Source organism: Apium graveolens, unplaced genomic scaffold (assembly GCF_009905375.1).
Source record: "Apium graveolens cultivar Ventura unplaced genomic scaffold, ASM990537v1 ctg7441, whole genome shotgun sequence".
NCBI lineage: Eukaryota > Viridiplantae > Streptophyta > Magnoliopsida > Apiales > Apiaceae > Apium > Apium graveolens.
In genome coordinates, this window is record NW_027420328.1 from 31,085 (window position 1) to 103,173 (window position 72,089).

General features: G+C 33.8%; 4 protein-coding genes and 1 pseudogene across 14 annotated transcripts; 3 read left to right on the forward strand and 2 right to left on the reverse strand.

Moving 5' to 3' along the window:
* The window catches only part of LOC141704129 (transmembrane E3 ubiquitin-protein ligase FLY1-like), a 4,400-nt pseudogene extending 1,050 nt beyond the window's left edge, over positions 1-3,350 (forward strand).
* Positions 3,351-9,136: 5,786 nt separating this feature from the next.
* On the reverse strand, positions 9,137-13,132 carry LOC141704127 (amino acid transporter AVT6C-like). 10 transcript variants are annotated; one of them, XM_074507449.1, is made up of 10 exons: positions 12,868-13,132; positions 12,746-12,794; positions 12,220-12,369; positions 12,044-12,121; positions 11,711-11,739; positions 11,373-11,521; positions 11,065-11,244; positions 10,257-10,977; positions 9,811-10,004; positions 9,238-9,367 (listed from the first exon to the last, which is right to left on the reverse strand). In XM_074507449.1, the coding sequence occupies exons 3-8, from the start codon at positions 12,250-12,252 to the stop codon at positions 10,787-10,789; spliced, it is 660 nt and encodes a 219-aa protein (XP_074363550.1). In that variant the 5' UTR covers positions 12,253-12,369; positions 12,746-12,794; positions 12,868-13,132; the 3' UTR covers positions 9,238-9,367; positions 9,811-10,004; positions 10,257-10,786. The 10 variants fall into 10 exon arrangements, with proteins under 10 accessions (XP_074363541.1, XP_074363543.1, XP_074363542.1 ...); XM_074507444.1 differs by having other exon boundaries at positions 9,239-9,367; positions 11,065-11,268; XM_074507446.1 differs by having other exon boundaries at positions 9,239-9,367; positions 11,065-11,268; positions 12,220-12,427.
* Positions 13,133-41,197: 28,065 nt separating this feature from the next.
* Positions 41,198-48,192, forward strand: LOC141704128 (transmembrane E3 ubiquitin-protein ligase FLY2-like). The gene is made up of 14 exons (XM_074507451.1): positions 41,198-41,433; positions 41,573-41,621; positions 42,134-42,252; positions 43,940-44,055; positions 44,139-44,199; positions 44,957-45,023; positions 45,117-45,194; positions 45,417-45,574; positions 45,663-45,722; positions 45,891-45,984; positions 46,099-46,263; positions 46,864-47,192; positions 47,699-47,827; positions 47,956-48,192. The coding sequence occupies exons 1-14, from the start codon at positions 41,290-41,292 to the stop codon at positions 48,055-48,057; spliced, it is 1,671 nt and encodes a 556-aa protein (XP_074363552.1). The 5' UTR covers positions 41,198-41,289; the 3' UTR covers positions 48,058-48,192.
* Positions 48,193-48,457: 265 nt separating this feature from the next.
* LOC141704131 (uncharacterized) lies at positions 48,458-49,970 on the forward strand. The gene is made up of 6 exons (XM_074507452.1): positions 48,458-48,641; positions 48,721-48,779; positions 48,856-49,337; positions 49,422-49,478; positions 49,582-49,667; positions 49,746-49,970. Exons 3-6 carry the CDS (start codon positions 49,013-49,015, stop codon positions 49,968-49,970), a joined length of 693 nt encoding a protein of 230 aa, XP_074363553.1. The 5' UTR covers positions 48,458-48,641; positions 48,721-48,779; positions 48,856-49,012.
* A 3,595-nt stretch (positions 49,971-53,565) lies between these two features.
* LOC141704133 (uncharacterized) lies at positions 53,566-55,634 on the reverse strand. Of its 2 annotated transcripts, XM_074507454.1 has the most exons (8): positions 55,360-55,634; positions 54,930-55,274; positions 54,781-54,862; positions 54,594-54,702; positions 54,350-54,504; positions 54,152-54,263; positions 53,855-54,061; positions 53,566-53,778 (listed from the first exon to the last, which is right to left on the reverse strand). In XM_074507454.1, exons 2-8 carry the CDS (start codon positions 55,093-55,095, stop codon positions 53,656-53,658), a joined length of 954 nt encoding a protein of 317 aa, XP_074363555.1. In that variant the 5' UTR covers positions 55,096-55,274; positions 55,360-55,634; the 3' UTR covers positions 53,566-53,655. The 2 variants fall into 2 exon arrangements, with proteins under 2 accessions (XP_074363555.1, XP_074363556.1); XM_074507455.1 differs by lacking the exon at positions 55,360-55,634 and having other exon boundaries at positions 54,930-55,352.
* Positions 55,635-72,089: the final 16,455 nt, after the last annotated feature.

Here is a 72,089-nt window from a genome sequence, read left to right on the forward strand (position 1 = left end):
CTGGATTAGATGTCAAGCTTTTCTTGTTATGATTTTCGTCCTTATTCCCTCGCTTGATTTTGTGGCAGAAGTTTTTGCCTAGTGATTTCATCTGTAATTGTTTAATGTTTTATAGTGTTCTTCTATGGGGTAGGCAACATACTTGTTTACTTCAGTTTACATTATCATCTTGCATGTTTAGCCTAATTAGGATGTTTGTATTATGCTATTGTTGATTTAATCTTGATGTGGCTCGTTTTTGTCATTTTTCTCCTTAAAAAGAACTCATATTTAGTTTCCATTTTTCGATCGGTAGGGGATGGTTATATTCTATAAGGTGTTTGAAGATGAACATAAAGTGTGGGGTGCAACAATCAAAATAGAAGGGGATTATATATGGCCCTTACGATTACTTCGAGCAGTAGCCTACCCGTACTGATATGATTTGCACCCGTGACTCCAGTTTTAAATCTTATAGTGTGTTCAGTACTGATATATGTATAATTATACTGCAGAGAAAAATCTGGAGAATCTGGATACAAAGATGATTACAATATCTCCAATCCATATTACTCGGTAATTATCATAACAATTTGAATTGAATGTTGTTTTGGCCATATGATACTTGATAGTAAATTGTTGATTAAAGTATCTCATATCAGTAATTGTTATCACAAATTAATAGTAATGTTATTTGCCATTGTATGGTTCCTTCTCACGTAATTTACCCTGTTACTTGTGGCACACTGGCATATCATATGCAGCAGCAGGACCGTGATAAGCTGTAGAACTTGGGACTATATCAATGAGATCTGGAAAACATTATGTATTGATAGATTGAGAATGGTTGATTTTCCTTAACCGTCTGCCATATATTAGATCTCTCTCCTTCAAGTTCTCCTGTTAATTCAGCAAAGGAAACATAGCAACACGCAATCTGTAAGGGTTCCATCTTGATCCTATTTGTTTCTTCTGCAGGATTCTCAATTTGTGCCACTGATCAGCTACTACAGTTTTGTTATTTTGAGACACTTGTACCGTTCTTATTTTATGGATATCTGCAGTTTTGTTATATACTAGCTGACGGATATTCCATCCTACTGTCAGGGAGCTGTCAAAGTTTCAAGTTTCACAATTGGACAACAACCTATCATGGATGCATACCTTTGTCTTTTACATCTGACTGCAGGAATCACAGTTGGTAATTAGAATAAAACTTATTCTCTGTCTTTGGCATTGACCAAATTTTATTATTTTAAAAAACTATTTCTCACTACTTGTGTTCTCCATAATTGTCACTTCTTCATGTATGCAGAACAATTGTATAACGCATTTGCCACTGCCGCATTCTTCAAGTTTGTTGTCTTCTCTTTTTGTGAGTTGAGATTTTTTGTGGAAGCGAGGCGTGAACTTTCAGTTCTTTGTATTTATTTCTCTGAGTAAAACTTTTGCTTAGCTGTTTGTAATGAATTTCTGTCCTGTATGCATACCTTTGAAATTCATAACTTGAGATTCACATTGAACATTTATCACTATGAATGCACTTATACCTGAATCTCGGGCCACTCTGTATAGGATGATACCTTTTTTTAATTTTAAATTTTGAATTGCTTCCCCAATTTAACATGTATCTTTGTTACTTGGATTACCTGTTCTGACATTCCTACATGAAATGCTAAGATTATGATCATTTTATTGCATGAGCTTGTGCAACGTTGTGCTGTTGTAGTGTTTGGCAGTATATGTAAGGTTCATTCTAGTAACAGAAGATAATAGTATACCAGAAAACATAATCATGAATCTTTTGAGAGGATATATACAGTTGCCAGTTCTGCTCCAGAACAGTTGCAATCCTAAGCTATCCTCTTCTTCTGTATTTGAAAGAAAAGCATTTGTGTACTTGTAAATTAAGATTTCTGATAAAAACATTTGATGGCGTATAACTTTTTTGTGGAATAAATGTTTCAACTTATTAGCATTAGTATCAATTATATTAACCTAAAAGTTATGGATATTTATTCTTAGTAGGGAAGTAGTGCTACTTCACACTCACACATCTTTATGGTTTACGTTTTCAGGTGGTATCCTTCTGGGAGGTATTCTGATCACGTACGAGTTCCCTAAATTCCTTCCAGTTATTACTCTGGTTGTGCACTCCTACTGGATACCTCAGATTGCCACAAATGTTTTTCGTGACCCAAGAAAGCCACTACAGCCTAGTTACATTATTGGAATGAGTGTAACTCGGCTTGCAATTCCTTTATATATCTTTGGATGTCCCCGCAACTTCATGCACATTAAGCCTGAAAGGAGTTGGTGCCTCTATTTGGTGGGTTTTGCTGGGTTGCAAGCAAATATTCTTTTACTGCAGCACTATCTTGGATGTCGATTCTTCATTTTTTGGCATGTTTGATGTAACTTTTCACAATATATTAGTTCGTGCAACCCTTCTCTATTTTGTTAATTAGTTTATGTAACTCTTCCCTGTTATTTTTATATAAAATCAAGGTAGAGAATGCCTAATCCCTGTATATTGTTGTAAAGAGAGTGCCAACCAATATTCTAAGGAGCTGCAATAATTGTAATGCTTAAAGGATTCTTAAATAAATGAGGAACCGCACAATCAATTTCATACTTAGGATTTCTCACATAGATGTGATCAAACATCACTCTAAATCGCTTGTGTTTTTCAAAAAACCTTGATGTAAATCGTAATATGTTGTTCAACATTTAGGCAGGGAATCGTGATATGTTTTTTAGAGTGTAGTATTGTGTCAATTTAGTTGCTGGTTCACTTGATCATTATAAATAGCAGTTTCCAGAAAAGATCAATTGCTTTATTCACGAGTCCTGTCTGTATAATGCTTTTTTTCATTGTTGCTTGCAACTTTTGTCTTCTGTAAACCTTGGCTTCACAATTTTTTTCATCAAATTATGAAAATCATATCCTAACTTTGATCTTTTTCTTTCATAGATCCTCATGCAGATGTTTCCACTAAAATATAATTACCATAACGGCCGGATCAGGATGTAAATCATGCCAGTGACTGTGTCATTTGCATGACGCCCATTGATTTCACTCAACATCCAGATTTTTGCATGGTACTTTTGGACAGCTTTCAGCTTGAAGTTTAAGGCTATGTAACTAACGTTGTCCGAACCTATATGTACAGGTAACGCCATGTGAACATGTCTTCCATTCACATTGCTTACTTAAGTGGATGGATATAAAGATGGATTGCCCAACCTGCAGGCGGCGACTTCCACCAGTGTAGCTAAGGGCCGGAACCAGAATTTTTTTTTGGAAGGCCAAAATATAGAACATGACTTTTGAAGCCAAATTTTTTTGAGACATTATGGATTCGCAAGAACCATACTGTGAATTTATGTGTATAAAACCTCAAAATGTGTAAGGTTTGTGAATATATCCGGGGCACATCAAATTATCTAATCTATATATATATATAGTTACTCAAATGAGATGCCTAATTATATTGAGATATGAGATCTAATCTCAGTCCTTTATTTTAATTTTTTTATAATTTTTTTTAATCCTTACCACACAATTATTGCTCCAATCCAACAGTTTTTTATCACTCCCTCTCATCGACACCACCCCAACCCGTGCACTCTCTCTCCACCTCCACCTCCACCACCACCACCACCTGACGCCGCTGCCGCTCCATCACTCATCGCCGGACTTTTATATCTCTCTCCTTCCCCCTCCTCTCTCTCTCCATCTTCATACTTTCAAGGAATGAAAAAGAAGCAAAAAGTGCACTAAAAAAAACTCAAAAGAAACTTAGGAAATGTGCTGCATTAGTAGCTCTTTTACCATGATGATTAATAGACAAAATCTAAGAAATGCGGACAAGACCACAAGTGTTGAACAAAAATAAGCACATCTCTATTAACATTTCATTCATGTCTCAATAGGTTGAACAAAGTTTATGATAAGCACCAAGACAGAAATTTTCCAACAACAAGGATAAAACAAAAATTATAAGGATACCAGAAATGAAGGTGGTCCTAATCGGTCCAAAGGCAAGACAAGAGGATGGATGAGTGATCCAGGAGAATGGTGAGTGGATGATGTGGAGAATGTAGCTGACATGGACTTCTGATCAGTAAATACTAAATACTTTATTAATATTTGACGAAATATTTTTTTTAAGTTGGTCGTTTTGAAAATTTTGATTGATGAGTACAATATACTTTAGCTCAATTGCGTTTACCAAGTGAAAATTCTTAACCGTAAAAATATAAAAAGTTTACATGCATTTGGGTGAGTTATCCATCAAAAAGCCCTCCAATGTATAAAATTACTTGAGTTCAAATTTTACTTGCAATTTTACTATTTTTTAACATTCTACATCTTCAGTTCTTCTGCATTTTAAGTATCCAATACAAACATTTTTTTACATCCATTCAATTATATAAACATGGGCAAGTTAGCTCAGCTAGCCTGTACTCAGCATCCTTCACAGTTCCCGAATTGATCATTGTCTCTATTGTATAAAACTACACAGGGACGAATTTTAGGGGGAATGGGGTGGCCATGGTCCCCTCAAAACCTCCCCACGAGCTTACATTGTTCCAATTATATATATATATATATAGGGTCTTACTCAAATGAGAACTCATTTTAAAATGAGATATGAGATCTAATTTACACCACACAAAATTTAAAACTACTTTTAATCTACACCACTCATTTTAAATCTCAACATCATCTTCACCAACTATCACATCCCCCATCTTCTTTCTAAACTAGCCAACCACCGCCGCCTCCAATCGTCGGACATCACCATTTCCGGCAACCACTACCTCCGGCGACCTCCAGAAAATCACCACTGTCAAACATATAATCACCGCTGTCAAAATAAGAGATCACCGTCGGAAACATAAAAATCACCCCTCCGGGCACCTGTAAATAACAAATCAACATCGGAGAAAAAAAATCATCACAACTGGTCACCACTTTTATCCACCAGATCCGGCCACCAACTCCGTTCATCGACTATGATCACCAATATCATCACAAAAATTACTAGATCTAATTATCACCTCCTTTTATATTTCATCATCTCTAACTATCACCTCTTCCATATCTTCTTTCTGCTTACCACTACCTCCAACCACCATTTTCGGCCACCACCGTCGCCGACCGCCACCGCCACCACCACCACCCGGCAGCCACCGGAAAATCACCATCGTCAAATACAAAATCACCACTGTCAAATCAAAAATCACCTCCGGAAAATAAAAAATCACCACATAAAAATTGAAAAATCAAATCCAGAATATAAAAAATCGCCTTCGACAACCTAAAATTACGACATCTGACAACTATTTATGTCCACCAGATCCGGCTACCAGCTCCTTTCATAAACTCCGACCACCATATTTAAATTTAAATCACCAACGAATAAACTATAAGCACCAAAATCGAATCACACAACCGAAAAATCATTAGACGACCTCAATCAATCCCAACAATCATCACAAACTCTAATTAACTAATTAAAACTACAGAGATGTTGCATAACACAAAAACAAAAGTTGTGATAAATTAAATATGTACAGGTTGAACGAATTTTTTACAATGGGGGTATAGAGGAGGCCATGTAAATCTCCGTCATCAGTGATTTTGAAACTGAAGTGGTTGTTAAGGATTGAGATTCCGGCATCGACGGTGAATGTTCCGGTGGGAAAGAAAACAAGCAGTGTAGAGAGTTGATGAGTTGGAGTTTAAAAAGAGGTATGTGATGTGTATTGTAAAAGATGTAGAGGAGGTCAGGCGGCAATGGTGGATGGTGGTGGCGGAGGTGAAAAGAAATGGTGGAAGTTTGATGAGGCGGCTGCGACGGCGGGTGGCGGAGGGTGGGGGCGGTGGAGAGAGAAGAGTGTAGAAGGTGGATATATTATGTATGTATATAAGTGTGTGTGAATGATTTGTGGCAGGTGAGAGGTGAGAGAAACGGAGGAGATGAAATTGGCAGGAAGGAAGAAGGGATAAGAAATGTGTGGTTTAGATTATAAAAAATTAATAAAAATTAAGGGCCGAGATTAGATCTCATATCTCACCAAAATAGAGGTTCTCATTTGAGCAATTCCCTATATATATATATATATATAGGGAGTTGGTCAAATGAGAAACGTGAGATATGAGAACTATCTCAGCCCTCTATTTTAAATTTTTTATAAATTTCTTTTAATCCCCACCACACAATTATTGTTCCAACCCAAAAATTTCTTTATCAGTCCCTCTCATCAACACAACCCCAACCTTTGCTCTCTCTCTCTCTCTCCACCTCTACCACCCGATGCCGTCGCCGCTCCATCACTCATTTTCGGACTTTCATCTCTCTCTCTCACCTTCCCCCTCCCCTCTCTCTCTCTCTCCATCTTCATCCCCTACCTCCACCTCCATCCTCATCGCCGCCGACGTCTTTCACTTAAAAATTAACGACTACAAAGATATACATAGCCTCCGATTTATATTTTTGATCACAAAAATTCCACTAGCCTTTTATCATGTACGGATATAATTTATCACAAAATTGCATTTTCTTTGTTGTGTATTAGTCATTTTAATTTAATTGTGGTGATTTTGGCTTGTATTTGGCGATTCTTATGTAATTGGTGGTTTGTATATATGCTCGTGGTAGTGATATTGTGATAATTTTTTTTAAATGTGGTGTTCTTTAATTAAATTTGGTGGTTTTGGTAATGATATTGGTGATTGGAGTTAATGATGGAGTTAGTGGCCGGATCTGGTGGGTAGAGGAAGTGATCAATTGTGGTGATTTTTTTCTCCGACGGTGATTTTCTGTTTACCGGTGGTCAGATAGAGTGATTTCTGCTATTATGATGGTGATTTCTTATTTTGGTGATTTTTCATTCTCTGGTTGTAAGTGATATTATATTTGACGGTGATGATTATTGGTGGTCGCCGGAAATGTTGGTCGCCTAAAATGGAGGTCGGCGGTGGTTGGAGGCGGCAGGTGGTGGAATTTGAAAGAATAGGGTGATAAAATATTTAAATATTAAAAAATTAATGTGTGGTAAAGTATTAAATAATATATAAGAATCAGTGGTTATGATTGAATCTCATATTTCACAATAAAACAGGTTCTCAGTGGAGTAAGATCCTATATATATAAGTATAAAATGTGTATATTAATAATACTTTTTTTTAGTTTTTGAGTTATTTATAATTTAATTTAGGGACTACAAATGTTACTAACTATTGGAGTACAATGTTGCCAAGTTAATATGAAATTGAGTGAAAATAAAATATTAATATCCATGATGATTTGACAAGGTTAACAACTATTTTGGCAATCCATTGTTGGAGATGCTCCAAGATTTGTGAATTTATATGGGGATCATAAATTTATGGGAGGACGAAATACACTATCTAATCAATTTTTATACATAATTTGGAACATTGTAAGCTCATGAAGAGGTTTTGAGGGGACTATGGCCACCCATGCCCACCTTAAATCCGTCCATGTGTAACTTGATACAATAGAGAAAACAATCAATCGAGAAACTCTGAAGGATGCGGATTACAAATTAGCTGTAGCCTAGCTAACTTGCTCATGTTTGTATAATTGATTGAATGAATGTAAAATGTTGTATTGCATACTTAAAAAATAGAAGAGCGGAGGATGTAAAGTGTTGAAGAAACGCCGGTTGTGATATGTAGTTAACCAGTCAAATACAATAAAGTAAAATTTAAGTGCTTCTTGATGATAACTCACATAGTGACGAACTCATGCACGCACGATGCTTAACTGTAAAAAACTCTTTATGAACTTATGTAAACTTATTAGTTTTTTATACTAAGGAATTTTCACATGATAACTGGCATTGAGCTAAATCATTACGCCCTTTTTATATGACGCTTTAACTTTTACACACATTTCATTGTTTTTTAACTAGGCAGATAAAGTTTATTTGCACAATTTTCTTTCTGTGAATAAAAATAGATAAGTATTTTAATTCACAAAAACAATTTAAAAAATTATATTTCTAAATAAGCGGATTGAAATATGTGCAAAAATTAAAGCGTTATATAAAAAAATAGAGGTTGTATTACAACAAAATTTTGAGTAGAACTACCAACTGAAAAAAGTATTAACTGAAATGAATTAAGTAAAACTTTTACATTGGTTAAATCATTGGTGTCGCTAAAATCTTAACATAAAAATGACGTATTGAAATAGAGTTTAGCAATGAATTCATTACTCAATTTTGTTTCATCTTCAATTAGAGGTCAACAACTAATTTTATTGTTTTAATTATTTAGATATTAAATTAATTTAATTAAAAATTGAACATGCTCATTAATTTGTATGGTTATAAAAATATCATATTTTTAATTTAATTTTATTTAATCCAAGTTTAATACAAAAACTCCCGAATCGACTCCAAATCTAACTATGACTCCAACTCGGTCTGAAAATACCAAACAATAAGGCCTAGTCACAATGAACCAAGGCCTACATATGTTATTGGGATTTTAGGTATTTCCCATTATTACATGTCTCACTTGAATTTTAGAGTGAACAAAAGAGCGAAAGCTCGAGTGTTCCACCAGTGGATGCCAAACCATTCTTGCAGTACTCCCAAGTGAACTGGTATGTCCGGCTGGTTTCCTAATAATACATCCCCTGTAAACAACACAATTAAATGTTATTAGACATTTATACACACACTAAGGTGCCATAAATAGGTAATGTAAACTCTAATGAATGGTAGGAATTTCCAGATACATGATTCTTGATGAGTAAATAGACTCTGTGAATATAACACGTGCAAGGACGATTTTAGGTATTTCCGATTATTACATGTCTCACTTGAATTTAGGTATAGGTATAGCCTTGGCTTACCCTCTTATCCACCAAGGACGATAATCCATCGGATTACATGATAATTGATCCACCAGACTACAAGGTAAGTGATTCCAAGCATACAACTTTAAATTGGAGAATTACCTCCAAAGTTTCTCAATGAGGATAACCCATTGAATACAGAAACAAAGCTCTCAATTAGAATAACCCATTTAATAATTAAAAGCTATATCAATAAAAAATAATCTTAAAAGAGAACAAATATATACCAAAAAACTTATATATCAGCATTCAAACAACATATTTCTATATCTACATCTACATCAACATCAAAAACTATCTACTTACAATTACATTCCTAACCTATCTAGCTCACTAAAGGCGCATTCCCCAAGCAATTCTCCCCAGATGGAAATGCTGCGAAACCATAAATAGTATCAGCTGAAGCAAAGTTCGTAGCATCACGTACAACTTCCACAAAAGCTCTAGCTTTGTCAATGACTTCATAGATCTTGCCTTTGTGTTCTCTAGTCGCAGAGCAATATGAGTTAATAATCAGTCTAAAAGCAATACAACCGAATATTTAGCACAAAGCTGAAATTAAAAAGTTATCTCTAGCCGCTATTGCTTTAAAACTTTTACAGTTGAATAAATTCTCTCTCATAATTTGCTCAACAGCTCGGATAATGACTAAAGTAGGGTGTCCTGGACCTTGATTAGGAACCATTGCTCTCAGCTCAACTAAATCAATAATTCGAAATAGGGTAATTCAAAGAGCTTTCAAGATAAGAAAAAAATCACTGATTAAGGCTTGGTTGTAGCTGCTAGAGTGAGAAGAAGAGAATCTATCTAAAACAACTTTACCAAATTAGCCAGGGTCGTGTCACATCAGAATATGTTTGTAGAGCCTTTCATCTCAATTACAAAAATATATAAATAATAGTGTAGCGAAGCAATATATGAAACTTACCTTATTATGAACACTAAAAAATCCGGTAATTTGGAATGTGGCTCCTGACAAAACAAATAATCAATAACACTTCTGGATAGTCCTGCTAGAGTAGAAAGGGGTATCACCAGTAGCCGATTCAGGAATTTATCAAACATACAATTTGTTGTGAAAAATCCCATCCGAACAAAAGTCATCCCAATGGATGCTTCCTGCTGTAGTAGCAGCTATAAGTAAGAAATTTGGTGACACTCTTGACCAGAAAAAATACACTTATAAGCTTAAATTTGGACAAAAAAAATGATTAGAGCAGCTCCTAATTTATTCTACATCATCTGGATTCAAAGAGATGCAAAAAAGAGTAACCGTGAGAAAGATGAATTAAATATGTACATATCCACACACATGAGATAAGAAATCAGACCAGCCAAGTATGAAATAATTTCTAACAGTAACCACCTACTCACCTCTTCCAGTATAATACGATCCCATTTCACGGAGTGTAAAGTAGATTTGCCGTTACAGGATCCATATTCAACTCCTTCCGACTTGTTGGTAGAAGAACCAGCTCCAAAAGTCTTATCCTTGTTGTAATGCTTCCCTTTCTTTGAAGACTCCTCCTTTCCTTCATCCACCGACTCAACACCCTTGCCTTTCTCTGATCTGTTTAGTTCAGGATTCTTACCCTTCTTCTGTTTCGACTGCTTATTAGTTCTAATAGCATTTAGACCGCCAAAATATTTCAGGTGAATAGATATCTTATGTTCATAAAATAATAACTTTCCACACCAAATGCACTTATGTTTAGCTGGCATAACATTTTTCCTCTACTCAGCTTCAACAATAGAATATGTAGTAATAACAAAATCATAATCTGAGAATTCATGAAGGGTTTTGCCTCTGTTGCCTCCATGACACACTAGCACCTTGTTGCTACCTCTTAAGTTAAATCGATCAATCTCATTTACCCATTAAATCACAACAACAAGAGGACATATCACAAGGGTAGCTTTAACTTCTGGCAACCCTGATCAAAATTTACAAGTATGTCTGCCATAATGGAATCCCCAAACAACAGGTATCCGAAGATCCCAATGGTAAAGTAGATTCCTGAGCAAAGTACTAGAGAAATTCGAACAACTGAGGTCATATCTGATGCTTCCCTAAGCGCCCCTCCAATAATATGAACTGAAATTAAAAACATTTTCATAAGTAATTTCCTCAGAAAATTAGTGTCATTTATAAGAGTACTTGTTTCTATTAGTTGTAACTAACCATTGAAGTGAAAAGTGAATGTAGTGACGGTGACTGGAGATGAAGCGAAGAGGTTAAAGAAGGAGGCTCGATTGTCCAACTGAGGTATGAGCTTTGGTGTATTTGTTTTGCCTTCTAAGAGTGCTGAGATTGCCATTCCTGAGCATATCCCCACAAACACCAATGCTAACAGAACTGATACTGCTGAACAAAACCTTAATGATTCTTTAAAACAAAAAACAAAGAACACGGATACAGGGATCACTAAACTAGAACATAGCTAATGTATGTACGAGAGAGGTCTACATTGATTATTTGTATTGACCTACTCGACGGAACAAAACTAGTGGTAGTGAAATGAATATTAGAGTAAACAAAAGAGCGAAAGCTCGAGTGTTCCACCAGTGGATGCCAAACCATTCTTGCAGTACTCCCAAGTGAACTGGTCTGTCCGGCTGGTTTCCTGATAATACATCCCCTGTAAACAACACATTAAAATGTTATTAGACATTTATACACACACTCAGGTGCCATAAATAGGTAATGTAAACTCTAATGAACGGTAGGAATTTCCAGATACATGATTCTTGATGAGTAAATAGACTCTGTGAATATAACACGTGCAAGGTTAGCTTAAAGTAAGTTGATTCCTACAAAATGTTCAAACCTTTGCCTTGCCATTTTAGCACTTCTTCCCTGATAAGATGTCGAACCAACATATCGTCAGAACCATCCAATACCTGGACAAGCATTATTTCTCTTGTCCAGTCTTATATACATATATTATGGGCATGCTCCGCAATCCAGACCAGCATCAATCAACTTTTTAGTTGTTACATTCTTATACATTTAATTAGTTGGAACATGCAAGATATCCTGTGGCACTAATTAACCGCGACTAATAACATATAGCTTTGCAGTGATGCATTTAGAGCTCAGGAATGTAAAAGGCATCTGTCGATGTCATAACCGTCAAGTATTATCATGAACGGGCATGTACCTCTGGCATAAAAATTACAACATGATCTAGTGTCCGAGCATCAAATTTTGAACTGTTTGGCTTTTCTAGACCCAACACCTACAAGATGCATGAAGCAATGCAGTTAATCTTAAGTGTATATTATCTTTCAGTGAACGTTCTACATAAATAAATCTATAAATTAAACTCTAACTTACAGATCGAGCAAAATCAATAACAGAAATCTGCATTCCTAAGAAGATCCCAAGATATGGAACTTTATTTTCTCTGGCATAATTAGCAGCCAGTATGATTCCTTTAATCCCATGATCCCCAAATTCAGCAGGAACCAACACACGTGCTGCACTCTGAAGACATGGATAAAATAACAGTTCAAATCATTAAGAAAATATAATATTTGGGACCCTGCACAGCCACCGAAAAACACAGCATTCCCCCACTAATGTTAGAACATCAATGTAATCTTCAGCTATAAGCTACACAAATAAAATCATTTATGCGAGTACGAAATGACAACAGTAAATTCTAATTTGAATAGGCTTTCCTCCAAAAATTCCGATTCAACATGAAATTCTAAAAAATTAATATCAATACAACACGTGTCTAGCAGTAACAATAACAAGGCCACCAGTATAGCTTATAAAGATCTGTAAACCCAACTTCTTTCAAGATTAACAATACATACACCAACTTTTAATCGAGTAGATTAGAAGTTAATCTTACCTAATCAAGCAAACCCAATTTCTTTTAACACTAACAAAGCTCCAAAGACCTGTAAACAAAGCTTTATTAAAATAAAAACATAAAATTTGAAAATAAATTCGAAATAAACTTACTTTTCTCACATAAATTGAGTAGACCCAACTTCTTTCAAGATTATTTAGCACCAATCGAGCTCGATTTAGGAATTAATCACGTTTAATTAAAGGTTAGTACAAATAGGGGTATAATTAGGTTTAGAGAGAGTGATTGAGAAGAGAGGCAGTGAGAGATGAGGGAGAAGAGAGACTGAGAGAAGAGAGATGAGACAGTGAGAGAGAGGAGAGAAAAGAGAAGAGAGAATGAGAGAGGGAGGGGGCACCGGAAAAACTGAGAATAAAATTTTTGGTTAAGCCGGGAATTTTTTGGTGTATTAATGGGGGAAAGAAACAAGCGGACCTTTTTTTTTTTAAAAAAACGATTATAAACATCGGTTAGTTAAGATACCGATGTCTGACAATACCTTTAACATCGGTTTTGAAGCGACCGATGTTAAAACTGCTTTTAACATCAGTGAAATTTCTAACCGATGTTAAAAGGGTGATGTCGTAGACACTATTTCTAGTAGTGGTGGGTCCCTACTAACGTGGAGGGCTAAATTTTAAAATTAGGAAAGTTATTGTGTGAACTAGTAAAATGTTAGTGTTAAAAATAAAGAAAGCTTAATACAAATTTTAAAAGTTATTTTCTAGTTTTCATTTTAAGGATTATTTCAATTTGAAAAAATGCATATATATATATATGAGTCACCACATTTTTGTTGTAGACCACGGAGACCACCTATGTTCTGCAATCAAAACCCTATGAAATATATTATTTTCTGAAGTATGCTTATGAATATCACTAATTTATTAAAATTATTGAATATCATTTAAGTTTAATAAGTATAATGTGTATATTCTGCAATCTAAACAATTTTTTTTGCAAACTAAACATGTTTCGTAGGATAACACATTTTGTAATGTTCTACATGCAAGTACATGTATGATATTCAATATTTTGAATAAAATAATGATCTTTGTAGAACATAATTCGTAAAATATTACATTTTATAATGTTTATGCAAGATTTTAGTTATCAAAACATAAGTGGTCTCCGTGGTCTCCAAGAAAAACATGGTCTTCATAAAATTTTACTCATATAATACATACATATAAATTGTAGGAATTTCAAAAGAAATCCCTGCTTAGTGAGAGAACTAGAGAGTCCTACTGATTACGGTTGATTTGATTTTGATCTTGTGGTTCGGATTTTGTGTAAACATATCTTTATTTTGTTTGTTTAGAGTAGCAGGGTAGTATTTTGAATATTTTTAGAAGATTTTTTGGGTGCCTACTTCTTAGTAGTAAATAGAAATATATGCTTAAAGAGCCTCAACAATAGGACATTCTCGTTAACAGAGTACCTTGATGATCAATCTACACCCATGCCCTTGATGAACATGAAATACCAATAACATCTTCATAAACGAACAACAAAATACTTTAATAGATCTACACACCTAATTCTAACATAATAGAACACATTAATAAATTTACACCCATGAGTGAACAACTTAACATGGGAGGAACACAATAGTTGTTAGAAATTTAGGATAAAAAACAAGTCTTGTCGATACTCTTTCAAACTAAATAAGGAAAATTTAAAATCATTATTCTTTACCTTTGACCATTTTTTTCTTCACCAAGAGACAACTTCACCTCTCAAATATATGTGATTTGAACCTAACAATTGAACATGAAATCCTATGTTCTGTAGACTTTTCTTTAAATCATGATTCCACAAAGTTCCTGCAAGTTTATAAAATTGTAGTTATCGTTCTTACAATTTAAAAGAATATTAGAAAGTTTGGAAAAAGTAAAAGAACGTCGTATATTAATATGAGTACTATGTAGAATACCTATGTTCTTGATCTTCCATTGAAGATAGTGATATAACTCTAGGATATTCGATATTCTTGAATATAATCTAAGTAAAAAAAGTCTAATGTCTTAGAGAATCGAATTTGGTAAATTTCATATATTAGACCATTTTACTTGTTACACCGAACTATACTTTTTTTGTAATGGTATATACACTCGGTCCATTTTAGTCTTGTTGTCCATTTCTACTATTTTTTTCTTATCCCAAATGATTTGTCCGATCCAATAATTATGATAAATAGAGCGTGAATATCATTGTCTCAATTTTATATTAGCACAATTATCACCCTTTTTTGTTTGATTGAATAAAATATGAATTCTGATTAATGAAAAGGAAAAACTGGATGAAGGGAGTTCTTCTCATTACTCATCGTAATTTTTTTAATATGTATATTAATATACCGTGTTTAAGTTAATGTCAAAAAATTAGTTACAAGGTTATTATCCAAAAAAGAGTAGAAAGTAAATATTTCCTTTTTTAAATTTCTTCATGCCTTTCAAGTTGGTTAAATATATTGTACTAAATGGTTTGTAAAAATACTAGTTACGAATATAACATTATTTCATATTTAACTAGATAAAATTATATAAATTAATTACAAAATTGTAAATATGATATAGAGGGTTGGAATAGTAATTTTATTGAACACTTTAGGGAAATATGATTTTCCTCTTGCCTTTATATACACACAAAATGTATTTCCTTCTCAAAATAATATTACTCATATCATATACTGTGAAATACTTAGCCGCCCACAAGTGAGAGAAACACTGAGAGAGAACACGTTTGTATAATCGTTCTTGTTCCAGATCGTTGGACAATTCACGGTCAATCGTTCTTGTTGTAGATTGTTGGACGATTCTCAACCAATTGCTTGGATATAGAAAGAAACATAAATTGTGCAAATGGAATATGTTCAGATCTGTAGATCTTTCGGTATCTACTTCAATCAACTCGTAAGATTCTGAGCCTCTGAATTAACAATTTTTTCATGAATCCTTAAAGATAAGATTTTAGGTTTTTTAACATTTTGTTTGTGTTTATATGCTCAAATCCCACATCTTCCTCATCAAACCATTTTTCATCATTCATTGGTACCTTAATTGGACATAGCAATAGAGAAAAATTGTGCGAGTGGATTGTATTGGGATTCATGCATCTTTCATTACCCACTCCAATCAATTATTAAGATTAATATGAGCGTCTGAATTAAGTATTTTTCATGAATTTTAGAATTTTTGTGTTAATTTTTTTTCGATTATGTTTATGTACTGAAAGTCGCTCCCACGTCCTCGTGTGACCACTTTGCATCATCCATCCATCCTTTAACTAATAAATTTTTTAAAAATTAAATCACCATTCTAATACTCTAACTATTTTTGAACTGTAACTCAATAAAATCATTGAACAATATAATCTCAAAATTTTAAAATATATTTGCTATCCTATCATTCCTATTATACCAAAATTGACTTAATTGTTCTAATCGTATACTATTTTTGAGTTATAACTCAATAAAATCATCAAAAACAGGAATAATACAATTAAAAAATTTCCTATATTGGTAAATTTTTCCAACTTTTCCCAATTATAACTAGTTATAATTATAAAATGCTAACCATCTTGATTTTAATATGAATCGACTTACCCCGTCATCTGAATCAATTTTTAATATATATATTTGTGTGTATTTGTGCTCAGAAATGGGTCATTTTACAAAGTAATGAATGTATACTTTATTATGATTACATTTTAAATCATCTTGATTTTTTGTGTTCAGATTTTCTTAAACAAAAAAAAATTATTTTATGTTTAGTGTAATCATACCAGAAGAAGAACTTGATTCAAACCATGATTAAGTGTTACATGCTTATATGTACACATCTATGTTTATTTATTATATTACGGTAAATCAAATTACATTAAGTTCGATTTTAGATTTTTTTATTAAGATATAGCCTAAAATTGTTAACATGAATTTTTTTCCTTAAGAAAAAAATTGATCCATATACAAGGTTTAACAGAAGTCATGAATCATTTTCATTTTTTAATTTTAAAATATTAAATATTTATATTACAGGAAACAATGAAGAAAGTGCTCCCAAAAGAAGTGAGGTCTACATTTATTTGGAGGTAAAATTTTAATTTTTTTATTTGAATTAAAATTATTTATAAAAAGGTCAGCATTGTATATGAACTTCCATCACATCTATTAGTTAGCTACCTACCTACAATTTAATGTGTAAAATGTCTTCTAATGCATCCATACAACAAATTTGCAGTCTACAAGTAAGGCTACACACTATTCATATTTTTAATCCAAGTAGTTATCAAAAAATTATATACTAAAAATACAAATCACATAGCACAAATGAGGAAAGAAAATCTAAAATTTGTAATCAATTTCATACTTAGGATTTCTCACATAGATGTGATCAAACATCACTCTAAATTGCTTGTGTTTTTCAAAAAAACCTTAATGTAAATTGTAATATGTTGTCCAACATTTAGGCCGGGAATCGTGATATGTTTTTTAGAGTGTAGTATTGTGTCAATTTAGTTGCTGGTTCACTTGATCATTATAAACAGCAGTTTCCAGGAAAGATCAGTTGCTTTATTCATGAGTCTTGTCTGTATAATGCTTTTTTTCTTTGTTGGTTGCAACTTTTGTCCTCTGTAACCCTTGGCTTCGTAATTTTTTTCATCAAATTATGAAAATCATATCCTAACTTTGATCTTTTTCTTTCATAGATCCTCATGCAGATGTTTCCAATAAAGTATAATTACGATAAAAGTTGGATCAAGATATAAACCAAGCTAGTGAATCTGTCATCTGCATGACAGCCATTGATTTCACTTAACATCCAGATTTTTGCATGGTACTTTTGGACAGTGTTGGGCCAAGGAAAGGAAGAGGACTTCGAATAGGAAATTAGAACCTTAGAATAGATGTTTGTAATAAAAATCCCAATAGAAGCCCAATTATAAGGGGAAAAGCCCATTAAAGGCTCCATATAAATATAGGCTAATTGCCCTACTTGTAAAAGGTTGGAAAAATAAGTATCAATAAAGAGTATAGTTCCTCATAAAAACATGGCTCAAACTTAGGGTCATCATTTGATGCTAGAAGGAGCTCTTAAATTTGATACTCCAACATGATCATTGAAGAAACAGATCCAGATAAATATGGGAACACGACAGAGATCCAAACTATTCAAAAATCAGAACATGTTGCTCCTGCAGAAAATGATAAAATATCGTCGACCCTTAAACCAAGACGGTTGTTTCCGGTGGAGGAAAACCCCCCACCTGAAGGATCTCAGGCGCAGAGACAACCAATCAAACGCAAGAGGAAAATGATTAAGGATACTCGCTCTCGTATTTTAACAGAAAAGAGGAAGCAGGTGCTCTCCAGTGATGCTAGGTTGTATTTACAAAAGTTGCAGTAGAAGAAACTCTTACGAGAACAAGAGTAGAAGGCTCAGATGAAGAGCTCAAGGTGTAAGAAGCTGAAACTCAAAGACTAGAGGCAAAATTGGAAAAAATAAGAGAGATTCAATGTTTACAGCAAGAGTTGAAACAAACATTGATTAAGGAAGGTGGTGATGAGGAACTTGATTATGTAAAGCTTTCGGAGGATGATGATGATTACTATTATGATGAAGATGGGGTTTCTACTGAGTCTATATATTCAAGACCCCGACATCCTAAGACAATATCTTCAGGGGGAACTTTGCAAGGGTCGATGTCAATAGACTCAATCTTACTGGAGGAGTTCTTAAAAATACAGGAAGATATGGACCAGTTGCGAGATCTAGTTCGTACTCAATCGAGGTTCGAAGCCCCGGTGGAAAGCCCTCTCTCTCGAAGCATTAAGAAAGCAAAAATAGACATGACTTTAAAAACTCTGGCACTTGATCAATTTGATGGATCCTCTGACCCATCAGGTTTCCATAACACATTTGACAGTCGAATGGTGTTTTACGAACACTCAAAAGTCGCCCGTTGCAAATTCTTCTCTACATGCTTATAAGGAACAACCCTACGTTGGTACAACAATCTCCCATCTAGGTCAATCGACTCTTGGACTATGTTGAAGATTAAATTTCAAACAATATTTTCAAGCAACTACAAAGGGGGAAAATTACGGAATCTTTGATTACGATGAGACAACGGCTTAGCGAATCTCTGAAAAGCTATTTAGGTCACTTTCGTCAAGCTATATCTGAGATAACAGACCTAGAGGAGCCTTTGGCGGTGAATTATTTAGCAGCAGGCATTGATGGAAACCGACATGGCATTTTACTAGAAGAACTCATAGAAAAACATCCTCAACACCTTCATGCAACATTCCAAATTGTTGAACACCGTATGACACTCGAAGAGGCAGTGGGTAGTATAAGATCTTTGAGATGCTCTAGTTACAAATATGACAGGTCAAAAGCTCACAATCCCTGGACTCCGAGATCGCGAGGATATAATTCCAAATACCCTCGACGTTCAGCAGCAAGAAGAGATAATAGGATGGAAGAACATCGAACCGCGAGGGGTCATGAATATCAATGACGGTCTTTCTCAGACCAAAAATGGCAGGTCCGGGACAGAAAAGATAAAGAGTTTACCAAACTCACAGTTTGCGACTATCATGAAGATACTGGACACACTATAGAACAGTGCTACCAATTAAGCAATCACATTGAATCCAAAATCAGAATAGGCCATTTCATCCATTATATCTAAGGACAAGGCCAAACTCATCAGAGACAAGATGACAGAATAGTCGACGTAATTTTCGGGGGTTACGCCGCTGGAGGCATGTCAAACAACTCTCGTAAGTCGTACGCTCGAGAAGTGTATAATGTTAATCCTCAGTATCCCAAAAGATACAAGCCTTCTCCATCTCTCGTCATATCCTTCTGGATTAGAGCAATGCCCCAAATATCATACGAGGCCATCAAGATGCGCTGGTTATCACCGCCAAAATCTGCACTAACATAGTAAAACAGATCCTTGTCGATAACGGTAGTTCTGTCGACATCCTTTATCATCATGCTTTAGCGTGAATGGATACAGGAGATAGAAAGCTAGAAAATACCCATTCACCTCTTTATGGCTTCACAGGTAATGAGGTGAAAGTGGTCGGGATAATTGACTTGCCGGTGCTTTTTGGCACGATGCCTTGCCAAGTATGGAAGATAGCTAAGTTCCACGTAATAAGTGCAACCTCAAGTCACAATGCCATACTAGGGAGAACGACAATCTCGGCATTAGAAGCCATTACGTCGATCCCTCACTTAAAAATGAAATTCCCGACTGAGTTTGGAGTGGGAGAGATGTGTGGCGACCCAGCCGTGTCAAGACAATGCTACTTCACTACTGTTGTGCATAAGAAGCAAGATAATGACACTCAATCTATTAATGAAGTCGTTTAGATAGATGCTGGTAGAATTTTCGACATTCCAAGGGATCCCTCGTTCTCACCTGTCGGTGAAACGATCGAGATTGCGATTGATGAAAATTCCCCCAGCAAATCGGTTAAAATTGGAAAAGATTTAAATCCTCAAATAAAAGATGAATTAACGAGGTTGCTTCGGGAGTTCTCGGACATATTTGCATGGTCACCATCTGACATGTCTAGAATTCCAACTGACGTTGCAAGACACTCTCTGCATGTCAACCGTCAAAAGAATCCTGTCAGACAAAAGAGGCGGACTTTCTCAGATGAAAAGCATCGAGCTATCGACGAAGAGCTTGATCGACTTTTAGAGGCTCGATTTATCAAACCGGTGAAATTTCCTACATGAATTGCTAATGCTATCCTGGTTAAGAAAAGTAATGGAAAATGGAGAATGTGTGTTGATTACTCTGACCTCAACAGAGCATGCCCTAAGGATTATTATCCTTTGCCAAATATAGATCAACTTATCAACGCAATGGCGGGTCATGAAATGCTATCTTTCATGGACGCTTTCTCAGGCTATAATCAAATCAGGATGGATGATCAAGATTGGGAACAAACGGCGTTTATCACACATCGAGCTATCTTCGCATATCGAAACATGCGTTTTGGGTTGATCAATGCTGGTGCGATATTTCAGCGTATGATGGATGAAATTTTTAAAAATCAGTTGGGTCAAAACCTCGAGGTGTATGTCGACGATATGATAACAAAGTCAAAATTTTCAAGCGGTCATACCCTAGACCTTCGAGAAACCTTTGAGAATGTTCGTCGTAATAATGTGATTAAATCCGTTAAAATGTTCTTTTGATCTAAAATCTGGAAAATTGTTGGGATTTCTTTTCTCCCAATGAGGGATTGAGGCTGACCCCTCCCAAATAATAGCTATATTTGAAATGAAGGACCCTTCTACCATAAAAGAGGTTCAACGCCTCACTAGATGGATAGCGGCCCTTCGTCGTTTCATACCACAAGCCTCTAAAAAATGCTGTCCTTTTTTTCAAGGTTGTGAACCTCTTTTATCCCCACCAGATGTTATTTACCCTTCTTTGGTTTGGGAATTTTATTCTAATTTCTCAATGATGAAGGAGGATATGGTTTATTCTGAGGTTCAAGGTTTTCCGATTGTGTTCAATGCTAATCTGTTGTCTCGAGTTTGTGGTATCTCGTGCTCTGGTGTCTGTCCGTATACCACGCATGCAGCATTCATGGAGTTTCCAGGATTACAGTATGAAGAACAACTGAAAGTGATTCTTGGTGAGAAATTTATCGGTACCTCTCTTAAGCCCATGGTACATGATCTTACTCCACTTGCTTTATTGCTTTTTAAATTGTTTCATACAAATCTTTTGCCTCGTAAGAGCGTTCGTGACCGTGTCACTTATCAAGATGTTGTTTTAATTTCGGTTTTCATGACTAAAACTCCTTGTGATATTGCTTCGTTGATTATCAAATACATGAGTCATTGTGCGTCTCATGAGTCTATGAACTTGTCCTTTCCTGCTTTGTTGACAAAGATCTTTAGACATTTTTCTATTATTTCTGATGATGATAGCACTGAGCCAGTGTCTACTATGTTTGATCTGTCTGTCCTGTCTGCTAATAATATTGAGATTATTGAGTCTGGTGTTCTTATTTTTGGTGAGGGTCATAAGTCGTTTGGTTCGTTTCCAGAGTCTCCTCACTATATGTCTGATCCTGATCAAGAGGACTCTGTTTTATTGAAATCGTTGTTGTCAAAAGTTTCTGAAAACAACCATCTTTTGGAGTCTCTTAAAACTCAGTTTGCTTCTATCGAGTCCTTGGCATCCCTGACTTCACAAGTCAGTATGATGCGTGCCTCCTATGAGATGTTTAATAAATCTGTTACTGCTTCTCTTGAATCAATAAATGCTAAGTTGGAGATTTTACATGTCCATGATAAGAAGGTGAGTAGGGCTATAGATTTTGAATTTGGTGTGCTTCATGAGGGGATGGTTACCACTGCCAAGGCGTGGGAGGAAGAATTTGTCAAGCTCTTCTATAAACTTGGTACAGAAACCAAGTACATATCTCAGCAGGTCTCTACCCGTAGCATGCCATGGCACCAGAAAAAGGACTGACTTGGTGATATGACTCTGGCCGAGATTACTTCCCCTTTGCCCCTGCCTGCAGTTCCTCCACCTGAAGCTTTTGGAATGACTCGTGCTGAATATCGTTCGTATATTCTAGAATGGCTTCGCAAGAGGGATGGGAAAGCTCCAGATGAAGGCAAGTTAGACAAACTGTTCTCCGAGTATGGTGCTTCTCCAGTTTACCACAACAAGGGAAAGCGAAAGACTCGAGAATCTGCTCCTGTCGATGTTGATGATTCTGACTAGTTTCTTTACGCGCCTTTTATGATGTTGAGGGGGAGAATTTTTAATGTGTTTGTTTGTTTAATTTAAGACGATTGCTTCTTGGTTTATTTATCTGGATGATTGGATGATTTTGGTTGGATAGCACTGGTTTATGTGCTGGATTAAATATTTAAGGTTTTATAACTTTAAGTACTGTTGAGTGCTTGGTTTTTAATCTTGGTTTTTAATCTTATTTGCTGTCCCAATTGTTTACCTGTCTCATTTGATAAGTCTTATGTTTCATTTGCATATTCTCATGATTATCAACTGATTGTTGCATATATACACTGTTACTATCTAACATATTGCAACAGGAGATTAAAGTGTTTTTGATAGGGGGAGCATAACACTTCTTTACCCTTGGCATCATCATAAAAGGGGGAGAATGTTAATCCGTGATTTCTGATGATGCATTGAAGAAGTCTACAGCAAATCAGATTGTTAGTTAGTTAGATAAGTATTAGAGTTTTGTTTAATGTTAACTTAGTTAACTGGATAACCTTTGACTTATCTTTTCAAAACAAACTCTTTCTTAGATAAACCTAACATATTTCAAATTCATTATCTCTCTCAGGTTTATCTCTTTCAAGAAACATACTAACGGATTACTTGTTTTATACATTCAAATATTTCAAACCTAATCTTATCTTTTATTATCTTTAAAAGAGTTTGAAATACATTATATCCGTTACATGTTTTCTATTTAAACCGACTTGATGTTTTTCAGAAACATACAACTCTCTGCACTTTCCATCTTATATCTTTCTGAGAAAAACATCCTCTTAATTACATTCATTGATTATCCAGTTAATTAAGAGTTTATAGTCGAGTTGTAATCTTTCACATTATTATCTTTGTATTTGAAAGAAAGGTGTATTGTATCACTTGTCCCGGGTTGTGGGAATATTGATTACAAGATCAAGGCCAAGTAGCTGTGTGCTAGGTAGCTGTGTGCTAGGGAAATGGTTCTTTCATTCAGGGCCAAGATTGTAATCAAGAAAAGTTTGTAAGTACTTTATTTAAGTGGATATAATACATTCTCTATGCTAGTTGGCATGGGGACTTGGATGTAGGCCATAGACTAGGTATAGGGGCCGAACCAAGTGAAAAGATTTGGTGTTCTTGCATTAACATATTTCCAGCATTGCATGTTTATATTTCTGCAACTTACATTCTACTGAATATATAGTATCTGTCTCATTCAGTTACAGCCTGTCTCATTTGCTAAGATAAAAGAGACTGTCTCATTTGTAAACAGTTGCACTTTAACTAATTCTGTTGAGCCTACGAATTTAAAAAAGCAGTTGCAAACACTTGTATCCATAATTATTTTTGTTGTTTCTGTACATTTTTAGCTGTTCAATTTAGCATACTAAATCAGCAGTACCTAAATTTCTCCTATTAAATCAGCATACTAACTAAATCAGCATTCTCCTTGCTGAAGTGAATTCTTATAAAACAATCCACATTTCCACGTTTCAGATCCACTACATAGAGTGTATGTAGGAAGTAAAGTTTGTCAACCACTTTAAAATTTAAAGGCCATGGCAGCCAAGGATCTTCAAGATTAACTTTGACATCGTTTCCATCTCCAATCCTCCACGGATAATCCCTAATAATATTTCTCCTGTCCCACTGAATTCTTTACATACTTTTTCGTCATGCTAAGCATTTTAAGGCTACTATAAAATATAGTTCTATATTTTATTTTTAGAATTTTCTTTTTCTGTATAAAAGTTTAAACATTATATTTTTATTTAAAAAAAAATATTTAAAATTATTTAGAAAATCATGTTATACGGGAATCTAAAAATACATACCGATTCCTGGTTTTCCCAATATAAACAACCCACCGGAAATGGGAAATGAGGGAGTAATTTCTCTTCCCCATCGAATGCTTCTCTAACTAAGAGAAGATTTGGAAACTTTTTTAGCTTCAGTATACACTACATCAATATTAAAATAAATTATGAATTCATGTTGTACTTGGGGACATTTTTTTCTTGCGTAAAAAAAGGCTTCATAATTTTTTTGTCCTTGGCATAATTAAATTAAAATGACATGAAAGACATTATACGCGATAAATGGTTGTAATATCATTAGAAGAATATATATGAATGAAATGAAATGACAGCGATGACATTCTCAAACAAATTAAAAATTTTCTCAACACATTTGACATTAAACTATTCAATATTGGTGAATGAAATCAAACTACAATAGTTGACTAAAGTAGAAAGATCTATACAAAATTGTGGCGAGTGGAACAGGATATCACCGAGAAGCTACAAAAACTCAAGGTACATTTGCTATCCGTTAAGCAACCAGTCGCTCTAAAATTTCAATGTATTAGAAGAAGACCCTTTCTAGCATCTTATATTAATTATTTTCTTAATTTTGGTTTAGTAGTTGAAGTAGTATGCACAAAGTTTGTCATGCATCATGCGTGATTGTCTTTCAAGACTCAGCTAATTGTATGATTATATACAAACAAATTACTAGATGAATGTTAAAATTTACAAGTACAGATTGGTTGGAGCCCGGAGGTGATGAATATTGAAAAAAAATTATTCTTTCATACTCACTCTTTAAATTTAAATTTCAAATTCGTCCAACTGCAATTGAATTTGTAACTAAAAGCATAACCAACATTTAGATTGAATGCTTCGGAGATGGTATGATGAATGCTGAAATACAGACAGGCTTGTCTAATTGTGAATATAAAGACGAAAAACCTGTCAGAATGTATTATCAAGCAATAGAAAAGAAGAGTAATAATTTCAAGATTCCGGAAAGTCCAGAGGCATTTAGAAAACTGTGGCAGGAGGAACTGGAGATCATCCAGAAGCTACATATGCTGAAGGTACAAGCCTACTTTTGAACAAAATTGTAACCAGTCTCTCTAAAACCTTAAGGTGGTAGAGGAAGGCCCCAACATGATCTTATACTCTTTAACGACTCTCATAGTATAGATTTTGTTTGATTGGATATATCTTTTTCTGCATTCCTGACAGCTAAATCTAGTCAAGCTAGACCATAAAAAGAAATGCTTCTCCACATATACTGAAGCAGCATATACACGGTTCAACACAAGACAAAAGATTGAGTGGAAAGTGAAGGAAATCGAGGAATTAAAACAATCTCTCTATGAACTATACGTTTCCAAACGAGCACGCCAGAGAAAAGATAGTGATTTGATGCATGAACAAGTAATCTCTGTCATTACTTCATTGCAATTTGAATTTAAGTTCAATATCTAAAACGCTATTCGTCTTCATGTTATGTAAAATTAGGTTGTGAAGTTGCACAAAGGAAGACAACATGGATGTAAGAACTTGGTAAAGGAAAGACAGCTTCATAAGAAAATCAACCAAGCCAGGGAAGAAGTAAAAAAGATCAGTGGCAATAGTCCTTGAGAACCAGTGACTCGAATCTGTACCTTGGGAGGGCATATTCTCGACACAAAAGAAGCTATAACGGATTATATAAAGGTTGTTACATCATAACATAAATGGAAGCCATAATATTCTTGGTATATTACTAATTACTACTATTTCAAATCACCACTACAAATTCTAGGTTGCAACCAAGGAAGTTAAAGAATTGAGGATGAAACAAATCACATACAGGGCTTATGATGGTCGTGCAGCACTTGAGAAAGCGGTTACAGAAAAGGAGATCAGAATTTTTAGAGAGAAAGCTGGAGAATATCAAGCAAAAAAAGGTCCAAGTTTCGAAACAACAGCTTATATGTGGCAGAGCTGCAAACGGGTTAAAGTGATCTATAGCCAGCACTAGAAACTACCGGAAGGAGATAAATGTGGAGGGTTGTAGCCATTTGTTGCATTCTTCTTATTTTCTTACTTGTGAAGCTACTAGTACTTTCTTTCCAGGCTCAAGGCTCATCAATAGACGGAGAATCTAATTAAAAAAAAGTTAAATGAAATAAATAAATACTCCCTTCGTCCCTCTCAAATGTTTACATTTGGGTTGAGCGCGGAGTTTAAGAAAAATGATAAAGTAGTGGAGAAAAGTTGAAAAAATGAGTAAAGTAGTGGGACCGATTAATATTATTTATAAAGTGGATAAGTGGAGGGAAGTAGTGGATGTAGTTATTTTTAAAATTATAAAAACTTTACTATTTTTCGAAAATTTTGAAATGTAAACAATTGGAAGGGACATCCAAAAAAGGAAAGTGTAAAGAAATGGGAGGGACAGAGGGAGTATTTATATATGTTGGTTTTGCGGGGTCTATTAATTAAATCCATGAAAATAGATTATTCAGATTCAGATTAGTTTATAAATTAGTCTACTTTTCAGATTTGGACTAGAATTTTGATTTAGGCCTAATTTCTTTTCTTATAAATACTCATGTAATTGTAAAATCATAATACAACAAATTGTGAGAGATCAATACAAAATTAGTGCAGCTTGTGGAGTAGGAATTTCCGAACCACGTAAATTTTTGTCTTGTGTGATTGTCGTTTATTTTCTCGTTCTTATTCATTCGCTTTGGGTTTTGCTTTCGTTGTTGAATACTCAACAACTGGTATAAGAGCCTAGGTTTTCAGGCGAGTGGGAGCGATGACAGAAGACGAGAAGGTAAAGATTGACAAATTTGATGGCAAAGATTATTGGTTTTGGAAGATGCAAATTTAGGATTGTATCAGAAAAAACTACACGAACCGCTGCAAGAGAAGAAACCAACTTCAATGAAGGATGAAGACTGGAAGCTTTTGGACATGCAGGCTCTGGGGTTGTCAGGCTGACTTTGGCGAAGAACGTTGCTTACAATATCGTCAAGAAAATGACAACTTATGGTTTGATCAAGGTTTTTTCCAACATGTATGAGAAGCCGTCTGCTTCAAATAAGGTGTATTTGATTCGCTTGTTAGTTGCCACTAGATTGAATGAAGGCGATTGTGTTGCTGATCGTGTGAATGAATTTAATTCTATCCTAGCAAGAATGACATCGATGGATATTAAATTCGATGTTGAAGTACAGGCCTTGCTGTTGGCATCCTCATTATCAGACAGTTGGTCGGGATTTGTCACTACTATAAATAATTTATCTGGGAGCGGTAAGATAACTTTTGATGGAGTTCGAGATTCAATTATTGGAAAATATATTCGTAGGAGAAACTCAGGAGAGTCGTTAGGTTCCTTATTGAGTGCTGAGAGTAGAGGCAGAAAGTTCAAAAAGGGGCAGAATAAGTGGCATAGCAGATCGAAGTCACAGAAGAGAGGACAATCCAAAGATCGCAAGGATATTGTTCGTTGAAATTGTCAGAAGAAGGGCCACTTCAGGAATCAGTGCACGGCTCCCGTGGCCCCTAAAGGAAAAAGTAAAAAGGATAATTCAGCTAACGTAGTTGAAGAAGTGGTGGATGACGATACTTTGATTTGTTGTGTTGATTGTTCGGTTGAATCATGGGTTATGGATTCTGGTGCATCATTCCATGCTACCTTTGCAAGGATTTAACGTTAAATTTCAGAGTTGAAAATTTTGGTAAAGTTCGTCTTGCTGATGATGAGACTTTGGATATTGCGGGCATGGGAGATATTAATCTCAGGACCTCTTTGGGAACTAGATGGATGTTGAAAGATGTAAGGTACATTCATGGACTGAAGAAGATGTTGTTATTTGTGGGTTAGTTAGATAACGAAGGGTATCGAGTTACTTTCGGAAACGAACAGTGGGAGGTTATAAAGGGGAATCTAGTTATTGCTCGTGGAGAGAAAACGGGGACTTTATACATTGTTGAACAATTTAGCTATGAAGCAAATGCAGTTGCTGATGAGATTGAGTCTTCAACTTTGTGGCATCAAAGGCTTGGTCATATGAGTGAAAAATGTATGAAGTTGTTAACTTCGAAGGGGAAGATTCCAGAGTTGAAGAATGTGGAAGTTGGATTCTGTGAGCCATGTGTTCTTGGAAAGTAGAAACATGTTACTTTTGCAAAATCAGGGAGGACCCCCAAGGCTAAGAAGTTAGAGTTAGTTCATACAGATGTATATGGTCCAACAGTTATGTCATTGGGCGGATCTCGATACTATGTCATTTTCATTGATGATTCCACTAGAAAGGTATGAGTTTATTTTTTGAAGAATAAATCAGAAGCGTTTTCTACTTTCAAGAAATGGAAGACTGAAGTTGAAAATCAGACCGGTTTGAAGGTGAAGAGTTTGATGTCAGATAATGGTGGTGAATACAGTAGTGATGCGTTTAAAAGTTATTGCGCGAAATTTGGGATTAGAATGATTACAACTATTGCATAGACACCACATCAGAATGGTGTTGCAGAGCCATGAATAGAACCTTGAATGAGAGTGCCAAGAGTATGAGATTACATGCAGGGTTGCCAAAGATGTTTTGGGCAGATGCAGTTAGCACAAAAACGTATCTCATAAATAGAGGACCTTTAAGTCCTTTGGGGTTCAAGATTCCTAAAGAAGAGTGGCAGGAAAAAGAGGTAAATCTTTCACACTTGCGAATTTTTGGTTGTGTTTCTTATGTGCGTGTTAAATATTCTGACATGGACAAGCTTGATCCGAAAGCAAAGAAGTGTATCTTCATTGGTTATCCAGATGATATGGGTTACCGTTTCTAGGATGAACTGACTAAGAAGGTCATTAGAAGTAGAGATGTTACTTATATTGAGAATACAATATATAAGGATAAGCTTGTAGTCGATTCCGAGTTTACAAAGGAACAATCTGAGAAAGAGGAAGCACTGCTTGAAGATATTACAGAAACAGATCTTGCAGGAAATAATGGGAGTTCAGAGAATATTGATGACAGGGTTCCAGTAACTCCATATGCTGTGGTAAGTAAATCTAGCAAAAGTGTGAGGCCACCACAAAGATATTCTCCTTCAGCATATTATATGTTATTGACCGAGGACGGGAGCCTCAGTGTTATTCAGAGGCAGTACAAGTGGATGATTCAGTTCAGTAGAAACCAGCCTTGGATGAGGAGATGAGTTCTCTTGAGAAGAATGAGACTTGATCTTTAACAGAGTTACCAGCAGGAAAGAAGGCTTTACAGAATAAGTGGGTGTTCAGGATCAAAGAAGAACATGATGGCAGTAAGAGATACAAGGCAAGGTTAGTAGTCAAAGGTTATCAACAAAAAAAGGGTATTGACTATACCGATATATTTTCTCCCGTTGTTAAGATGTTTACAGTTAGAATTGTGCTAAGTATTATGGCTGCATAGGAGTTACATCTAGAGCAACTAGATGTTAAGACTGCATTCTTACATGGTAATTTTGAGGAAGATATCTACATGGTTCAGCTAGAGGGATTTCAGGTAGCTGGGAAAGAAAACCTTATCTGCAAGCTTATAAAAAGCTTGTATGGTTTAAAGCAAGCACCAAGACAATGATACTTGAAGTTTGACAGCTTTATGATGAAGAATGGATACAGCTATGGATCATTGTTGTTACTTTAAACAGTTTAATTTATCTTATATCATATTATTGTTTTATGTTGATGACATGTTGATAGCATGATCAAACATGAAGGAAATCAACACGTTAAAGAGACAGATGTCTGAGGAGTTTGAGATAAATGATATGGGTGCAGCAAAATAGATACTTGGTATGAGTATTATAAGGGATAGAGCTGAAGGTACTTTAAAATTATCTCAAGAAAAGTATGTTGAGAAACTATAGCAGAAATTCAGTGTCCAGGATGCGAAGACCAGAAGTACACCATTGGCGAGTCACTTTAATCTCACAAATAAGCAATCACCTAAAACGGATGAAGGCAAGAAAGATATGGCTAAAGTTCCTTATGCATCTGCAATTGGCAGTTTAATGTATGCTATGACGTGTACAAGGCTAAACATTGCTCATTCAGTGGGATTTGTTAGCTGATTTATGTCTAATCCAGGAAGAGAGCATTGGGAAGCAGTCAAGTGGTTGTTACGCTACTTGAAAGGCACATCCAAGGTTGTACTATGTTTCAGTAATAAAGATGTTATCTTGGAAGGGTTCTCTGATGCAGATTTGGGTGGATGTTTGGATACAAGAAAAAGTACAAGGGGTTATATGTTCATTTTGGGTTACACCGCAGTTAGTTGGATGTCTCGACTTCAAAAGAGTGTTGCTCTTTCAACCACATAAGCAGAATATATGGCTATTTCTGAAGCTAGCAAGGAGATGATTTGGTTGAAGAATTTTCTTGAGGAGTTGGGCAAGAAACAGGCGGACAGTGCTTTGTATAGCGATAGTCAGAGTGCTATTCATCTTGCGAAGAATCCCGCGTTTCATGCTAGGACGAGGCATATTCAACTGAAATATCACTTTACAAGAGAGTTGATAAGCAATGATACATTTTTCTTGATGAAAATTCTTTGTTCAAAGAATCCTGCAGATATGTTGACTAAGGTGGTTATGAATGAAAAGTTGAAGCTTTGCATAACTTTAACTGACCTTCAGAATTGATTGATGAGAAGGCGCTGCACTAGTTAGAGTTATTGATTGAATAATTAATTTTACTAGACTTACAAGAGTGAAGTGAAGATTGGCCAGACTCCAAGTGGGAGATTGTTGGGTTTGTGGAGACTATTAATTAAACTCATGAAAATAAACTATTCAGATTAGTTTATGGATTAGTCTACTTTTCAGATTTGGACTATAATTTTGATTTAGACCTAATTTCTTCTCTTATAAATACTCATGTTATTGTAAAATCATAACACAACAAATTGTGAGAGATCAATACAGAATTAGTGCGGCTTGTGAACTATGAATTTGTGAACCACGTAAATCTCTGTCTTGTGTTATTGTCGTTTATTTTCTTGTTCTTGTTTATTCGCTTTGAATTTTGCTTTCGTTGTTGGATACTCAACAATATAATGTGTCTGCAGCCAATCTAATACTATTGCAATTAAGTAAGGTGAGTCAATATCAAATGTTACCGTTTGTATGTTGTATTATTGTGTTCCATCAAAGTGTTTTTAGATTTTAAAATATAAAAAATTTGACAAATATACCAACTTTTGGATATTTATTTGCAACTTTACTACCTTACTTAAAATCTTGCAAATTTACTATCTTTTTAAACACACAAACAATTAAATTGCAAAAATATCATTTTCATCTTCCCATTCCATTTTTTTTAACTTCTCTCCCTCTCACCGCCTCTTTGTCCTTCCCCCTATCTTTCTCGTTCTCCCTCGATCTATAACTATTTTCAAACATTTATAAATAGAGAGAGTATTTTAAATATATTTATACTAACTTATTATAACTTTGATTAAATTTTAGAGATACTTTAAAAAGATAAACAATTTAGAATTTATTTATGAAGGGAAAAAAATCAAATTAATAAAAAAGTTCAATTTTTTTAGTTACATTATTTTAAACCTCTAATCTAATATTCAAAAAATATGTGAAAATATAAAAGAAAGGCTATATAATTTACATATCAATATTATATAATATTTGATTTGTAAATGATTACAAATTTATTTAACAATATTTTCAAAACTATAATTTTGAATAAAATAAAAATGAAACAAGTTAAAGAAAATTATTAATATATATGTAGGAGCAAAAATATAATTACTAATGGTTTAAATTTTGAATTAAAACGGTTTCTCTTGATTAATGGAACGATTTTTCCTTGAAACTAGGCAACTGGGTAAGTAATGATTCCTGTTTTCTCGAGCCCAGTAACTGACCGTTATTACTGCATGTCTGACAGGTGTCCAACGGTAACATTTTTTTTGTTCAGAGTATAAGTACAACAGAGAGAAGATTTCTTTAATCTTTTATTTTCTTTATACTTTATCTCTCTCCTTACTTTTACTCTCTTTCTCCTTTTTTCTCACGTTGGTTTTTCATACAGACATTATCTCAAATACCTAATAGGCATACTTGAATCTCAATATTTTTTCACATGGCACCAAAGGATTTAATCATTGATGGAGCAAAGTTTGTTCCAAACAACTATGGTGCAATTCTTGATCATGCTGAAGCTCCATCTGAATTGCACTTTGCGTAAGATCTTCTTGCACTTAGTGAGGTTGGGTACGCTTTAACTCAGCCTGAATTATTTTCAAGTCAACAAGTTCTGAGGTTCTGGAGGACTGGAGTTTTTGATGATGGTGGTAAACGAGGAACTCCCAGTATTATCTTCCAAGTGGGTGATTCATCCTATGTAGTCACTCCTGGTACAGTCCGAAGAGCATTACATCTTCCAGAAGATTGTACTTCCTCTATACCAGAGGAATCAGAACTTCGGGAGTTAATGACTGATTTGGGATATGAAAAGAGTCTGATAAAACTAGGACAATTGAAACGGGCTCATATCAGAAGAGAATGGAGTTTCTTCTTCGATTGCATCACCAAGGCTTTTGGCAACAAGTGTTCAAACTTTGATGCTATCCCAATCATGAGTCAGCACATCGGGTATTCACTTATCAATCAAACTCACTTTGATTTTACACCTGCTTTAATTGGTTTTATTGGGGATAGGATGACAGAGGATAAAAATGTTGTTTACTTTGCTCGATTCTGTCAACTTATTTATACGTATTGTACTGATGAACCCCAGTTAGTCAGCACTCAAACCCCACCTTTTAAGGTTGTAAAAAGGTACTTTAACGACCTGATAAATGCTGACACAAAGAAATCAATGGTGAGACCATTATAGATTCCTCAGTCTGTGAAACAGATTCTGGTAAATGCTGATCCTGCTACTTACCAATCTGTTTACTCCAATGTTCAACCAACTCACCATAACCAAAATTCATCATTTTCAGTCCCTACCACTCAGGGATATCTCAATTACCCTCAGAACTTATCTCAAATCCTATCTCTCCACTTCATAGACTGCTCAACCTTCTTCTTCAGCACCTACTGTGAAGCCTACATCCTCTAAGCCAAAGAGAACAAAGACTGTTCCTCAAACACCTCAAAAGAGGAGGAGAATTACTTTGAGAGATGAATCAGATTCTGAGGAACAGATTCCTTCTTCAGAACCTGTGGTAAATGAAGCTGAGAAAGCAACTTCTCAGAAGGATTCTGAAATTTGGGGTTCTAGGCTTCTCAAGAGGCTTAGACGAATGGTAGTTCCTGAAACTCCCAAGGAATCCAAATCAACAAGAAAGTACAAGAAACAGAGGGCATAAAGGCCAGTTTCAGATGATGAGGAGGAAGCAGCTAAGGAAGGGGATCAGGAATCTCTGATCTCACAACACAAGGAATTTGCTCCAGTCACTTCTTCTCCATCAACTCCATCTCAGGAAGCTGTATCTGACAAGGCTAACTCACCATCTGTGTCTCTTGTTGATCCAGGCACAAGTGCTGAAATTGATATTCAGAACCTGGTTGTGCCTGAAATACTTTTCTTAGAAGCTCCAACAGCAAATAATCCTTCCACAACACCTGTTACTGATGCTGTTCAAACTCCAGAGTTATCAACAACACCTTCTCTGCATCAAGATGCTGATGATCAGATTTTAGGTGAGCATCAGGATATGGCTGTTGATCATAACTTAGTATCAGATCAGCAATTCGAGGATACTGAAGCCTCCATTGCTACTCACACTGTTGTCTTATCAGAAGATACTGATTCTTTAAGTTCTGATGCTGCAAATGTTGGAGATACTGGTGAAGCTGCTCCAACTGTAGATGCTGATGAAGCAGGTCCTTCAGGACATACTCCTCCACCGACTCTTCCTAAGTCTGAACTGGTAAAGGAGTTTGTTATCAGGGATGCACCAGTGCCTTGGAGTGAAACTCCTACAGGTCAGGAGTGGACTAAGGAATGGAACTCAGTTTCATGTGTTCCAAATGCTTTACATCTTGCTGAGCACTTGACTAAAGCTGATGAAATGTTAAATTCTGATGATTTTAAAACCCAGCTTAGAGTCACTGCATTGAGTACTAAACATCTACAAGGTCTTCATTCAACTACTCATGCAGAGCTACACAAGATTCAGGAGAACTTTATCAAACAGGAACAAGTTTGGAAAATTGATAAGAAAAAGTTCTTTCAACCTACCATTGACAGGATTGCTTATATTGAGAAAACTCAAGAGAAACAACAAGCTCAGATTGATCAAATTCTGACAAATCAAGCTTCTCAGCAATCGCAACTTACTGAAATCCAGACTTCAGTGGAACTACTTATCTCTCTTTTACTACCTGCTGATGCCAAAAAGGGGGAGAAGGTAATTAAGTCCAAATGCAAAACCAACAAGACACTGCAAGGAAAGGATGATGGAAAAGATGACCAAGGAAACTCTGGAATGGGTAGCGGTCATAGTCAAGGTAGAAGGTTTACATCAAGACAAGCTAGTCACAGAACAAGTTCTGATACTGGGAAAAGAATAAGTTCTGCTGCTGGTAAAAAGATAAGTTCTGATGAACTTCTAGATCTTGATGAGGAAATGTCAAGACAGTTATTTCTTCAAGAAAATCCAGGAATGGACTTGGAAAGTTTAAAGGAAGAAGAAGCCAGACTTAAATCAGAGAAAGTCACATCTAAATCTGAAGCTTCTGGTAAAAAGTCACTTCCAAAACTTAAAGGCATTGTGATCAAAGAAAGGACACATACTGAAGCAACATTGGCTAGATCACAATCACAGATAGATCCAAGATCCAAGGGTAAAGAAAAGGTTGGTGAACCTATCAAGGGTTATGTACCTCCTGAGGAAGAAGAAATTGCTGATGAAAAAGATGATCTTGCTCTGACTTCAAGAAAAGTTCTTAAAACAACCTCTGACATGGCTCAAGTTGTTCAGAGTCAAGAAATTGTAAGTTCTGATATTCAGAAGAAGCAAGTAACCTCTGACAGAGCTCAAGTTAACTTGATATCAGAAAATAGATCAAAGACACTCCTACCAGGATTCACTAAAGCAAAACAGACTCAATCTTTGAAGACTACTGCAAGTGGTTTTGAAGCAAGAGTAGTTACTGGAAAGGAAGCTAGAGATAAAACTGGATTGGGAAGTGCTGATGAAAGAAGAGTACACAACACTACCAATGATCCAACTTCCTTGAGTGAACCAGGTATTGGAGCAACTCCTGAGAGATTGAATCAACTGGAATCTGTACAGATGGTTTACCATACCTACTTGAAAGAATACATCATGTTGTATTTCATGACAGATGGTAGGGTTTATCATATAAGACAAAATGCCATTCCTTTGAAGTATTTTGAAGAATTGGAGCATGTACTTTTCTTACTTCAAGTGGATGACAGAATAACAGAGACTGCTGCAAACTACTTAAAAGAACAGATTCAGAGACAGAAAAGGCTTTATTCTGTTAAGTCTGACAGCATATATGTTCCAAAGTACAGAGATCACAATGGTGATATTGTTGATATGAAGCCTAATACTGCACAGATCAGAACGTATCTTGGTATTAAGGGACTTGAATTCAATCTTGAGTCTGGCAATGCTTATGTCATAAGACTAGATCAGGAGTTGAGAAAAGCAAAGATTAATGATCTCAGAGCTGCAATCTTTCAAATTGGTGAAGATACTGCAGAGCTTAAAGATGTTAAAAGGAGAATGATTGATGAACTAAGATATGCTGAGAAATGTTTGTTGAAGAACTATCTCAGAACAACTCCTGACATCAGAGAGATCAGAAAATGAAGAAACCAAGTCGAAGATCTACAACTGCTTAAATTCTGATATTTATACAGATTGAAGTTGTTATCAGAAGTTGAAATTGGTAAAAACTTTAAGGACTGTAAGTTGTAGTTATCTAGTCTATTTCTCATGCATTTGTACTTAATGTTTTTGACATCATCAAATATCTGTTAAACTTGTATATTTTGTTAATTTACAAGTTGGGGGAGATTGTTAGATATATTTGATAATGTCATGGCTAATATATTTTATGTTTAGCTTTCAGAATCTTACGTGAACAGGATAAATCAGTACTTAACTGTTGATCAGTACTTATACTGGAAGTCAGGACTTAAGGATATCAGTACTTATATTATCAGGAGATAATCATCAGAAGATAGATATCAGAACTTAAGTGCTGAAGGACAATCAGATAAGGACAATAGCTGAATAAAGGAAAGAAGATCGAGATAAATATAAGAAGAGATATGCATGAAGAAGGAATTCCGTGAAGAATGGAATACTTGGAAGAAAAGATATCTGATTGATATATTTTAGGAAGCAGAATTATATTCCATATCAATTAGCGATTATCTTGTAACTGTGTAGTATATAAACACAGATATAGGGTTTACACTACAAGTGTTATCATTATTAGAAAAGATTATTCATTGTAACCCTTGCAGCTCTCGTGATATTTGTTCATCACTGAGAAATAACAGTTCCATACTGTAACAGAGTTTATTGTTTCAATAAAGTTTGTTTTCTGTTACTTAAGTTCTTAAAGTTCGATTTGAGTGTACTATACACTGTATTCACCCCCTCTACAGTGTGTGTGTGACCCAACACATGTTGATAGCATGATCAAACATGAGGGAAATCAACACGTTAAAGAGACATATGTCTGAGGAGTTTGAGATGAATGATATGGGTGCAGCAAAATAGATACTTGGTATGAGTATTATAAGGGATAGAGCTGAAGGTACTTTAAAATTATCTCAAGAAAAGTATGTTGAGAAACTATTGCAGAAATTCAGTGTCCAGGATGCGAAGACTAGAAGTACACCATTGGCGAGTCACTTTAATCTCACAAAGAAGCAATCACCTAAAACGGATGAAGGCAAGAAAGATATGGCTAAAGTTCCTTATGCATCTGCAATTGGCAGTTTAATGTATGCTATGGCGTGTACAAGGCTAAACATTGCTCATTCAGTGGGAGTTGTTAGTTGATTTATGTCTAATCCAGGAAGAGAGCATTGTGAAGCAGTCAAGTGGTTGTTACGCTACTTGAAAGGCACATCCAAGATTGTACTATGTTTCAGTAATAAAGATGTTATCTTGGAAGGGTTCTCTGATGCAGATTTGGGTGGATGTTTGGATACAAGAAAAAGTACAAGGGGTTATATGTTCACTTTAGGTGGCACCACAGTTAGTTGGATGTCTCGACTTCAAAAGAGTGTTGCTCTTTCAACCACATAAGCAGAATATATGGCTATCTCTGAAGCTAGTAAGGAGATGATTTGGTTGAAGAATTTTCTTGAGGAGTTGGGCAAGAAACAGGCGGACAGTGCTTTGTATAACGATAGTCAGAGTGCTATTCATCTTGCGAAGAATCCCGTGTTTCATACTAGGACGAAGCATATTCAACTGAAATATCACTTTACAAGAGAGTTAATAAGCAATGATACTTTTTTCTTGAAGAAAATTCTTTGTTCAAAGAATCCTGCAGATATGTTGACTAAGGTGGTTATGAATGAAAAGTTGAAGCTTTGCGTAACTTTAACTGACCTTCAGAATTGATTGATGAGAAGGCGCTACACTAGTTAGAGTTATTGATTGAAGAATTAATTTTACTAGACTTACAAGAGTGAAGTGAAGATTGGCCAGACTCCAAGTGGGAGATCTCTAAGTGGGAGATTGTTGGGTTTGTGGAGACTATTAATTAAACCCATGAAAATAAACTATTCAGATTAGTTTATGGATTAGTCTACTTTTCAGATTTGGACTATAATTTTGATTTAGACCTAGTTTCTTCTCTTATAAATACTCATGTTATTGTAAAATCATAACACAACAAACAAATTGTGAGAGATCAATACAGAATTAGTGCGGCATGTGAACTAGGAATTTGTGAACCACGTAAATCTTTGTCTTGTGTGATTGTCGTTTATTTTCTTATTCTTGTTTATTCGCTTTGGATTTTGCTTTCGTTGTTGGATACTCAACAATATAATGTGTCTGCAGCCAATCTAATACTATTGCAATTAAGTAAGGTGAGTCAATATCAAATGTTACCGTTTGTATGTTGAATTATTGTGTTCCATCAAAGTGTTTTTAGATTTTAAAATATAAAAAATTTGACAAATATACCAACTTTTGGATATTTATTTGCAACTCTACTACCTTACTTAAAATCTTGTAAATTTACTATCTTTTTAAACACACAAACAATTAAATTGCAAAAATATCTTTTTCATCTTCCCATTCCATTTTTTTAACTTCTCTCCCTCTCACTGCCTCTCTGTCCTTCCCCCTATCTTTCTCGTTCTCCCTCGATCTATAACTATTTTCAAACATTTATAAATAAAGGGAGTATTTTAAATATATTTATACTAACTTATTATAACTTTGATTAAATTTTAGAGATACTTTAAAAAGATAATCAATATAGAATTTATTTATGAAGGGAAAAAAATCAAATTAATAAAAAAGTTCAATTTTTTCAGTTACATTATTTTAAACCTCTAATCTAATATTCAAAAAATATGTGAAAACATAAAAGAAAGGCTATATAATTTACATATCAATATTATATAATATTTGATTTGTAAATGATTACAAATTTATTTAACAATATTTTCAAAATTATAATTTTGAATAAAATAAAAATTAAACAAGTTAAAGAAAATTATTGATATATATGTAAGAGCAAAAATAAACAAACCTTTTATGTACACATGACATTTTTCATTAAAGTATAACCTATTACTAATATATTGAAATAATACTTATTAGAGTATAGTATTTCTTCTACAAATTTTATATATAATATAATTTATGTTACAATATCATTTTAATAATAATTTAAGATATTCTTGACTTCTCAAATTAAGATTTAAAAATTTTTACTTTGGTGGGGTGGCTTATTTTAATTAAGCCCATGAAAATAAACTATTCAGATTCAGATTAGTTTATGGATTAGTCTACTTTTCAGATTTGGACTATAATTTTGATTTAGACCTAGTTTCTTCTCTTATAAATACTCATGTTATTGTAAAATCATAACACAATAAATTGTGAGAGATCAATACAAAATTAGTGTGGCTTGTGAAGTAGGAATTTCTGAACCACGTACATCTTTTTCTTGTGTGATTGTCGTTTATTTTCTTATTCTTGTTTATTCGCTTTGGATTTTACTTTCGTTGTTGTATACTCAACAATATAATGTGTCTGCAGTCAATCTAATACTATTGCAATTAAGTAAGGTGAGTCAATATCAAATGTTACCTTTTGTATGTTGTATTATTGTGTTCCATCAAAGTGTTTTTAGATTTTAAAATATAGGGAATTTGACAAATATACCAACTTTTGGATATTTATTTGCAACTATACTACCTTACTTAAAATCTTGCAAATTTACTATCTTTTTAAACACACAAACAATTAAATTACAAAAATACCATTTTCATCTTCCCATTCCTTTTTTAACTTCTCTCCCTCTCACTGCCTCTCTCCCCTTCCCCCTATCTTTCTCGTTCTCCCCGATCTATATATTTCTTCACACATTTGGAACATAAATTTTGAGTCTCCGGACTTTCGAAGAAGCCACAGTTGTTGGCGCAGAGACGGTGACCTTCCTGTGATTGAAATTCGTGTTCTTCAGCCATGATTATACAAATTGAAACGAGGAGAAAGATTTGAATTGGAATTAAATTAAATAAAATAAGATTATAGTTGTTGTTATTCATGTATCTATATACAAAGTGGGGGGAGATACTATAGGGGCATTCATTTTTTGTCCATTTGCAACCACTTGTACAACTTATTTGCAATTAAATGTAATTTTCAACATATTTTTTCAAATTTGCATTTGTGGTTGGTTATTATGGTTACTAGTATTTGCAGATCCTTATTTTTGCAAATATTTTTTGAAAGATAGTATTTTTGTAGTTTGTAAAACTTGGTATTTATGAAAAAAGCCCTAAAATATATGCTTTTATTATTTTAGAATATTTATTATTATTATTATTTTCAATTTTTTACATGTATATATAGGGTATTAAAGAATATTAATAAAATTATTTTCAAACATTTATAAATAAAGTGAGTATTTTAAATATATTTATATTAACTTATTATAACTTTGATTAAATTTTAAAGATACTTTAAAAAAGATAAACAATGTAGAATTTATTTATGAAGGGGAAAAAATTAAATTAATAAAAAAGTTCAATTTTTTCCGTTACATTATTTTAAACCTCTAACTAATATTCAAAAAATATGTGAAAACATAAAAGAAAGGCTATATAATTTACATATCAATATTATATAATATATGATTTGTAAATGATTACAAATTTATAAAACAATATTTTCAAAACTATAAATTTTGAATAAAATAAAAATGAAACAAGTTAAAGAAAATTATTGATATATATGTAGGAGCAAAAATAACCAAACCTTTTATGTACACATGACATTTTTTATTAAAGTATAACATATTACTAATATATTGAAACAATACTTATTAGAGTATAGTATTTATTCTACAAATTTTATATATAATATAATCTATTTTACAATATCATTTTAATAATAATTTAAGATATTCTTAGTTTTTTGATTTTTTCCCTTCCATAAAGTATAAAATCTAAACAAAACATTCTCCAACAAAGAACACACAAATTTTAAGTCGGTAACTCCATGAACCGTAGAACAACTACCACTATTTCTTAAAAGATAGACATGCACCTCTGTATGCGTAAGCTTTTTTAGCTATGTCTATACGTGTCAAGAAACTGCATGCTTATAATGTTACACTAGCTAGTAAAGGGGTTATGTTGTTGAAACATTTCTTACTCTTTATCTACTGCTACTACAATCTAGCACACACCTGCTAAGAACCATATTTCATTTCAATTCACTTTACAAAATGGACTCTGTGATCACAAATTTACATTTCACAACTGTTTTGATTAGAGTTTTTGTAAGTTTATCAGTTGTTTTAGTTCTCTTTACCCCTCTTGCCACTGCTGTGCGATCAATAAGAAATAATACTCATTCAACGGACGATCAGGTTAGTTTATGTTCTAATTTGTTAGTAAAGATTGTGTTTTTGATGATCTTTGATGTTTCTTGACAAATTAAGTTTTATTTGTTGAGGCTTGATTAGGGGTATGTTGTGGTTTACTAATTATTGGCTTGTTTTTTTGCAGTGGAAACCAACATCACCTTTTGATTGGAACATTACCGGAAAGTATGCAGGTTGGCTCTTTTTGCACTTGTTTTTTTCAGATTATGTAGTTATCGTTTTCTGACTATATATTGATCAGCTACTGTTTAAAATGAATGTTCAGTTGAAGGTTTATTACAGCTACTTCATGATATTTTTTGTCAATTTTGTGTGTTTGAGTGCTTATTTTTGAGTAATTTCTTTGTAGTTGTATTGCATTTGTGGAGGACTGTGGTAATAGTGGAGATTGTAGGACTTAATAACAAAAAAAAATGGTGGTTTTTTGTTAGGTCAATTAGGCGTTAAGCAGAGAATTGGAGTGCACAAATTTGAGGATGTTCCCCAAGTCTTTAGCATTTCAGTTCTTTCTGTGTTGTATTAAGTGCTATACTACTATAGTCTATACGTTTTATGCATGTCTGCACACAGTAGTTGCACGTCATCACACAAGGTCTCGAGTTACCTTATGTTCATATTAACTCTTTTGGAAACTTTGGTTTTAGATCTCAATGTATAGTTGTTTTGAATGGCATCTTATATGCAGGATCTTGGCGCTTAATGAATCCCACGGAAAGCAATCCTATAATAAGAAAGTCCAGCGGTGACTCTGTCCTCGAATTGATCAGTACCCCAACAACAAGTAAAGGGGTATATCATGTTAAGGTAATATGTTTGATTCGTCCGAATCTTATTCTTAATATGGATGCATGTTGTCTGATGCAGTAATGTCATGCGAAATCCAATATGAAAGTAAACGGAACCCTGACAACGTCATCAGTGACGTTCTGAAAAGAAATTGTTGCGATAATAGAAGTCCAAAAGTTTGTGCATGAATTTAAATTTATTATGCATCCATGTGTTTTACCCCGCGTGGGGCTTTCAACATAAACAACTACGGCTGAATTAACTAGGAAATTAGTCCAATTTAAGTTTCAGTAGTATCCTATAAGGAGTATTTTGGAGTTGTGTATGACCTCTTTATTCTTTCTTTGAACTAATTTCAGCACGAACCGTGCTGAATTTTAGAGCCTTCTTTAAACTGAATGAAGGGGGTGAAAAAATCTGAATTTTGTTTTTAAGCTCATGATTATGAATTTATGATATTCCTTATGCTTGCCAAATATCTGCATTGTGAATGCAGCCCACCTAAAGAAAGAGCTTGCATTCCACCACCTCTGTTCCAATTCAAAACTTGGTATCTTGTATTGGTGGCTAAAAGAAGACTAGTTAGCTTGTGGCCTGTAGATTCATTTTTCCACTTTCAATCCTAAGTTAACGTTGTTTGCAGATTTGTCATTCTTAGTTGCTGCAAAAATCCCTGTTGGTCCCTGTATGGAAGTATATTAATAGGCCGCTGTTTCTCTTTACAAGATCAAGCCAGGTTCATGGTGTTACAAGATAGAGATGGTTTTGCATTTCAACGTCCATGACTCCATTCTTAACTTTTAGGAGGGATCTGCAATAGAGGAGCAGACTTATTGACCTTTGCAAACCAAGCTACCACTTTCAACAAGGATTGTTACTTCTGAAAATCTTCAACAGATCTACGTTGCTTTGAATTGGCTAGATCGCCCAGTGGATTGGTTTCTGCTGATTGGAAGGCAGAACCGAGGACTACTATGATTTGAATATATTGCACAAAACTTTAGGTTCTTTAAGTTAGAATATTTAGATCCTTACTTGGGCCTCACCTGTTAAGTGAATATATAAGAGCCTCTCCTTTGTTCTTCTTGTTTTCTGATCACTACTAGTTCCTGCTCCGCTGTTTGCCTCTTAATGTTGAGTTTCCGTAAAATTCCGCATCAACTCCTATACCTTGTGATTCAGTTTGTCAAACTTTGTGTGTTTTGTTTACTGGATTAGATGTCAAGCTTTTCTTGTTATGATTTTATGGCCCTTCCATGTTGAAGGGCTTTGATACTAAATATTATATTATGGGCCCGAGTCCAGGATCTTATCAAGGGACGACCAATCGGAAGTAATTCTATTATTCGTTTTCCCCTCTCTCTGTGATAAAACCTTTTCATTTAGGGGATACCAACTGACTGAGGACTAACAACTGTCTGATTGATTTGGTAAAAAATGAGATTCGTCCTTATTCCCTGGCTTGATTTTTGTGGCTGAAGTTTTTGCCTAGTGATTTCATCTGTAACTGTTTAATGTTTTATAGTGTTCTTCTATCGGGTAGGCAACATACTTGTTTACTTCAGTTTACATTATCATCTTGCATGTTTAGCCTAACTAGGATGTTTGCATTATGCTATTGTTGATTTAATCTTGATTTGGCTCGCTTTTGTCGTTTTTCTCCTTAAGAAGAACTCATTTTTAGTTTCCATTTTCCCATCGGCAGGGGATGGTTATATTCTATAAGGTGTTTGAAGATGAACATAAAGTCTGGGGTGCAACAATCAAAATAGAAGGGGATTATATATGGCCCTTACGACTACTTCGAGCAGTAGCCTACACGTACTGATATGATTTGCACCCGTGACTCCAGTTATAAATCTTATAGCATGCTCAGTACTGATATATGTATAATTATATTGCAGAGAAAAAGCAGGAGAATCTGGATACAAAGATGATTACAATATCTCCAATCCACATTACTCGGTAATTATCATAACAATTTGAATTGAATGTTGTTTTTGGCCATATGATACTTGATAGTAAATTGCTGATTAAAGTATCTCACATCACTAATTGTTATCACAAATTAATAGTAATGTTATTTGCCATTGTATAGTTCCTTATCACGTAATTTACCCTGTTACTTGTGGCACACTGGCATATCATATGCAGCAGCAGGACCGTGATAAGCTGTAGAACTTGGGACTATATCAATGAGATTTAGCAACTACGGGACTTCAGTTACTCATTGTTAACCTTTCTTTTAGTTAAACTAGTCATCTAATACCCGGCGTGTGTTTCAGTTGACCAAGTTCAGCATGTGCTTAATTAGTTAGCAATATGTGTTATATGGTAATCAGAAGATGTAGTTGCAACAGTGCCTATTCCTAAGAACAATTCCCAATTAAATTTCAACTGGCTCTTTATATAGACATGAGATTGCAAAAATTTAAGCCTTAAATATTTCCATGTACTTAACTCACCCATTATACATATTCTTCCATATCACGTTCTCGAGGATCAACAAGACTTTGGTGCCTGTTGTGCGAAAGCACTAAATTCTGTGATTTTGAGGGTGTTTCGGGGGGGGGGGTGGTGTTTTCTCTAATATTCACTTTTTCTGTGATGTTTCTCCCTGACAAATATCAATTGTTAAATTTCTCTAAAAACTAACTTTAATGCGTGTTTGACTGGAGTTTTGAAATTTTTAACTTACATCACGTGCTATTCCTTGAAACAGTTTGGACTTCTCACATCCCAGGATTTTCAAGAGTTTCAATGGGTCAAGATTTGGAACAGAAAACTCTGTGTGATATCTACTTCATTATTTGCAATTTTTTTTCTAACTCTGTATTGGCTAGAGTCCATACTAATTACTAACTTGTTCATTCTTGTTGTAGCACCTGTGATCGACATGGAGAAACATTGTAACATCACAGTAAGGGCTCGGATATCACGTGTTCCGTCCATGCAAAGTAGTACGTCCTTTTCCATGGAGCGTAAACTCTCAATGTTATTTATTTTTTCAGTTTCAGAAATTATAATATAAATAATGCAAAGTATTATGCCTTCCATTGCGCTGTGCCCCAATGGTAACTTATATTTAGGCACAATTGCTCAAAATTTGTGAAAATAATTTTCAGCTGGCTGTAGTGGACTGCAGTGTTATATATTTTATATTATGCTTTTACTTTGTTTAGATGAAGATGGGAGTAGTTACCATATAGAAGCCGCATTGGTAAGATTTTTGATGGATGACAATGGAGATTGTCTGCCGCCCATGCAATTGAATGCAACTTCTGTAAACACTGAGATGTTCTTTGACAAAGCATTTAATTACAACCTGATGGTCACTTTTGTATCCTTCTCTAACATTACTTGATCCAACATTATGTATTTATAGATTGAGAATGGTTGATTTTCCTTAACCGTCTGACATATATTAGATCTCTCTCCTTCAAGTTCTCCTGTTAATTCAACAAAGGAAACATAGCAACACGCAATCTGTAAGGGTTCCATCTCGATCCTATTTGTTGCTTCTGTAGGATTCTCAATTTGTGCTAGTGATCAGCTACTGCAGTTTTGTTGTTTTGAGACACTTGTACCGTTCTTATTTTTTGGATATCTGCAGTTTTGTTATATACTAGCTGACGGATATTCCATCCTACTGTCAGGGAGCTGTCAAAGTTTCAAGTTTCACAATTGGACAACAGGCTATCATGGATGCATACCTTTGTCTTTTACATCTGACTGCAGGAATCACAGTTGGTAATTAGAATAAAACTTATTCTCTGTCTTTGGCATTGACCAAATTATATTATTTTAAAAAACTATTTCTCACTAATTGTGTTCTCCATAATCGTCACTTCTTCATGTATGCAGAACAATTGTATAATGCATTTGCCACTACTGCATTCTTCAAGTTTGTTGTCTTCTCTTTTTGTGAGTTGAGATTTTTTCTCCATATATGGAAGGCAAATAGGTCTACAAATTACATACAGAGTGTGGAAGCGAGGCGTGAACTTTCAGTTCTTTGTATTTATTTCTGTGAGTAAAAATTTTGCTTAGCTGTTTGTAATGAATTTCTGTTCTGTATGCATACCTTTGAAATTCATAACTTGAGATTCACATTGAACATTTATCACTAGGAATGCACTTATACCTGAATCTCGGGCCACTCTGCATAGGAAGATACCTTTTTCAATTTTAAATTTTGAATTGCTTCCCCAATCTAACATGTATCTCTGTTACTTGGATTACGTGTTCTGATATTCGTACATGCAATGCTAAGATTATGATCATTTTATTGAATGAGCTTGTGCAACGTTGTGCTGTTGTAGTGTTTGGCAGTATATGTAAGGTTCATTCTAGTAACAGAAGATATTATTATACCAGAAAACATAATCATGATTCTTTTGAGAGGATATATACGGTTGCCAGTTCTGCTCCAGAACAGTTGCAATCCTAAGCTATACTCTTCTTCTGCATTTGAAAGAAAAGCATTTGTGTACTTGTAAAATAAGATTTCTGATAAAAACATTTGATGGCGTATAACTTTTTTGTGGAATAAAAGTTATGAATATTTATTCTTAGTAGGGAAGTAGTGCTACTTCACACTCACACATCTTTATGGTTTACGTTTTGCAGGTGGTATCCTTTTGGGAGTTATTCTGTGCACGTATGAGTTCCCTAAATTCCTTCCAGTTATTACTCTGGTTGTGCACTCCTACTGGATACCTCAGATCGCCACAAATGTTTTTCGTGACCCAAGAAAGCCACTACAGCCTAGTTACATTATTGGAATGAGTGTAACTCGGCTTGCAATTCCTTTATATATCTTTGGATGTCCCCGCAACTTCATGCACATTAAGCCTGACAGGAGTTGGTGCATCTATTTGGTGGGTTTTGCTGGGTTGCAAGCAAACATTCTTCTTCTGCAGCACTATCTTGGATGTCGATTCTTCATTTTTTGGCAGGTTTGATGTAACTTTTCACCATATATTAGTTCGTGTAACCCTTCTCTATTTTGTTAATTAGTTTATGTAACTCTTCCCTGTTATTTTTATATAAAATCAAGGTAGAGAATGCCTAATCCCTGTATATTATTGTAAAGAGAGTGCCAACCAATATTCTGAGGAGCTGCAATAACTATAATGCTTAAGGATTCTTAAATAAATGAGGAACCACAATCAATTTCATACTTAGGATTTCTCATATCGATGTGATAAGACATCACTCTAAATCGCTTGTGTTTTTCAAAAAACCTTGATGTAAATTATATTATGTTGTTTAACATTTAGGCAGGGAATCGTGATATGTTTTTTAGAGTATAGTATTGTGTCAATTTATTCATGAGTCCTGTCTGTATAATGCTCTTTTTCATTGTTGCTTGTAACTTTTGTCTTCTGTAAACCATGGCTTCGTAATTTTTTTCATCAAATTATGAAAATCATATCCTAACTTTGATCTTTTTCTTTCATAGATCCTCATGCAGATGTTTCCACTAAAATATAATTACCATAAACGGCCGGATCAGGATGTAAATCATGCCAGTGACTGTGTCATTTGCATGACGCCCATTGATTTCACTCAACATCCAGATTTTTGCATGGTACTTTTGGACAGCTTTCAGCTTGAAGTTTAAGGCTATGTAAAATTTAAGGAATTAAAAATGTTTAAGGCTAAAAGGTAGCTAGGCACTCCCTGTGTAACTAACGTTGTCCGAACCTATATGTGCAGGTAACGCCATGTGAACATGTCTTCCATTCACATTGCTTACTTAAGTGGATGGATATAAAGATGGATTGCCCAACCTGCAGGCGGCGACTTCCACCAGTGTAGTTATAGGGGAACCAGAAATTTTTTTTGGAAGGCCAAAATATAGAACATTAGGATTTTTGCCCGCATTGCTGCGGCGTTTATAACATTAATACTATCCAGGAGTAAATATATTCTTTGAACCTTTATTTTGTTTCGAATTGTTTATTTGACATTAAATTATATATTATATTTTTAACTTTAAATTCATTACCTTAATGTTGTTAATTAACTCGGTTTTGTAACCCCAACTAATTCATTTATGTATTTTCTAATTCCACAACCACCTAATTAATTACTCAAAATTTCAACTGAGATATAATCTAAACTCACGGTTTATTACTCTCATTCAACCTTCATACTCCAATCTTCTTATACACAGATCTTAAATTATTGTGTCTTAATCGAATTTGTGTTCCTTTTTCTCGATTCCTTTTCTCATATTATAGTTACAATGCTTGTAGCATAATTGTTTCAACTTATAACATATCTAGGGTTTCAGGCACAGACTTATTATTCCAATTTGTTCTTTGCAGATGGAAAGTTAAGATAGGGAAATAAACTTCATATGTCTCAATTATCCATCACACTTCGAGCAAGGCAAACTTGTAAGTAAAATTATTGCAAAAAAATGTCTGCATGTGTTGTTCACTGAGGTATTATGATTTTTTGTAATTTATTATGTAGGAACTTCCTCTACCATTTTATTGATAAAGCAACTTTAGGTGCAGCAGGATCAAGTTTAGGTATATTGACCTTAATTGCATTTAACTTTCTTCCGATTACCAAAATGTTTGAGTTCTGAAATTTCGTATACAACAGATGTGTCTTTACAGAACTCAAGATCAATTTTTTTCAAATTTATCAGCCATTATGTCCTTGAAGAAGCTGAATTGGTAATACCTTGTACATTTACCAATGAGATATATGAATGATTATATGTTAATTGCATTTTTTACTCATTCAGGAACTTCCGAAAATGTTCTCAGATGTTCACGGTGATACCATTAGTGATGTTATAAACATTGAACTTGGAGGTGGATATCGTTCAAAATTCAAGTACTGTCCTAGAACCTGTAAAATTTATGGGCTTCGTCGATTCTTTGGGAAGTATGATATCGATGAGAACTTTGTAATTTTCTTTAAGTACTTGGGAAACTCTACATTTGCCATCACAGTATTTGATTACCAGTGCATGAACCACTTCCGCGACATAGAAAAATATTTCCGCTTTGAGGATTTCATGTATCCTCCTGTAAATGATGTTGTTATTATCATATCAGATGATGAAAATATTCTTCAAGGTATATATACTTTTACTTTGGAACGTATAGCATAATCTATGTTTCCTGATTCGTTTAATTTTACATAGTGCATCTGTTCTTCAGAAAACAATGAAATGGAAATGATGATTCAAGCGGAAGGAGATGATGATGTAGAAGAAGGTTAGTATAAAAGTTGTACCATCAGTTCTGCAGTTTCTCAATAAAATGATACTCTGTCTTCTTCAAATTATTTTAACAATTACCTAACAATCTTAAATTTCAGACCATGATGCCTTAGTTCCTGATCAAGACAATACTTTCAGAGTTCGATTGTTACTTTCTCTTGTTGATCAGCGTGGTCATGGAGTGGTATACTTTATATCATATAAAATTTTTAAATACCAAATCTTATCTATTTACTCAAATCGAATTTTTCCATTTATGCAGTATATTCCAAGGTGGATGAGAACTTTTTATGCAAAATGGGATAGACGTACTACAATTTTCTTATCCGTAGGTGAAACACTTTGGAATGTTGATGTTCGGAAAATGAAGAAATGTTGCAGGTTTGCAAAGGGCTGGGATAAATTCACAAGGGATAACAATCTCACTATTGGTCAGATTCTAACCTTTCAGTATATTGGCAATTTCACCTTCGTAGTATTTGTTTAGAGTAATTTCAAAGCATGCATTTGATTACATGTCTAGTTTCTATCTGAATGCAACGAAGAGACATCTTTCGATTTCTTCATATTTTCCAGTAAAATTGATATATTTCTAAGAATTTGAAATTGTAACGGATGTTGATTATTATTTTAAGTCACCTGTTTGAAGTTATCATTCTACTTATAGTTTTATGTTTGTGGTAATCAAATTCTCAACTTTGATAAAATAATATTGGTCTAAGTAACTATAAATTCATAAAAACATATTAGTAGACTGATTAAACATGTTTCACAAAGCATGATTTTGATAAATTTCTCATTACATCATTTGTAAACCATGATAGTAGAGCGATTAAACAAAATGTTCCACTTATGGGATAAGTATTACATAATTATACCTATTTCTTCATTACATGCCAACAAAATACAGGAGTAGCCTGCCAACAAATATTGGCATCTCCAACATTATTTGATTGCTCATCCTCCATGCAATTCCCAAAATCTTGTACAATACAAACAGTACTTGTTTAATATTGCAATACTGCTTATTGAAGAACTAAAGAATTACTATCTTAAGAAAGTAAAATACATTCTCCTTAGTGTAGCTGCAATTTCTGTATTTGGATTTGTGTTAATCCTTGTAGCTTGAGTGTTGCACATAAATATTTCGTTCAATTGTTTGGCAAACATAATTTTGCAGCTAGTCATTGCAAGTACAACGGGTTGTTCTGTTGCTTCAATTAGTGCAACATCAAGTAATGGAGCCAATTTACCCTTGAATGTAACATTTACTTTTGTGCTGCCAAGAAGCATAATCCAGTTCTATAATGAAATATAAGCATATGTGTCAATGTTAGGAGGATAAATGAGAAATAGTAGAGCAAATTATGCTTACATTGAATCAGTCATACAGAAGTTTATTCGCGAAACATTAGTTTTTCCTGGAATTGCTGTTTTCTCTGCGGGTTCAACCGAGTAAACAATTCCAACAACATCTACAAATTATTTACGTAACATTCTTAATTAACTAAATTAAATTTTTAATCTTAAAAAATTATTTAAAGAGATACGTGTAATAGTTATACCAATGCAATGAAGAACATTTTCCTGGAATTCACTAATCACCGCGAGTTCCGTAAATTGCCAGACATTAGTTGGAATATTTGCATGTACATTGTGCAACACTGTAGCTTTTGTTAAGTTAGACTGTAGTATAAACTTGTCATCCTTGAAACATCTTGCTGCCTCTGTTGGTTCATAATATTTGACAACAAAATTTCTAATCTCATACGCATGGCCTTCAATGAATTTTTTATCAAAATAATGCAACACTGTCTCACCAACGAATGCACGAATTCGATTATGCTGCTCAAAAAAACGAATGTAGATGCATTAAAATGAACAATGTGGAAAATTATCAAAGTAAAGATTTATAATTTTTTTAAATAATTGAACTTACTTCTTCATCCACCAGGATCAGGTTTAATGCATTGCGATGTCCGGTGGAAAAATTCCTATCACACCACTTACTTGAAACTCGTACTCTGATTCTCCAATTGGATGTTCGCTTTGGCCTTAGATCCCCTATAACATGGGTTGCCATTTTGTACAATTAAGTAGTTTACTTTTACAAATAACAATCAGTTAGAAGTATTGAAAGTTGAGCTTATATAGGCATATTAAAATTAATATTATACAATAAATGAAGTCAACTGAAGAACCATACATGCATCAACCACTTTACATTATTTAATGTCAAAGTTAACTTCTACTGTCAAGTTTTGAGTTGATGTATAACTGTCTATCATAAAACGGCTGGTAAATAGTAATGTTATTGCTGGTAAGAAGAAATGATATTTTGAAGATTTGTTAAAAGTATTCTTCTTCCAACTTTATTCAACAATCAACTTGACGTTTGCTTCTCTTCTGAGGCTAACGTGTGTGATGTAGTTCTTAATATGAGAATGACATAGCTTTTTCCATAAATTAATCATAGTTTTGCCGCAGGTCTTACCTACTACTATGTATTTTATATGCTTAACTACTGCAGATATTTGAAATTTCTTTAAGTTCTTTACTTGTATAATGATATTACAGTTTTCCGGAACCAATTAGTTGATGCATATTTCGACAACTACTGGTGCAGTTCAAATTATTGCACTAAATTTAACTTTATATTTTTTTTAAATTTTTTATGTATTCAAACTCTTTGGAAGTTTATTATCTTTTCTTTTTCAACAAAATTACTTAAAAAATGGTTTGCTTTATTATAAATATTTTACCCACAATGTACTACATATTTTCTACCACTTCATTTTCCCTAATTAGAATGACTGAGAAAATATAAGTAAAGCAACATTACTATCGACAATACTATATACATATATATACAATACGCTCAATGTCAAGACTTCGAGCTATATCCGGTATAATTTTTTTAATAATTTAATATTTATTAGCCGTGTCACAAAAATTCAATACTGGGATAGAATTTGGCCAATTCTTCATATATCCGGTATACCTAGACTCCTAATTATTATAAGGTTAATCTGATTATCCTTTATTGGAAATTATATATTAATGCGATTGTTTTAACAACATTATTTAGAGAAAACAGTTCTAAATAAATACTGATACTTTACACTTTATTTATTTATTTTTTCCAGTAAACAATGCTAATCACTTTTTCGTCGTTGCAACTATTCTGATAATTAGAGATTTTCTCGTCCCTAAAGTTATAAATTTTCAACTTTAATTTGTAGTAAGTACTGTCTTTATTTAAAGACAAAATTTTACTTCTACCATTTTTTCTAAAGATTATGACTGTCCAAAAAAATATTGTAAGAAGCCATAATTTATCTCGCAAGTCAACGTCTTATCAATATGTGTTCATAACATACTATAATATAATATAGAAATATTGTAAAATTGATACAAAAAATTATTACTATATTATTTCCTTCAAGGAAGTAGAAAAGCAATTGTAATTTTACATTAATTTGGTACTTTAGATCTGTTGATGGAGTTACAACTTTAAATTGCGCCAAACTCTAGATGACAGTTAAACTAATAAATAATTTATAATTATTTTAAAAATTCTTCAAGCTTTATAATTATTTTAATCATGTATTGTAGAAAGGGTCAATTATAATTGGAAATGGTGTAACATTCTAAACAATACATTTTCGTCATCCAGAGAACAGAAAATTCTTATTTAATATTCTACTTATATGTGTAACAATGTGAGTTTTTAAATTTTTACAACCTATAACATTTGAAGAATTACAAATATCATTTAGCATTAGGTCATGCCAAGAAATTGAAGAAAACATAACTCTCTCATTGACGAATTGTGAAAACTACACTACAAAGTTCAACTGTTCAAAAAATTCAATTTCTGGGCTGATATTATATTTTCCATAGCTTAATATTCTTCCATAGTAACAATTTTTTTTTTCAATATATTGGACTATCACACTTTTCAACATCATTGAATTACCTAGTTCATTCATATTTTTTTATATAAAAAATATATCAAAATACATTAATAACATAAGTCCAACATGAAGCATATAAATTAGCAGTCCAATATAGAACACACCTACGTAGAAGATTCTACAATTTAAGGTAATAATAATTTGAACTCTGGATGTTCATTCACCATCCCAAATACATAGCATAAAAAAAGAAAATTAATTAATATACTTCTTAGTCTTTGAAATTTTTTCCGAAGTCCTTTTGCTCTTTGTTGACGTTTCGGGGGTCTTGAACTTGAGTTGCGACAAACTATCCAAATGATACTTTGATGTAGATGGCTACAATAAGGATAATTATAATCTTTGTAACAATAAGAAATAAAATTAAATCAAACAGATACATGTTAAAAATTACCTCAAGTGGAGAGTCTTGATATTTGTCAATTTCACAACTAAGATTGATCTCTTCAGATTCACATAATAGGCTCATTTCATAAATATCTGTAGCTAGGTAAGACTTGCATGATTTTTCAATGTTAGCCTGTTTAATCAATAGCTTCACACTATATTCCTTGTCTGCAATTTGTTTTAACATCTCCGGAAATATCTTCTCATTACATTCCTATATTATCAAGTATTTGGCATTCAATCGGATTTAATACATGATTAAATTTAAAGGAATAAAAGGTCTACTTTTAAATTAGAATGGCACCTCATCAATAAAGTCATAAACAGTTTTTCCTATCAATGAACGAACTTCCCGATCTTCCAGTATTATGCCAATTTCACTAGTGGAATCCAATGTCTCCGCATATATCCTGAATCTGCATTAACAACTTCAATTAAAAAGAGTCTAGGGTGCAAATAAAATGTTTAAAATATAATTAAAATTAATAATTATTGAAGTTACTTTTTCAGGGGATGTGGAATGTCAGAGTTACACATAACACATTTGAACAACTCATCCACATTTTCATTTTCACGGTAGCATGATGTACACGTACGAAAGAACCATCCCATTCCTGTTGCTACTTTCCAGATTTTGACATTACAGATAACCTCTTTCTACAAATGTTGTCATATTTTATAACACATTAGTTACTGAGCATCATATATCAACATAATTCTGCAACTTTCTATAGTATGAATCTTGCCTTTGTAAATTCAGGACCAAGATTCAATATTTCTTCCAAGTTAAATTGTCGGACTTTCTCTACCTTAACACTTGAAAAATCTTCTTCAGAAAAATCACCACTATTGTACCTGATGATCATTTCTATTAATCATATGTTTTGAACATAAAAAATTAAGATGAAACTAATGCAAGTACTATTGAAGTACCTTTGACGAAGTTGAGCAACACTGTGGTGATGATAATTGAGGAAAAACTTTGTAGACCATACATGTCCAACCTGGACTTTTTCTAAAATAGATCAAATGTTTGTTAATCAAAAGTCAAGGATTAAAATATATGCTATGTTCACATGTACCTTCATAAAGATATATCTTTGCGCTAGCAATTATCATGATTATAGGTTCCTCTAGATCATCCTGTAAGATCGTCCTGTAAGTTCTCATCCAACTCCTCAGCAAACTTGTCCCAAAATATAACATCAATAGTGGATCTACATAATAAATCATATATTTATCAACCATTTTTTAGTGTTCATACAATACCATTTATTACCTAATTTCAGTTTTCATTTGAAAGTTTATTAATCAACATGTTTTCAACCTTCCATCGGTTAATCGAAACTTTTGTTGAACCTGGGCTTCTCCATTGCAGTTAATAAGGTGTTTCAAAGGGAGATCTTTTTTAACCAATCCAACAATGTCTGTTGAATACAATTTACAATAAAATCAGTTGAATCGTCATACATGGAAAATAGGCTGCAATAGATTTTGTGTAATAGATTGTACCTGTAAGATAAACATTTTGCTTTGCCACCTGTCCTAAATCGCCAAGATCAAAGAATCAAATACGTTCTCCTGTATTAAAGTCTGATTCTCAGCAATTTCTTCAATTTTGGTATAAGCAGTAAAAATGATTTGTTTATCCGCACGGATGCATCTAAACTTATCAGCAGGTCTATATTATTTGACAGTGAAGTTAGATATGATATAAATTCTTCCTATGACAATTTCTTCCAGTTTTTCATCAGAAATACTTCCGGGAACAAAAGCATGCATCCTATAATTCTGCATAACAAAATTTAATTACGTATGATTCACAATATCCATTACATGTAATTGATAGATGACTACATGCTCGATAAATAACAAACCTTATCATCAAGTAACAGCAAGTTGAAGCCTTTAAAAATTTCTCCTTTCAAAGATACTCCATGCCAAAATCTTATAACTCGGACTTTAATTTTCCATTTGTAACTTCCAGGAGAAACAATTCTCAAATCATGAAATATAATAGACATTGTTGGCGCAAAATATGTATTACAGCTGATGAGTATGGATAGGCTAGTACTACTTTGACATTTATAGTAGAATGGAACATAAGTATTTCATATTTAAGAATTGAACAACTGGTTGTTGGACAAAGTTAATGTTCATGCAGTGTCTTTTTATAATACACTTGATTCCATTTAACATTTTTATTAAAAAACTAAAACCTGTAAAGTACGATATACTCTATAGAATTACAGGAAATATTTTAATAAAGCGATTTCAACGATCATAAATATAATAAACTTTACTTTCTATGAATTAACTATGAAACTGCAATAAAGATTTAAAAAACACAACAATTTCGACACGATGATTAAATCAAAGTTTTCAGAGATAGCAAAATAGCAAAATAAAAATTTCTCATAGTACCGAAAATAAACATATTACATATTACAAAATATGGCCTTCAATATTTCAAAAGCGTCCTTCATCGAGAATGATTTTAACAAAAATATAAAAATATATCTCCATAACATCGATTTCACCAAAACGCAACAACATCATTACTGCAAAATTAAACACATGAGCCTAATTCAGAATACAAAAAAATTTGTCTTCATTTATGAAAAAGAATTTTTGTACCATGGTATATACCTTCTCCAGCTTAATGCTCCTATACTTTGTCAAAGGAACATTTTCATCATCAATAAGAGATAATGTATGAGGCTTCTTGCGCACTTTAGATTTCTTTCCCGGTTCATGTACATTTTTCTTCTGATTCTTAGGAACATGTTCCACCACAAAACAATCCATTTCCTGAAAAATAATCTATGTTATTTTAAATAAAGATTTCTGCAATTTAACATTAGTTGGGCACAATATATTGTCATATTCTGTAAAGTTTCTTACACTTGAATTCACATTCTCTTCAGTATAAGCCTTTGGATCAACATTATTATTGTTCTCATCAACCATTTCAAAACCTTCAAAAATAGAACATGCCTCATACAGTTTGCTAGCACCTTTCAGATTTTCTTCCTTAATGCATAACGTGACAGTGTAGTCTTTTCCCTCAAGCAGTTTTATACATGGAGGTAACTTTGATATAGAACAATCATCCTTAAAAGGTAAAACAAAACATGTTCGTCATTTAATTAAAAAAATTATAAAAATTGTGGAACTCCCAAATAATAAACACAGTGGATTCCAATGTTAAAAATAAGAAATGCTCATGCAAATAACAAATAGCTGGAAATTGAACGTACTTCTGCTTCATCCAACATTACTTCGAAGACAGTTTTGCCGGTCAACTTCTTCAACTCAGCATCTTTGAGTACAACAGGAAGTACTCCAGTTGAATCGGAGAATAACCCACAAATTCTAAACCTGATTTAATATTAAATGTTCACGATTAGTTCAGTAAATTTTAAGTTTCAAATAAAATGAAAAGTCAATTGCTTCAGAGTATACTCAGCAGATACCTTTTCTCAGGGTATGGGTAATATCTCATGCATGCAACATTAGGACATGTATATCTTTTATCTTCCAAGACCAAATCAAGATCACATTTCCAACATACGTAAACAAACCAGTTTGATTCATATTCTACCTTTTTTAAGGTAAGGTGGCAATTGACAATACACTACAAAACATAATTTGTTATAGGATGGAAATTTGATAGTGCGCTTCTAATAACAATATTTCAGTAATGCTTCATGAAATAATATCTTTAAACAAATTACCCCTTTGAAATTTTCGTCAAGCTTACAAATCTGTTCTACATTCTTTAAGAGAACAATGTCATTTTCATCAACATCATCTGGAGTTCTTCGGAAAGTAGGATCCATCATTCTGTTTTTAATATCAGAACTAATATTAGAAGTACTAAATTAACATATTCATAATATGGTATAAATGAAGCAATCCTAATGTATAATCAAATATTATTATACTACAATTGTAATTACTTTTTCTGCAAATCCTTTACACTATAGTTGTTGATGTTAATATAGAATCTCGTTGCCGGGTAGTTCGTGAGATAAAGTTCACCTAAATATCAAAGTACAAAATGAAATTAGAAGTTCATTCTCAGGTACAACAATGAATTATAATTTTAAGATTAAGGTTTGATAGAGTTCCCAGAATGTACCTTCGTACTTATTAACTTTAGCACTTGCTATAATAACTACAAAAGAATCATCAGATTGAGCATTCAATTCAGCATCCACCCGTTCGGCAAACTTGTCAAAAAATGTCACTTTCCTCACATAGCTTGTAACGCCCCCAAATCCGGGGTCAGAGGATTTGGTCGTCACTATGAAACCTCAATCCAAATTAACCTGTTTAATCAATAAACAAATGGCAGCGGAAGATATTTATCATCTATGACCCCAAACTAATCCAAGATCTTTTAAGGTTACAGTTCTACAAACAAGATATCCAAATTCCACAAATAAATTTTTTTCACTTCCTTTTGAAACTCTTTTCAATAATTCTCAATCTCCAAACTTAACCCGCTAGTATAACTTCGAAATGAAGTATACTAGGCCCAAATAAAATATACAACTATAATATAATATAATATAAATAACTTTATACAATAAAACTTATACTAGTCCGCAAACCCTGGACCAACCACCTTCCCAAGAGCTTCTTCTTTGCTTCCTCGAATTACGCAGCTAAACAGCGCAAGCTAATCCTCACTGGAGGTTAGATTTGAAAACAGGCAAGTATGAGCGAAAGAAATGCTCAGCAAGATCATTATAACATATATAGGGTCGTTTTGATATAAAACCGACATCTGCATTAGAGCAGAACATTTAGAATCATAGTTGCTGAATCATAAAATTTTAGTTGAGGAATCCCAGATTTAATTCCTTAATTATATTGAAAACCATTTTGATATTTTTGAGCGAAATGCTTCAGCAATACTTTGAATCTTGACGAGAATAAAACTCGTAAAACAGTGTTTACGGAAATATTGTAAACCACAATAACATGAAACAATGATCATGGAATGAATCATAAACTTTACTCAACCGAACTCTTGAAATTAATACTTACTTTATTGTCATATCAAATTAGATATCAATACGAACTTTGATGCTCACAACACCCATACTGAAGTCAACATCAATCATCTATACTAATACCACCTTTGATATTTAACAACAACGTAAGTATCAGCATAAATCAGAATCTAAATCAAAACTGCATTTCACCATTATTCCAAAACAGAAACAGTTGATAAATTATTTATGCTATGATTATCAAAACAATAAAGAATTTTAGATATCTATTTAGATTGGAACCAATTATGCACTATGTTGTTCCTGATGATCAGTCACGAAACAGCACCGGTATCCCGCAGCCATACCGTAAATATAGGTACTACCCGTATCCCGAAGACATACGGTACCTATAGGGCGTCATAAAAGGCATAACTAGCCTTGAAAGATATTACAGCTGGACCAATATCTCGATCACCTACGCTGTAACCAATAACCAGTAACCATTCCAATCTTAAAACCTTTTTATTGAAAAAGGAGCCGAATCCTTCGACATCCTAAATAATTTTATTCTCCCATTCACTTGGGCAGGAATACTCACAACCAAATCACTTTTCTCAAAATCCAAAACATTTGTAAATCCGATAATTGGATAAGTAAAATCACTTAGCTACTCTCAACATAGAATAGCGGAAGAATACTTTCATAAACAGAATTATTTAATTCAACGATATGTAAAACATTTATCGATTCTAAACTGAGAATAGGGAAAACAATACTTGCATCAAAAGATTTAAAATAAATATCACTTGAACAATAAGTGATGATAGAGATACTTGCCTTTGGGTTTTAGTGGTTAGTCACACTCGTAAAGACGCATCTATTCTGACATTCTGTCTCAAAACATCACCATCTTTCTTTTTAACACTCCATCAATATGTTGCTCCTGCGATTGCTAGAAGCCAGATATCCAATTCCATTCCATCTCATTCTTTATCCAACGTCTTGTCCTGATCAACTCGAACGATCCGCATCTATAATTAAAAGATACACTTTAATCACCTAAATGATAATCACTCGATGAACTACGCGTCAAAATCCTATCATCTACCCATACGATAGCCCACACATAATTATAACAGACAATCACAGGACTCTTGATCCACATATGCACATAATTCACATAACACATAAGCACATAATTCATAGATCACATAATTTATATCACATAAGACTCGGTTCATCAAAAGGGTCGACTCAGTACATTTAAAACAGAAATCGGGTCAAAAATATGATTTTTCGATCAATAATCGACTCAGAATGATTCGTAAAACAAGCGACCTTTCAAAACAAAAGGATTTGGGTCTCGAAAGTATTTTTATTGAAAGCAGAATATTTTTCTGAGTCTATACGCGTTCGTTTTGTATTAAACGGACGAACGGTTGATTTATTATCAATTTTTGAACATTTTTCGGAATAAAAACAATCTCCGAATCATTTAATAATTAAATAATAGGGCTCGAACACCCGAAAATAATTTTATAAGAATTATTGAGCCTGAAAATAATTCAAAATAATATTTTAAAGCTCGAACTATTTTTCAGAATTTTTAAATCAATTTTAAATAAATAAATCTAATTAAATAATCAATTAAAATTAATTAATAACTAATTAAATTAATTAATCAATTAATATTTAAATTAATTGACTAATTAAATAATTAATTATCAACTAAAATTAATTAACTAAATAATTAAGATTTATTTTTAAATAAAAAAATTATTTTCAGAATTAAAAATATTGATTTTTGGAATTTAAAATAAATACAAACATTTTCTGAAAGTAATTATAAAAAGATAATACAATTTTTGTAAATAATAAAAACAGAAATCCAATTTTTAAATCTTCTGAAAAAGCCAGGGGCTGGTTTGTAAAAAGGACGAAAGAACGATGGCTAAACTGAAGTTTGCCATCGTCTTCCCCAGTTCTGCTCCGGGGGCCGGCCGCCATTAACGGCGGCCACCAAGCTTTCCGGCAAGCCTAATAGTGAACCAAACCCAGTCAAAAACACGGGAAAATCTTCTACAACCCTGCAGGAATTCATCTGCTACAACTAATCATTCAAACCATTGACGAATCGACTGGAAAAGCCAACGGAAAACTCGCCGCCGTTGAAGCCCGATTTTCCGGCCAAACACCGATTTTACACAAACTAACACCAAATTTAATGAAATATATCTCAAAACAAAGCTCAGGTCACGAGTAATATACTGAAATCATTTAATCCAACCCAGGTTTAGCAGAAATAAAAACCCCAAATTCGGGTATAAACCCAAAAATTACGAATTTGAAAATTACCAAACCTCAATTGATTTTGATGCTCAAATCAGATAGAACAGATTGAGAGGTTCACAATGGATATTCATACTTGTGATTTGCTGTTCAATAACACCTTCAAAATTAACTTTGATTTTCAGAATTCTCCAAGAACACCAAGAACACATATTCAAGAAATTTTTAGAAAATCAAACCTTAATTTCTATATGATATTGAACTCTATTTTTGAAGTATAATATACCAAATCGACCAGAAAAACATGCTCTACAACATGGAAGCATCAAATCATATCAACAACATCAAGAACAAATTTTCATAATTTAATTACTAAATAATTCGAATATAAATAAATAAATAAGAAAATTACCATAATTTCTGGGAAGAAACTGATGATTGATTCAGAAAGAGGATTTCGAGAGCTTCGTTTTGATATGCTGCACGCCCGAATCAGAGTTTGATAACGCCTTCATTCGTGTTATTGATTCTCGGAAACGTTTCTGTTTCTCGGGTTTTTCTCTGTATTTACGGTATTTTAACTGGTTGCAAATGAATAAATAGAATAAACGAAATAAGAAATAGACTATTTATATTTATGGAATATTGGATCGTTCTGGATCGTTTTGGATCGTTAAATTAGTTGCTTAGCCGCTAAGTAACTATAAAAAGGATACAATTCAATACCAGAATTGGATAATTATAAAAACCGGGCTTTTTATAAAACACTATATACGAAAATAACGTAAAAATATCCCGTCTCTCGAGAATACGGGTTTTATTGATTACCGAAATAACTATCGTATCGAAAATCTTGCGCCGGGCCGTGCACGAGTCAAACCGTAATCCCGATTGAAAAAGTCAAAACACGGAAAATGTCCGGAATTACCAGATTAGGTTAGGAAGGAGTTTTCGGAAGAGTTTCGGGTTGTAAAAACGCAAAAACAGTTGAAGTCGGACGATTCCCGGCTTTATAAAATAATTTTGGTAATTATTCAGAAAATAATTAATAATTCATAAATCAATATAAAATCATCTAACAGTCCAAAAATTACCAGAAAAATATCACAATTATCTATATTTTATTGTGTACATATAAAAATTCAAATATTCAAATAATGTCACATCTAAACACCCAAACATCAATTCCACTTATCAGATAATTCACCAAAATTCACATAAAAGTCAAATTAATAATTCCAAATAATAATAATAATAATATTTGAATATATGGGATATTACAATCTACCCCCTTATAAGGATTCCGTCCTCGGAATCAGCAGAAGAGAGCACTAAGGGTTTCCTAACAACTTCCCAATCTTGCACATGCAACTTTTCTTAGAATTTCCAATAACACTGCAATTCTTTATACCACACAGTTACCACTGAAGCTTCACCTTGCAACATTGTTCCATCCACGTCCTTTGACCAATTCCTCAATAGAATCACTTTTACTGATCGCGAGAAAGAAGAATAGAGAGAAAGATAGAGAGAAGAAAAGAAAGAAAGATAGAGAGAGAAATAAAGAAACAGATTGACTTCGTTATACGCCACTGATATTCTAACCGCATCGCAGTCCACTGTTGCTCTTGGTAATCCTATCACATAACCCTGCTTTGACTTGACCAGGACAACTTAGCTTAACTTGATTGGCATACCTTCGAATATTTGAGATGATGAAATATAGAATTTCAAAGAGAAAAGAATTTGATACCATAACGGAACCAAAATCTGAATTTGAGAAAAAGTATTATTGAAATAAAAGAATAACTGAGAGATCAATATGATCAAATGAACTTGGTATTGCGTGTCCAAATTAAGACATTACAAAAGATTGTTAACCTTCATGTATTCACAACACACACAAGTGATGGCGTCCCATTCAACTCCTATCGCACAGACAGGGATACCTTGTGTCCCCTATAGTTAGGGTTATTCATCTCATTCAGAATAAAAGAATATGAAAGAAATTGAAAATCAAATGAATAAAGCTGACAAGATTTCAAAGCTGATATTTCTGAAGGAAATGAAATCCAGAGAACAAAATTATGGCACCAAATGAGCAAATGGTGTCACATCATCAAGAAACTATCCACCAAATAAGAAAAGTGGAATTAATTATCATAACTTGACAGAGCTATCAAAACCTAAAAAATAGGCTTCATGACAGGCTCTGGCACATTTAAAACACAATTATGATTGAAAATGAGTGTTAGGGAATATATCCTCTAACAATTACTTCTTTTGAGAGAGGCCAAAAGAAATTATAGAAAGAGAAGGTATTGCCAAAGTCTTAATGCTTATCTTCTGTTTGAATTCTTCTGTTGACTCGTCATCCGATTCTCGACACTTCTTCATATTATAGGGATATCGATAATCTTCATCGTCGTCAAATCATAGTATCCTCGAAAGGTTCCATAATAGAAGTTTGTAGCTTCCCGGAGTTCCATCCAGCTCATCACAACCATCTCAAACGAATACGCCTATCTTAACTTACTCGTTGGTACTATATCCGATAGTTCAACAGGAACTCGATATGAGTTCAAACGTCCTCACATAGCTATATACACTCCTACACACTCTCGTTTCTAGTTTACTATAACCTCAGCTCTAATACCAACCTGTAACGCCCCCAAATCCGGGGTCAGAGGATTTGGTCGTCACTATGAAACCTCAATCCAAATTAACCTGTTTAATCAATAAACAAATGGCAGCGGAAGATATTTATCATCTATGACCATAAACTAATCCAAGATCTTTTAAGGTTACAGTTCTAGAAACAAGATATCCAAATTCCACAAATAAATTTTTTTCTCTTCCTTTTAAAACTCTTTTCAATAATTCTCAATCTCCAAACTTAACCCGCTAGTATAACTTCGAAATGAAGTATACTAGGCCCAAATAAAATACACAACTATAATATAATATAATATAAACAACTTTATACAATAAAACTTACCCTAGTCCGCAAACCCTGGACCAACCACCTTCCCAAAAGCTTCTTCTTTGCTTCCTCGAATTACGCAGCTAAACAGCGCAAGCTAATCCTCACTGGAGGTTAGATTTGAAAACAAGCAAGTATGAGCGAAAGAAATGCTCAGCAAGATAATTATAACATATATAGGGTCGTTTTGATATAAAACTGACATCTGCGTTAGAGCAGAACATTTAGAATAATAGTTGCTGAATCATAAAATTTTAGTTGAGGAATCCCAGATTTAATTCCTTAATTATATTGAAAACCATTTTGATATTTTTGAGGGAAATGCTTCAGCAATACTTTGAATCTTGACGAGAATAAAACTCATAAAACAGTGTTTACGGAAATATCGTAAACCACAATAACATGAAACAATGATCATGGAATAAATCATAAAGTTTACTCAAACCGAACTCTTGAAATCAATACTTACTTTGTTGTCATATCAAATTAGATATCAATACGAACTTTGATGCTCATAACACCCACACTGAAGTCAACATCAATCATCTATACTAATACCACCTTTGATATTTAACAACAACGTAAGTATCAGCATAAATCAGAAACTGAATTTTTTTGGAACACCCATACTGAAGTCAACATCAATCATCTATACTAATACCACCTTTGATATTTAACAACAACGTAAGTATCAACATAAATCAGAAACTTCCACCAGTATAGCTATAGGGATGGAACCAGAAATTTTTTTTGGAAGGCCAAAATATAGAACATGACTTTTGAAGCCAAATTTTTTTGAGACATTATGGATTTGCAAGAACCATACTGTGAATTTATGTGTATAAAACCTCAAAATGTGTAAGGTTTGTGAATATATCTGGGGCACATCAAATTATCTAATATATATATATATATATATGGAGTTACTCAAATGAGATCCCCAATTATATTGAGATATGAGATCTAATCTCAGCCCTTTATTTTATTTTTTTATAATTTTTTTTAATCCTTACCACACAATTATTGGTCCAATCCAACAGTTTTTTATCCCTCCCTCTCATCGACATCACCCCAACCCGTGCACTCTCCCTCCACCTCCACCACCACCACCTGACGCCGCTGCCGCTCCATCACTCATCGTCGGGCTTTTATATCTCTCTCCTTCCCCATCCTCTCTCTCTCTCTCTCCATCTTCATACTTTCAAGGAATGAAAAAGAAGCAAAAAGTGCACTAAAAAAACTCAAAAGAAACTTAGGAAATGTGCTGCATTAGTAGCTCTTTTACCATGATGATTAATAGACAAAATCTAAGAAATGCGAACAAGACCACAAGTGTTGAACAAAACAAGCACATCTCTATTAACATTTCATTCATGTCTCAATAGGTTGAACAAAGTTTATGATAAGCACCAAGACAGAAATTTTCCAACAACAAGGATAAAACAAAAATTATAAGGATACCAGAAATGAAGGTGGTCCTAATCGGTCCAAAGGCAAGACAAGAGGACGGAGGAGTGATCCAGGAGAACGGTGAGTGGATGATGTGGAGAATGTAGCTGACATGGACTTCTGATCAGTAAATACTAAATACTTTATTAATATTTGACGATTTTTTTTAAGTTGGTCGTTTTGAAAATTTTGATTGATGAGTACAGTATACTTTAGCTCAATTGCGTTTACTCTTAACCGTAAAAATATAAAAAGTTTACATGCATTTGGGTGAGTTATCCATCAAAAAGCCCTCCAATGTATATAATTACCTGAGTTCAAATTTTACTTGAGTGCGATTTTACTATTTTTAACATTCTACATCCTCAGTTCTTCAGCATTTTAAGTATCCAATATAAACATTTTTTTACATCCATTCAATTATATAAACATGGGCAAGTTAGCTCAGCTAGCCTGTACTCAGAATCCTTTACAGTTCCCGAATTGATCATTGTCTCTATTGTATCAAACTACACAGGGACGGATTTTAGGGGGGAATGGGGTGGCCATGGTCCCCTCAAAACCTCCCCACGAGCTTACATTGTTCCAATTATATATATATATAGGGAGTTGCTCAAATGAGAACCGTGAGATATGAGAACTATCTCAGCCCTCTATTTTAAATTTTTTATAAATTTCTTTTAATCCCCACCACACAATTATTGTTCCAACCCAAAATTTCTTTATCAGTCCCTCTCATCAGTCCCTCTCATCAATACAACCCTAACCTGTGCTCTCTCTCTCCACCTCCACCACCCGATGCCGTCGCCGCTCCATCACTCATTTTCGGACTTTCATCTCTCTCTCTCTCTCTCTCTCTCACTCTCTCTCTCTCTCTCTCTCTCTCTCTCTCTCTCTCCTTCCCCCTTCCCTCTATCTCTCCCCATCTTCATCCCCTACCTCCAGCACCATCCTCATCGCCGCCGACGTCTTTCACTTGAAAATTAACGACTACAAAGATATACATAGCCTCCGATTTATATTTTTGATCACAAAAATTCCACAAGCCTTTTATCATGTACGAATCTAATTTATTACAAAATTGCATTTTCTTTGTTGTGTATTAGTCTTTTTAATTTAATTGTGGTGATTTTGGCTTGTATTTGGCGATTCTTATGTAATTGGTGGTTTGTATATATGCTCGGTGTAGTGATATTGTGATGATTTTTTTTTAAATGTGGTGTTCTTTAATTAAATTTGGTGGTTTTGGTAATGATATTGGTGATTGGAGGTAATGATGGAGTTAGTGGCCGGATCTGGTGGGTAGAGGAAGTGATCAATTGTGGTGATTTTTTTCTGCGAAGGTGATTTTCTGTTTACCGGTGGTTAGATAGAGTGATTTTTGCTATTATGGTGGTGATTTCTTATTGTGGTGATTTTTCATTCTCTGGTGGTAAGTGATATTATATTTGGCGGTGATGATTATTGGTGGTCGCCGGAAATGTTGGTCGCCTGAAATGGAGGTCGGCGGTGGTTGGAGGCGGCAAGTGGTGGAATTAGAAAGAATAGGGTGATAAAATATTTAAATATTAAAAAATTAATGTGTGGTAAAGTATTAAATAATGTATAAGAATCAGTCGTTATGATTGAATCTCATATCTCACAATAAAACAGGTTCTCACTGGAGTAAGATCCTATATATATAAGCATAAAATGTGTATATTAATAATACTTTTTTTAGTTTTTGAGTTATTTATAATTTAATTTAGGGACTACAAATGTTACTAACTATTGGAGTACAATATTGCCAAGTTAATATGAAATTGAGTGAAAATAAAATATTAATATCCATGATGATTTGACAAGGTTAACAACTATTTTGGCAATCCATTGTTGGAGATGCTCCAAGATTTGTGAATTTATATGGGGATCATCAATTTATGGGAGGATAAAATACACTATCTAATCAATTTTTATACATAATTTGGAACATTGTAAGCTCATGAAGAGGTTTTGAGGGGACTATGGCCACCCATGCCCACCTTAAATCCGTCCATGTGTAACTTGATACAATAGAGAAAACAATCAATCCAGAAACTCTGAAGGATGCGGATTACAAATTAGCTAACTTGCTCATGTTTGTATAATTGATTGAATGAATGTAAAATGTTGTATTGCATACTTAAAAAATAGAAGAGCGGAGGATGTAAAGTGTTCAAGAAACGCCGGTTATGATATGTAGTTAACCAGTCAAATACAATAAAGTAAAATTATACATTCAAGTGCTTCTTGATGATAACTCACATAGTGACGAACTCATGCACGCACGATGCTTAATGTAAAAAACTCTTTATGAACTTAGGTAAACTTATTAGTTTTTTATACTAAGGAATTTTCACATGATAACTAGCATTGAGCTAAATCATTACGCCCTTTTTATATGACGCTTTAACTTTTACACATATTTCAATGTTCTTTAACTAGGTAGATAAAGTTTATTTGCACAATTTTCTTTCTATGAATAAAAATAGCTAAGTATTTTAATTCACAAAAACAATTTAAAAAATTATATTTCTAAATAAGCGGATTGAAATATGTGCAAAAATTAAAGCGTTATATAAAAAAATAGAGGTTGTATTACAACAAAATTTTGAGTAGAACTACCAACTTAAAAAAGTATTAACTGAAATGAATTAAGTAAAACTTTTACATTGGTTAAATCATTGGTGTCGCTAAAATCTTAACGTAAAAATGACGTATTGAAATAGAGTTTAGCAATGAATTCATTACTCAATTTTGTTTCATCTTCAATTAGAGGTCAACAACTAATTTTATTGTTTTAATTATTTAGATATTAAATTAATATAATTAAAAATTGAACATGCTCATTAATTTGTATGGTTATAAAAATATCATATTTTTAATTTAATTTTATTTAATCCAAGTTTAATACAAAAACTCCCGAATCGACTCCAAATCTAACTATGACTCCAACTCGGTCTGAAAATGCCGAACGATAAGGCCTAGTCACAATGAACCAAGGCCTACATATGTTTTTGGGATTTTAGGTATTTCCGATTATTACATGTCTCACTTGAATTTAGGTTTAGGTATAGCCTTGGCTTACCCTCTTATCCACCAAGGACGATAATCCATCGCATTACATGATAATTCACTACAAGAAAAAGTTAAATAGACATCACACATTAGACATCAGTTACTAACTCCACTGATGTTAAAATATATAATAACATCACCCCGCGTTAATCTGATGTCTTTGTTGTTTGAAGACATCGATTATTTAATAACCGATGTTTAAAATTGACTAAAAAAATTCAACTCGCGCCCACTTCAGTTTATTTCCCCCTTAATCAAAATTGTTAAAATTTTCCCTCTTTGATACCAATTATTTTCCCACTCTTCTTCATAGAAACTAAATTAACTCTCATCTCTCTCTCGTCTCTCATAAATCTCTCTCTCGTCTCTCACTTCCATCCCATCTGAAACTCTTCATCTCTCCCTCTCATCTCTCACTACTATAAATCACTTGCACAACCACTCACCTCTGCTCTACTTACTACAACCTGCACTCACTTTTGTTCCACTCCCCTCCGCCATGTTCAACTCTATTCGATTTGTCGAAACTCGACTCTCACTCATTCGATTCGTTCGAGTAGATACTCAATTCAATTTGTTTGAATCGGTATGTGGGTAAGATAAAAAATTTATGTGTAAACTTGGATTATTAGTTCAATTAAGTTTTAAATTGGGGATTTTTTAAACTGAAAACCCTAATTTCTTTAATATGTTTTTCTTACTTTTAGTTGGATATTTGTTTGACTCGATTGAGGATCTGGTTTCTATGGTGGGAACGAAGGAGATGAGGCTCACAGTTGTTAGTATTTAAATGTTGTAGTGGGACTGAGCACGGTACTGTGTCCTTCTATTTTGTTGTAGTGAAATCTTTATTTTACCGTATAATCAGGCTTGATACTTATTGCTTAATTTGGGAAGTACTATTGTATGTTCTATAAGGAGAAATTTTTGAGGTGTTATGAAGTTGGAATTAACAAGACTGCTACTGTTGAAACTATGGCTAATTATTTACAGGTTCTACCTTCTCCTTTTAGTTAGTATGAGTTTATGAGCTTGCATTTTTTAGTAAAGTTGTAGATTTGAAATTTTAAGGTTTATAATTAGTTTATGATGAGGTACTTGGTAGAGATTGGGATGCAGAAACGGAGAGTATAATATTTTGTGATGATATAGTTCACCCTTTGGGCCTTATCAATTATGAATTGGGGGTATATCTCACTTTGTCATAGCTCTATTCTACACTAGCCCTATAGCTCTATTCTAGCTAGAACATACCGTATCATCGAAATTTGGCAGTGAGTTTAAAGATACATAAGTTCCATATCTTGTGAACCTTATTTCTTCTCCGAATTTGTCAGTACAGACGCAGGTAACCTCCCCCTCCTGTCCTTAAAATATTTTACTTCACTGTTAAACCAAATGATATATTGTTACAACAGATGTTCTTATGTGTAGGCTCTGTATACATTGATTAACATAGCCAAAGCGTATCCCGAAACTTGCAATGCTATGATATAAAATAAAGCAACCACTTTGAATTGTTAGAATATGCTTGTGGGCTTTTGGCAGTCTTTTTTCAGATTTCACCAAATCTACTCTCTGATAAGGTACCTTATCAACTAGTCAGTTTTTTCCTTTAAATCTAAATATAATATTGACATGCTTGGTCTAATCATCTTAAATTATCTTGACAGATGCCAAAAGTTATTAGTACTATTAGCACCGCCATTGAGTATCAACGATCCTGGTCGGTAATAGTGAATGTATCTCTAGCACTTTTGATTCTCTCTGACCAGGGATTGGTGGAAACTGGAACTTCAGTCATCCGTCTTCTCAAGCTGATTAAGTCAGTAGATTTTTTCTATTGTCTCTTTCGTCAAATTTGGTACCAATTTTTATTTATCCTGTTTACATGTGTTGTTGACATCGAGAATATTTTGTAGTTACTTCTGTCCTTCGAACAATTGGAAACTATATGAGATGGGGAAATGATGAGGATATCCAGGTATGGTCAAGTGACTAATTCTATATGCTAGCCACACGTTCCACTTTTGGGCTACCGAAGTTCTTCTCTTTGGTAATATAGACTTGATAAAGATATAAAATGATCCAGTATAGTCCTCTTCACACCAAAGGTTTCGAGTTGGTTACTTAGAATGGTATCTACCTCGTGAGTCATAACATTTAGCTAGATCCGCTACTACTGTGTGTTGTTAGAAGCGTCATCACAACATCAAATCTCACCTGTCAAGGCTTCACTACTGACTTTAAAATTCAGAAGTGGGATCTTAGACTATATAGCTAGAGTAGAGCTATAGGCCTATTTTGTGTTGATATAGAGCAGAATAGAGTAGAGTATAATGCATCTCAGAAAGGTTTACATATCTTGGTCTTGTGTTGGTGACAATAAAATGTGTTGGTGCTAGCTAGTTTATCTTTACCATGAATTGCAAGGCTAGTACCTCTATACCGTGCTAAACCAAATAAACATACTCAACATAGTTTACTCATGAGTGTGGACCTTAAAACTGTGTTTGATTTGTTTAGTTTTAGGATGATATGTGGTTTTAGCATCATATTAGGTCTGAATGTGTTCTGTTTATTTTTGTGATAGCCTATGGTTTTAGTATCCTACTTCCATCTGTAAATTGCATATATAGCTCAAACCTTGACAAAATAGTAAGGCAAATGTATATGGGATTAGATTATTGCTTCCTATAAGTTCTGAGCTAGTTCAATCCAAACCTACCAAGCGAATCACCTCTATTAAATGTCTGATCAATTGTGCAGGAGAAAGCCACATCACGTAAGACTGCAGCTCTACCGGAATAGTGAATTCCCTACCAACATGACACAAATAAGAAAAAGCTGATAGCAAGGTTACTCTGATTGACTTCAGGAAACGAGCTCTACTGCGGATCAACATATTGACAATTTGAGTTCGATAGAATAGGCTTATGCAATTTATGTTTGTTGTACTCACTCATGTGAGAATGAGAATATTGGATTTTTGTTGTTAATAATAAATTCATTTTTGGTTTTTTCGCGCAAAAGTAATTTGGTGCACGTAGGAAACTGATATAAAAAATTGAATATACATCACTTTATTATGGAAAATCGATGTAAAAGAATCAAATATGCATGTCTAAGAGGAACACAAACATCACTTTTTTTGTATTAAATTCGATGTCTAATTGGCCGGATAGATATCATCTTTTCTGGAAAAAACCGATGTCTAATGGGGTAAAAGACATCGGTGTATGGCCGATGTCTAGAATAGACATCACCGACATCAACATCGGTTATGAAACAACATAGACATCGGCCAGAAACCGATGTCTATTGACCAGATTCTTGTAGTGATTGATCCACCAGACTACAAGGTAAGTGATTCCAAGCATACAACTTTAAATTGGAGAATTACCTCCAAAGTTTCTCAA

Excerpts from the sequence above, each read along its gene's own strand:
- LOC141704127 (XM_074507440.1), bottom strand. The coding sequence starts at position 10,604 with ATGCCAGCTAAACATAAGTGCATTTGGTGTGGAAAGTTATTATTTTAT. Across the intron at positions 10,017-10,256 it reads ATCGTATTATACTGGAAGAG|CTGCTACTACAGCAGGAAGC; the intron begins GTGAGTAGGTGG and ends TCTTACTTATAG. Across the intron at positions 9,368-9,810 it reads TTTTTAGTGTTCATAATAAG|AGAACACAAAGGCAAGATCT; the intron begins GTAAGTTTCATA and ends CTCTGCGACTAG.
- LOC141704128 (XM_074507451.1), top strand. The coding sequence starts at position 41,290 with ATGGACTCTGTGATCACAAATTTACATTTCACAACTGTTTTGATTAGA. Across the intron at positions 45,024-45,116 it reads GATTTGGAACAGAAAACTCT|CACCTGTGATCGACATGGAG; the intron begins GTGTGATATCTA and ends TTCTTGTTGTAG. Across the intron at positions 45,985-46,098 it reads GACTGCAGGAATCACAGTTG|AACAATTGTATAATGCATTT; the intron begins GTAATTAGAATA and ends TCATGTATGCAG.
- LOC141704131 (XM_074507452.1), top strand. The coding sequence starts at position 49,013 with ATGTTCTCAGATGTTCACGGTGATACCATTAGTGATGTTATAAACATT. Across the intron at positions 49,479-49,581 it reads AGATGATGATGTAGAAGAAG|ACCATGATGCCTTAGTTCCT; the intron begins GTTAGTATAAAA and ends CTTAAATTTCAG. Across the intron at positions 49,668-49,745 it reads ATCAGCGTGGTCATGGAGTG|TATATTCCAAGGTGGATGAG; the intron begins GTATACTTTATA and ends CCATTTATGCAG.
- LOC141704133 (XM_074507454.1), bottom strand. The coding sequence starts at position 55,095 with ATGGTTGATAAATATATGATTTATTATGTAGATCCACTATTGATGTTA. Across the intron at positions 54,505-54,593 it reads TTGGTCCTGAATTTACAAAG|AAAGAGGTTATCTGTAATGT; the intron begins GCAAGATTCATA and ends CAACATTTGTAG. Across the intron at positions 53,779-53,854 it reads ATCAAGACTCTCCACTTGAG|CCATCTACATCAAAGTATCA; the intron begins GTAATTTTTAAC and ends TCCTTATTGTAG.